Raw genomic sequence first — 70,712 nt, 5'->3', positions numbered from 1 at the left:
GTGAGGACAGGCGGAGAAAAACAAGGGAAAGCTTAGTCTGGAGAGACTCTACACCACAGGCATAAAGGCCTGGCTACACCATCATGATAATGTAGAGAGTCAACACGCTATACCACTGCTATAAAGGCCGAGCTACACTCTCACAATAATGTAGAAAATCATCAGAGTATATCACTGCTATAAAGGCCGAGCCACACCCTCACAATAATGTAGAGAATCAGCAGACTATACCACTGCTATGAATGCAGTGCTACACCCTCACAATAATGTAGAGAATCAGCAGACTATACCACTGCTATAAAGGCTGAGCTACACCCTCACAATAATGTAGAGAATCAGCAGACTATACCACTGCTATAAAGGCCGAGCTACACTCTCACAATAATGTAGAGAATCAGCAGAGTATATCACTGCTATGAATGCAGTGCTACACCCTCACAATAATATAGAGAATCAGCAGACTATACCACTGCTATAAAGGCTGAGCTACACCCTCACAATAATGTAGAGAATCAGCAGACTATACCACTGCTATGAATGCAGTGCTACACCCTCACAATAATGTAGAGAATCAGCAGACTATACCACTGCTATGAATGCAGTGCTACACCCTCACAATAATGTAGAGAATCAGCAGACTATACCACTGCTATAAAGGCCGAGTTACACCCTCACAATGATGTAGCGAATCAGCAGACTATACCACTGCTATAAAGGCCGAGTTACACCCTCACAATAATGTAGAGAATCAGCAGACTATACCACTGCTATGAATGCAGTGCTACACCCTCACAATAATGTAGAGAATCAGCAGACTATACCACTGCTATAAAGGCTGAGTTACACCATCACAATAATGTAGAGAATCAGCAGACTATACCACTGCTATAAAGGCCGAGTTACACCCTCACAATAATGTAGAGAATTAGCAGACTATACCACTGCTATAAAGGCTGAGCTACACCCTCACAATAATGTAGAGAATCAGCAGACTATACCACTGCTATAAAGGCTGAGTTACACTCTCACAATAATTTAGAGAAGCAGCAGACTATACCACTGCTATAAAGGCCGAGTTACACTCTCACAATAATTTAGAGAATCAGCAGACTATACCACTGACATAAGGACCCAGCTATACCCTCATGATAACATAGAGAGTCGGTGGATTATATCACTTAGACAAAGCAACATATTTCCTGAAGACGAGAATGGAGTTTTTGCCAGTGTCAATTTCAAAGAAAAAGGGGGACTCAAATAAAACTCTTAACAGCAACAGGTGTGGCTGAGTGACAGGTCACGGGATGCCAGTGCCGTGAAAGAGCCTGGGGAGATTCACCGGCCCCCGTTTCTGATAAATACCCACTCAGCCTGGTCCCATTAAATACCAAGGAGAATCTTTTACTCCTGTGGCAGTGGCCTGAGATTGGAGACGCTGATTGGGGCAGAGCGGCGGGCCGGAAACCCCAGCTATCGAGCCGAGATTAATGTGGGAGGCGTTGGCGCGTGAGCGGCATATTCTCACTGCCATCCGCCACCAGCGAACGGGCCACCGATACCAGCTGAGGAACATCCTTTAACGTTTCCCATCTTCCCAAGAGTTTGGGCTGATTTGGAGAGACACCCCTCACCCCTACCCCATTTATGGGGTATTATATCCAAACCAGCCCAAGTGGAAGATTTCAGAATCTAGACATGGAGGCATCGTTTATATTCACATGTTGGGGGGGGGGGTGGGGGGGGACAAATCTGCCTTGTTTTAATTAAGACGTTTAGGCGGGAGTGACACTTTTCCACTGTTGACTAATCTCTTTGCATTTTAAGCAGAGACAGGCCCGCGTGCCCTCCTGTGCTGGACGGATGCACAGGCAGGAAAGCTCACAGACAGCAGAAACAGATGCGCTGCTATGAAAGCACATCCCATAATCCAGCATGGTGCTGTTCCTCGCTCAATGCAGTTTCTGTTTCAGAAGTTTACATGTGACTCGGGCAGCGTGTTAAATATAAAACATGGAATGCAGACAAAAACAGAATTTCAGTATTTACATATCCATCCATCCATCCATTACAGGGTCACAGTGCATACGTACAGTGAATAACAATTATACGATTATGTTTATATTTGGATATAGCCAACGATTTTCATTCCTTTTCGACAAACTCCCAGATTAGGCAATTACTTGCACTAAGATAAACCTGGTCATGAGGATGGCAGAGGTCTGGCGCCTCAGGGTTGATGTCAGGGGTGGGGGTGGGCAGATTCTCCCTGGAAAAAAACAAACAGCTGGTTGATGGTTTGGACACAGGAGAAAATCTGACTGGGACCTCTCTCTGCCAATGGAAATGTCAGCATCAGGCTGCAGAGGAATTTCCTGACAGAGCAAATTGTCTCACAAGCCTGGGCCCATAAAAGATCTTAATGCACAAATCTATCATCCAATGCACGAATTTTCAACAATGCAATGAGCGATCTCACTGATCCAATACCATATGATTTGACCTATTTATAAATCAGGGTACAACAGCACTGCCCATCTGCTGTGCAGTTCACTCCTTCCATCCATCCATCCATCCATCCATCCAGTAGTAAACATATGTACAAACACATGCAGCAAATACAGATGGACACATGCTGTGTGTAAACACCACTCGTCTGTTCCGAGTGCTTTAATACTCCATCTGACAAGTAGGTGACAGGCTGTCAAATTATTGTAGAAATTATAATATTTACCTTCATGGCTGACTAACAGTAATGATATTAAGCAACATGCTTCTCGAAAAACCAATTTCACGCCAAGCGGGCGGGTGACAAGGCGGGCCCGGGACGTGGCCCGCCATGATGGCCTCGTCACCACAGAAAGGGGGTGGGGCCAGGCAGGCAGGCCGCGGATGCCGTGACAGTGTTGCATGGTACAGTTACAGACATCCCTGCAGCACTGAGAAAAGATGGTGTAGTTCCCGAGGAGGCCCACACCTTGCCAATCTCCTGACGAGCACCCCCTCCTCTCCACCGTTGTCATGACACCCCGCCTGTTATCCCAGCGGAACACTAACGAGGGACGTGGTGACATCCGTCCAGAAATAGTCCCACCACAATAATTTGGGCTGCGCTCCTTGGTTTAGTGCAATTAGGCAAAATATCAAATGAAACATAATTTAGGTGGCGTGAGTGTAAGGCAGACAAGTAAACAGACAAAAATAAAACAACACAAAAGGCTAAATGAATTTTCAACAATGCAAAGGGATGATAAATGGCAGAAAAGCTCTGAAATATGCTCAGTTTCACCTAAATGGAACCAAATGTCACATAAACATGTGCTAATTTTAGATTAGAAAAGATATTCTGCCAACAACCTACTGGCTGGGTAGTGTGTCATTAATCTGTCAAATTATCTATTAAAAAGCTATACTTACCGCTTGGCACTGAATGCTTGGCGGTTTGCATCACGGATGACTAAAATAAAGTTGTTTACTGTCTGTCTGCTTGTTCGCAGACTTGGTTCCCCGTAGTGCGTGCGTTTTTCAAACCAGAGCAATTTGTGTCTAGGACAACAGAGTAAATGCTTCCGTTAATAAGAAATGGGCATTTTGTTCTCATTCTGGGTGACCTCTCGTTCCCCCAAAGCCAGTGAAAATGACAGGAGAAGGACACTAAGACAGGATGGTAGAAGAATAGATGGAAAGGAAGATATGAAGGCAAGAGGACAGAAGGACTGGAAGTTAGGAAGATCGGAGCATAGAGTGAAAGGAAGGAGGACAGAGGGGCATGAAATCCGGAGGACAAAAGACAGTCAAGAAACTGAGACACATGCTGACACCCAGATTGAGGCATTTACTGATACAGTCAGAGAATAAGATATAGACTAACACACAGAGTAACACACAGACACACAGATTGACATACCCAGATTGAGACACAGACTGAGACACAGTCAGAGACTGAAATATAGAGTGACACACAGACTGATACAGGCACAAACTAAGATATAGACTGTTACACAGACTGATATAGTCAGAGACTGAGATATAGACTGACACACAGGCTGAAATACAGTCAGAGACTGAGATATAGACTGTTACACAGACTGAGAGACAGTGAGAGACTGAGATATAGACTGTTACAGACTGAGAGACAGTGAGAGACTGAGATATAGACTGTTACACAGACCGAAAGTCAGAGACTGAGATACAGACTGACACACAAGTTGAAACAGTCAGAGACTAAGATACAGACTGATACACACTTAAAGAGCAGACTAATTCTGACCAATGAACGATCCTCTGCTTCAGCTCAGGCCTCAGACCCATGTGTCTGGCTCTTCATGGCCGTCATTCAAGTCCTGAGCATTTCTCTGATTTATAGGACTTCCACCCACCGAGAAAACATGGTACATCATGGCTGACAGGTGTTCATAAATCACCCCTCACTGCAGCTGCTTCTCCACTCCGTCCACGTTCTCCCCCTGGGCCGAGGGGAGTGTCGGCACCCGCAGAGGTTTGTGGGAGTTTTCCTGGCCATCCGAGGACAATTAAAACCGCTTTCTTCCCATTCCCTCCTCCTTGTCCAGTGAGAGGCAGCAGAGGTTAATGGAATGCTCCCTCAGTGTCACAGAAACAAAACCCGCCAGTGAATTAGCTGGCTAATAGCATTTCCCTCTATCACTTACTGCCATGTTTAAGGCCTTTGGTTTGCTAGTCTGACCGCACTGACACGATAACCGTGACGTGATGTATAGCTACGATTCAGCTCCGCGAGTGACCACTTCAAGAGAGAGCCAGCCTCCCCTTAAAAGGAGTTATTTGACGGTCGGATAGGCCACGGCCGATGGGACATTTATTTAACTAACGAGGGTATTTTCTGGCCCTTAAGCTTAACGGCAGTCTGGCCACAGCCCTCGCCGTATGGATTTGAGCGGATATATTCACGTGTATCTTTGGTGCCATGACTGTGGGGTTCGGCTGTTTTTTATGTCATGGAAACAACATGCACTTCGCAGAAAGCTGGAGGACAACTGAGCCTCAGGCCAAGGTAGCACAAAAACAGAGAAGGAACTGATGATTTAATTTAGATTCAATTTGAATCTGTAAGAATATATTTCATAAAATAATTCATACGACATTAAAAAATGCATTCGGGTTAATGTAGTAATGCATTTAATAATTTGTCTATGGTGGTGAAATCATTTTTTTATTGTGTGGGAGTTGGGAAACATAATCTCGTAAGCACACAGATGTTCTCCTGTTGCTACTCCTCCTTAAGCACCTCCTCTTGGCCTCATGTAGGAGTTCCCTACAGGAGCTTGGTTTGATAGCATCGCTGAAGCTCCCCGGACAGGAACACCACCCAAAATCTGTTAGGAAATCCCCACTTCACACCTGGAGAGGGTGAGCAGAGTCTCTACCCTGAATCTCGGGACTCTCATGGCAATCGGCACTAGGTTACTCACCAGTACATCTCCTGGGATACCTCCTGCTTCTAACCGAAGGTTCCCCTGGAAATCAGCTGGACAGCCCCAATGGAATGTCCTGGAAAATGACGTGGCATGTGTGTCCCACCCGTCCGGCACAGCAGCCTGTCACGTAACACACTCGTTCAACTTTAATCATTTAACTAAATATTTTGCTTGAATTGTGCCATGCTGGATGTTTCTGGAAAAACAGGAAAATAAACTGAGTGGAAGATACGTCCATACGCACTGAGTTGAGACCATGTTCAGAAGAGGTGTCAGGAAATTATACAGCAGCACTGCACCCTCCACAGCAAACTCCATACCACTGCAAATGTCTGGAAAACTGCAAGCTGTGGACATGGTGCAATCCAGGGGAGTTATCTGTGTTGCTGTTTTAAGGTGAATTCTGGATGCCTTAGGATACTCTACTCGTACAAAAACACTACATAGGATAAGACTAGTGGTCGCCAACTTAGCAAGACAATTTCACGTTGTCTCAGACGGGGGGCGCCAGCGATAAAGCTTGCGTAGGGTGCCACATAGCTCACTTTTACCGCGTGATCATGTCGCATTAGTAAAGTCCCTGTAAAGCCAGATGTCATGAGGATTAATAACACACCGACCCTGGGCTCCTGTTCACAACACAGTGAAGAGGCCGATACAGGGACCTCGGCCCGATCGATGGGGGAAACGCCACCCTCCCCACTCCCATCCCCACCCTTATCCCCACCGCACCCACATGCCATGTCACGCTGCGGCGTCTTCCTACAGAGCAGCCATTTTCATGAGCCCAGGCCCTTGTGAATGTCACAGAGGCTACAAGCGACAGACACGTCATTTCACAGGCCGTTAGACAGACAAGTAAATCTGGAGAGCGTTCTGAAAGCGTTCTGAAAGCGTTCTGAGGCAAATGCCATTTCGACAGAGCAGAAGTGAAATGTCCTGTTACTCGTCTGCATGTGACAAGAGCGATTGCGTGTTTGGATAATAAGGGGCTGTAAAGTGGGGGGAGGGGGGTAAATTTTGCCTTGAAATCAGTGGACGGCTCCTTACGCCCACTCGCCCAGCACTCGCCCAGCACTCGCCCAGCACTCGCCCAGCACTCGCCCAGCACTCGCCCGCCACTCACCCAGCACTCGCTCGCCATCTCTCTCTCATCCACCCATCAGCTTCTCTCTCTCTCTCTCTCTCTCTCTCTCTCTCACTCGTCCGCCTGCCAAGCACGCTGCACGCCAGCTCCCCTCTGTCTTCCGCTCTCTCACTCTCTCTCGCTCCGTCTCTCGCCGTCGCTAATCACCTCAGGTTTTAATGCCCTCGCCCCAGCAATCCCTCGCGTGTGCGTCTCCGATAAGAGGCGCTCAAATCCGCTTTAGCTCACTCAGGCTACCTTCATTTAGCTCACCGTCTACTTTCCGCCGCGCCTCCAGGGTGCCACGCCCGCCGGTGTGACGGCCAATGCGTGAATCCGCCGGGCCCGACCCAGCACACCGTCCCGCGTCTCTGCCGGCTCTCAGCTTTAATTAGAAAGGCCCGTAATGAGCAAAACGAGGGTCTAATCTCATTTTTAATTTAGGACCTCTAAGAGAGTGCTTTCTATGAAACGTAGATGAATTGCACAGTGAAACGGTGGAGTTACCAGAGCGTAAAAGACTTTCGCATGGGGAGCACAGAACTCAATGTGCTTATTGAAGCTGGCGGAGCCTTCGGCTGCTTGCGGATCTGTATTCTCAGAGTCTGACTGCCTGCAGATCTTGCCTGTCCAACCTGCCAAAAGATAAGAATGTGATTGGTTCCCTGCGAGGGCAATAAGATGCACTATGTCAGCTGCATGCTGGTTGTGGCTGCTTGAGTGGCTCTTTGAGAGGACGTGCTCAAAGCTGGTCAAGACACTTCCACCTTGTATAACAAAGATTCTAATTGGATGCTTGTGTACCATGTGGGGTGGATTTGAGCCCTTGATTGGGTCACAGCAGTTAGACATCGGAAGGAGGGTTGTTCCCCGCTGGAGGTGCCCTGGACTGTTCTTTTAGATGTAACGCCTTTATCTTCTGGGGGAGCACAGCTTTCGATCCAAACCATCCTCATGTTTTAATTGGTCATCAGCGCTGAGTCACACCCCGACGCCTTAAAGCTGCCCAGCTACCCCAGGTTTGAAAGGAAGGGAGTCTTCACAGAACCTCACCTCAGATGACTGGAGAGCTATGGAGCGGGCGGAGATATTAGCATTAGCAGCAGAGGATGCTGGGAAGAACCAAGTGACAGATGATCTTAACTAGGATGGGGGTATCCGAGAGCCTCTAACCTGTCCCATGAAATTCAGTCATCCATTTTCCATACCTGCTTGTTATATGCAAGCTCATGGGGGTCAAAAACCAGAGAACCCCCCCACCCCCACCCCCGACAATATGGGCAGAGCATGCAAACTCCACACAACTAGCGCTGGGGCAAGGAAGTGAACTCAGGTCTCTGGAGACATGAAGCTATCATGCTAAACATGTCATTAAATCCAATCCGTATAAAAAACAAATAAGCAAACAAACATCAACTGATTTGAGACGGTTTCAGAAGAAGGTGAACAATGGACATCAAAGTCACCTTCCTGCAACTTACCAAGCAGCAGTGATACACCTATTTAAACTACTCAGACTGACAGGGTCCTGCACATATATTTGCAGGGACAGCAAGGTCATTCTCGCCCGTGACGTCAGTGCTCTGCACAGCCACCTTTTGCTTTCATCCCACTGAGAAGAAGCTTCCTGCAGTGTTTTATGAGATTCCGCCATGGTTCCTCTTCAGCCTTTTCACCATCCCTCCATGGAGAACCTCTCCAGCTGCTCCGGATTTCCGGTTGCCCTAATTTTCTGCTTTCTTCAGCGGAAACCACAAACATTAGATCTATCCAGAGTCTGGAGACGGCAACTTCCCATTGAAGAAAAACTCTATTAACCATTTTAGTGGAGCTCCGTGCCCGAGTTGAGTTGTTGTTCATGCTCTAATATCCATCTCTAACCTTATTATACTTGAGGATTTATGGACAAAAATATCCTGGTACAATTTCAAATTCCTTTGAGTTCCCTTGGTTCCAAGAAGGACACAAGAGCATGCAAAATAACTCCAGACTGGATGCACCTCCATGTTCTACACTGTGCGTGACGTGTTCCTCAAGCGCCAAGCATGAAGCTGGCCAGCCTGTCTGCTGAAATTAATCTTCATTTCATCTGATCATTAAAATCAGTTCTATTTACCTATGATGTGCAGTCTGACAAATCCCTGGGAACTGGTCCCTAACACGATATTCAAGCAGTCACTTTCTGAAGTGCCACACTCTCATGACGCCAGGCTGCCCTGGAAGACAAATGTTTACCTTTTCTAACCTCTTTTCCCATAAAAATTATTCCCTTGCATCCTGCTCTTGGAATCGACGGTGGTAACGATGGAGCCGACACAGGAAACTGGCAGCTTAAGGATTTTGTCGGGATATTTCTGCAGGCAGCACACGTTGTGTGCAAATCAAACGTTTGCCTGCATTTAGGATTTGGGTGGTGGTGTATGATTTCAGACGATCTCACCACCTGGCCTTCTTTTACATTTAACAACACCAAAGGGTAGGGGTGGTTCTGGGGGGGCGGGCAAGGGCCGTGCCCTTGTGATAACATGCATGCCCCCCCCATGGCCCCCTCTAATTTTGCATGCTGCTTGGGTGTGAGATAAATAAATAATAATAATAATTATTATTTTAATTTAAGTATGTGGGCTAATATTTTGTGCCTGGGAAGAGGCGAAAGACAATTTCTTGCCAGCCTCTTAACGGGGCTGCGCCGGGTGGTCGACTCAAATTAAAGCAAAGTTAAAGCAAAGTTAACTACAGAAAAACACAATCAAGCTTTTTGAAGCGAGACGGTCTAAACAAGAAATCAGAGTGAGGTACACATTTGTGAAAACTGTAAAATGTGACTGCAAAGAATTGCATAAAAAAAAAATGTATCAGTTTTGCAAATTTATCTTCTGCTTCTAAGTGCTGGTAATCTAGTGTAAGTAATACTTCGGGGTCTTTAAGATCAAATACTTATGTATCACGGCGAGCTGGAAAGGGACGAGCGAAAATGAAGCTTCTTGCTAGAAAAACCCCCGTAGGGGTCATTATTAAGGCAAACACGCAGGAACTGATGCACATACAATACAAGCAACAATGACCAGACTGATGAGTACAAGACTGGGAGGCACTTAAATACAAGTTAACGAAGGAGCTAAACAAGAGGCAGCTGTGAATGGTTAACAAGAGGGCAGGTAGGGGGGGAAGACAGAAGGATCAGGTGGACAGACAAGGCATGGCAATCTGGCCGTCCTAAAAGAACGACTAGCCCCAGTCTGACCCCCACAGATGAAATGGTATAGAACTGCCCCTGCTAGAGGGTAAATGACAAAGATATTATGAAGAACTGGACGCTGCATGGCCATCTACAGAAAACAGACGGCCGATGAAGGATCATTACTTGTTTTGTTTTCGATGATAGCTTCTTTCTCACAGAGCTGCAAACGATTTTGGCGGCAGTATTTTAGAAACATCACACCAGCGTTTGGAACATCTCCATTTTTGAAATATCCTTGTTGCAGTTCAGCTTATTTTTAATACATCTGAGCAAAAGTAAAATGATCTGTTCACTGTCACAGCTAACTGTGTCGTTCATTTTCAACGTAAACATAATACCTTCATTTGAAGGTATTAAAAAAATATTTTAGTGAAATATTTAAAAAATGTTATTAACAGCACATATCACCCTGATCTTATTCTGAATCATTCAACAAAGTTTAATAAAAAAATACTATTTCTTTTTTCTTAAGTCGAATTTCTTGCTTGCCAGATTAAGGTCATCCGTTAAATTATCATCTGCAAGTAACTACAGTTTTAAATTAAAATTCACCCCAACATGTAGTGCTGAAGTGAGATAAGAGACTGGGGACTGACTCTGGCCTTTATTAACCCTTTATTGACGCCTAAGGTAGAGGCACCTGGCAGACACTGTGACTCGACTGATTACGGGGATGGGAGCCGATGTCCATGCCATGCAAAGCATTACCACACAGTGCATACACATACACACACACACACACACACACACACACACCTATCCAAATGGGGACCCTCCATTACTCTCTATGGACATAACCATAATCCAATCACGACACCCTTAACCCCCACCCAGCCCTAACCTTAACCATAAGTAACCAAACAAAACACAAGACTTTTTCGATTGCATTCACAGATTTTTATAAAATTTTTATAAAATCTAAAGTAAGGAAGTTTCAGATTTTACCACACAATGGGGTCATTTTGGTTCCCAAATGTGATCTATGCACCCCCCCCCCACACACACACACTGTTTTGTGTAGCAATAGAGTGTTATTCACTTAAAGACACAGATCTATAAGGGCACCTTAACGTACGAATGACTTCATTAACGCCCTTGCTTATTTAGGTTGTACTCTGCCGGGAGACATACAGTACGTTCTTCTCCAGCTGGGATTTTTCCAGCAACTAAGAAGCAATTAAAGAAGGACATGGCTTTAAAAACACCAGGGATGTGCAGCTAAATGAAGGAAGGAATCTGAATAACTTGAAGAAGCTCAGATACAGATGATCATAACTGAGGGGCAGGTGACCTTCTGCAAGCATCATGATACGTATCACATACACAAATGAGCACAAGCGCTGTGCGTGTGTTTCCATCACGTGACCGTTAGCGGTGGAGGTGCTAAAATATGGCCCCCGACTGCATTAACGAGCAACTGCAATTAGAACCATTTCATCTCGTTATCAAGAAGCAGCCACTGGAAAACCGCACAGTCATGGTGAAAGCACTTTAATTGGTTTAAACGGGGCCCACATTAGATGGGTAATTTAGCCAAAATTGCTTCACTAGGTCTGTGAACCTTTCTGCCCCTCTGTGGTCTAATGGTATTTGTGCACCACAAACAGGATTGATGGGGATCATCCCTAATGGCTCCAGGCGCTTGTAGACAACACCGTGGCTATGGAGGACCAGGCTAGGCTCGATATCCACTGTGAAGTCATCCTCATCATCTGCCACGGGGGATTGGAAGCCAGGCCTCGATAAAATACGGCAGCATGAAAGATGGCGGGATGGGAGGGTGCCCCGAATACATCCGCTGTCTCCCGTTTATTTATAAGAGTCGGAAAATGAATCTTTCCTCCGTGCTCAAACAGAGAACGGTCACTGGGCACGCTCACCTGCCCTCTTATCTCGTGTTGTTACGGAGCAGATTAGCCTGGCATTGATTTCTCCTAATGCATACATCACCCCGAAAATCATAAGGATATTTATTAAAATCTCTAAGAAACAGAGCAGAAGGAATTTTACGATCAGAACCGATCAGTAAATAAGAACAATGGGTGTTCTGTGCAGTGTGGTAGCCGCCCCTGTTGGGTATACGGTTCAGTGTGGTAACCACCCCAGACAGGTGTTCTGTACAGTGTGGTTCCTGCCCTGTGCAGTGTGTTCTGTACACTGTGATACCAACCCCAATCGGATGTTCTGTGTAGTGTAATACCTGCCCCGGGTGGGTGTTCTGTACAGTGTGATACCTGCCCCAATCGGATGTTCTGTGCAATCTTGTACCCGGCCTGGTCAGGTGCTCTGTGCAGTGTAATTCCTGCCCCGGTCGGGTGTTCTGTGCAGTGTGGTAGCCGCCCCTGTTGGGTATACGGTTCAGTGTGGTAACCACCCCAGACAGGTGTTCTGTGCAGTGTGGTTCCTGCCCTGTGCATTGTGTTCTGTACACTGTGATACCAACCCCAATCGGATGTTCTGTGTAGTGTAATACCTGCCACGGATGGGTGTTCTGTACAGTGTGATACCTACCCCAATCGGATGTTCTGTGCAATCTGGTACCCGGCCTGGTCAGGTGCTCTGTGCAGTGTAATACCTGCCCCGGTCGGGTGTTCTGTGCAGTGTGGTAGCCGCCCCTGTTGGGTATACGGTTCAGTGTGGTAACCACCCCAGACAGGTGTTGTGTGCAGTGTGGTTCCTGCCCTGTGCAGTGTGTTCTGTACACTGTGATACCAACCCCAGTCAGATGTTCTGTGTAGTGTAATACCAGCCCCGGATGGGTGTTCTGTACAGTGTGATACCAACCCCAGTCGAATGTTCTGTGCAGTGTAATACCTGCCCCGGATGGGTGTTCTGTACAGTGTGATACCTACCCCGGTCTGGTGTTCTGTGCAGTGTGATACCAACCCCAGTCGAATGTTCTGTGCAGTGTAATACCTGCCCCGGATGGGTGTTCTGTACAGTGTGGTTCCTGCCCTGTGCAGTGTGTTCTGTAGAGTGTGATACCTACCCCGGTCGGATGTTCTGTGCAGTGTAATACCTGCCCTGGATGGGTGTTCTGTACACTGTGATACCTACCCCGGTCGGATGTTCTGTGCAGTGTAATACCTGCCCTGGATGGGTGTTCTGTACAGTGTGATACCTACCCCGGTCGGATGTTCTGTGCAGTGTAATATCTGCCCCGGATGGGTGTTCTGTACAGTGTGATACCAACCCCAGTCGAATGTTCTGTGCAGTGTAATACCTGCCCCGGATGGGTGTTCTGTACAGTGTGATACCTACCCCGGTCAGATGTTCTGTGCAATGTAATATGTGCCCTGGATGGGTGTTCTGTACAGTGTGATACCTACCCCGGTCTGGTGTTCTGTGCAGTGTGATACCTACCCCGGTCGGATGTTCTGTGTAGTGTAATACTTGCCCTGGGTAGATGTTCTGTACAGTGTGATACCTGCCCTGGATGGGTGTTCTGTAGAGTGTGATACCTACCCCAGTCGGATGTTCTGTGTAGTGTAATACCTGCCCTGGATGGGTGTTCTGTAGAGTGTGATACCTACCCCGGTCTGGTGTTCTGTGCAGTGTGATACCTACCCCAGTCGGATGTTCTGTGTAGTGTAATACCTGCCCCGGTTGGATGTTCTGTGTAGTGTAATACCTGCCCTGGATGGGTGTTCTGTAGAGTGTGATACCTACCCCGGTCGGATATTCTGTGTAGTGTAATACCTGCCCCGGATAGGTGTTCTGTACAGTGTGATACCTACCTCGGTCGGATGTTCTGTGTAGTGTAATACCTGCCCCGGATGGGTGTTCTGTACAGTGTGATACCAACCCCAGTCGAATGTTCTGTGCAATGTAATACCTGCCCCGGATGGGTGTTCTGTACAGTGTGATACCTACCCCGGTCAGATGTTCTGTGCAATGTAATACCTGCCCTAGATGGGTGTTCTGTACAGTGTGATACCTACCCCGGTCGGATGTTCTGTGCAGTGTAATACCTGCCCTGGATGGGTGTTCTGTACAGTGTGATACCTACCCCGGTCGGATGTTCTGTGTAGTGTAATACCTGCCCCGGATGGGTGTTCTGTACAGTGTGATACCAACCCCAGTCGGATGTTTTATGCAATCTGGTACCCGCCCCGGTCAGGTGCACTGTGCAGTGTAATACCTGCCCCGGTCAGGTGGTCTGTGCAGTGTAGTACTTGCCCCGGTCAGGTGCTCTGTGCAGTGTAGTACTTGCCCCGGTCAGGTGCTCTGTGCAGTGTAATACCTGCCCCGGTCGGTTGCTCTGTGCAGTGTAGTACTTGCCCCGGTCAGGTGCTCTGTGCAGTGTTATTCTGGGCAACCCGCCCTGGTTGTGTGTTCTGTTCAGTGTTCACAAAGTGCTACCTCCCTGACTGAATATCTGATACAGTGATCCTTTAAAGTTAGAAAACTAAATTTAGGTGTCTTGTGGCGTTTGAACTCTTGCCCTCTTCAATCCCCCAGAATCCCTCTGTCATTAGTGCCCCCCCCCCCACAGCCATCTCATCACTCCATTTCACCCCCTGCCCCCCACATCAGCCTATGCTCCGACTACCAGACAATCAATGTGCGGCTGATTATGAATCCAAAACGAAATCGTACCACCAGTGAGATAAATACCTCCTCCCTTCCGCTTAATTAAAGCGATAAGTGCAATCAGCTCGATGGCTCTTGTGGACTCCCGCGTAAATAATACATTACAGAAACCTTATCATTACACCCCCAATCTGTTTTTTTTTGCCACTGACATTCTGGTTTTTCAACAAGACGTTTATTAAATATAAAATTAAAACCACATTACACTGCTTCATAAAACTAACTCACACATTAGAGATTAAAATATCATACAGATCATACAGACCATCATAAGATCAGAACCTTCCCTCTCTCATGTCTTAACTATGGGAGATACACGTTTTAAGGCAATATTTTAAATTGTTTTATAACATGCTTATTACGTTTCATTAATACTGACACAATTATATAATTACAGAGAATAGTGCTGGGTCATAAGATTAATCACTACACTGTGGCATGTAAGCCGACATACGTTATCAGATACTGGTGTGCACATTCGTCGGGTTCTTTGCCATCAAGTGGGCCTGCTTCTTCGGAATTCAGGTTTCAATTGCCTTGAAGCTTAAACAGACTAAGGGATTACTTTTTAACTGTCAAACACCACTGCTTATTTGCGCGATCTCTTTTCATAGCATTTACGAAGGTTTTATTTGAAGGGTAAAGTTCATGCAGTTGAAAACCATGTGGAAGCTTCCGGCAAGCTTGCCGGGGGGGGACCCTCAGAAGATGCTGCCCTAGGCTTCCGCCTATGTCCTCCAGTGACCAGCATTGTATAGAGCTCAATATGAGCATCACAGGTTATGTTGCTTAAAGGTAACATTCAGCAGGGCTCCCTGCTAGCCTTGACTCAGCCACCTTCCGGACCTTCACAGATCCCTGCATCATTGTTTACCTTCCGGTTCCTCTGCACATTCAGCGTTGTCCTGGCAGCTGTCGGCCCTCTTCTCCCCAGAGGCTTAGCAGGACCCTTCACGTCCCCTCATCACAAATAACTATAATCTGCCTCATCTACAGCTGCTGTCCAGCTCCACGCTCAATCTTATCAGGCCACGAGGCCCTTTTCTGAAAAGCCTCGAGGGACGAAGGCTCCATCTGGGTCGACCGCGTGAAATGAACCGCGGAGATGCCGCTTATCAGCTCCCCTCTACCGCCCTGAACTTCAGCAGAGGCACAAGCGCCTGCCTTTTAGGCAGACGGCGATTGTCGGTGACTTAATTCAAATTCAAAGTGCCGCTTTGCTTTGAAGGTAGTGGAGGACCGGTCTGAGGTAATCGGGTTCATCCGTGAGCTTAAATCTGGCTGCTGATAGCCTCGAGTGTTTTCTCTGTTGTGTTTTTCGCTCTGCGGTACAAAAAGGAAACAAAGAAGGGAAACCATTTCCCTAAATCCCCATCCTCCCAAAAACCACCCGCAAAATGCTGTGAAACCCATAGACCTACATGGAATGTGGATGAGCTTTCACCTACAGAACCCCTAGACCATCTAACATTTGTTTGAGAAGACCTACAGAAGATCTACAGAAACAGAGGACTTGCTCCTCGACCGAGCAGAAAGTCACAGCAGAATACATACTCCACATAAACAGCCCCAGGCACAGGGGGTGAGAGCGCTGGCCTCGAGCGACCCTTTGAAGGATCTGAGGCAGATCGTTCTCACGGCTCCGCTCGGCCCTCTTCCAGGGTAGTTAGCTGGACTCAAGCACTTGGCTTTAACTCTTTTTCCACACAGCAAAACGAGGTTCTTCCATTAAGGAACAGCAGATGGGTTGATAAATGCTACTCAGAGTAGAGTAGAGTAGAGTAAGACAGACAGACAGACACAGACAGACAGACACAGACAAACAGACAGACAGACACAAACAGACAGACAGACAGACACAGACAGACAGAGATAGACAGACACAGACAGACAGACAGACAGACAGACAGACAGGCAGACAGACAGACACAGACAGACAGACAGACAGACAGACAGACAGAGACAGACACAGACAGACAGGCAGACAGACACAGACAGACAGGCAGACAGACAGACAGACATGTGCCTTTTGGAACACATAGCTTATGCTACTCTGTGCTGCCTGTTTGGCTTGGCTAGATGAGCTACTGTTGCTAACCAAACATGTATTCATTACCTGAGCATAACCAGGATCTTACCCATGATCCTTATAGCCTAGATTGGGACAAGGGGTCAAGGAATCAGTTGCACATGAACATGAACAGCAATAAAAATGGTTTTGTGAGAGAAAAAAAAAACAGAAGTCAAGCTTATTTCACCTTAATTTCAGGGGTTATTATTTTCAGGGATAAAGAACTAAGGAATTCATTATTTGTATAAATGAAAGACTCCACCGTTGTTAATAGTCGATGCTTAATTTATTTCAGACGTGAAATAGATGCCTGCTAATTTTATGGCAGCGTTCAGCCACTTGTTCACCCCTGATATCCTACTACGTTTTATCAGAGCAATCACAGAGCTTGCTGGCCACCAAACACCCCCCCACCCCCTTTTTAGGAATCACATTCCAGGTCACCCAGAATGAATAATGACACGGCGCAAATGATCATGACCATCTCGTTATCTTCTCCTAGGACCTGTCTGCAATACATTACGGTGCACAAGGATAATTAGATACATGTGTTCTCCGACTGCTAGGAGGAACAGGAGGACGTGGCAACCAGCAAGGGGAAGGGGCTTTGTACTCATGTGAGCTGAGCTTGATAATATAGTCTGTGAGGTGTTGTCGAGCTCTTAAAGAACAGCATCCCCGGAAATCTCCTCAAAGGAACCATCATAAGCTGTGATCGGCAGTCCTCAACTGAACTGAACAGGATGAAAGCTGCAGAATGTTTCCCATGCCAAAAACCTCGCCCCTTTAACCATAAATTGCAGAAGCCGCTGATGTAACAATGTTAAACGGCACATCAAATTCAAAGACGCCGCAAAGTAGGAGAGCAATGAAGCTGTTCTTCATCACAGGACACGTGTTTGTGTCACATTAATGGCGACATTCAGTCTCTAGACCTGCAAATCCGATGTGTTTTGAATGGAAAGAAATACAAACGGATTTCTGTCTGGGATGAGTCACCCGTTTTCGTTTAGGTCATGCAGTCAAAAACTGTCTTCCCAGCTGTCTTGAAAGGAGCACAAATGCCAGGAAAAACGAAAAAAAGTGTTGCACGTCTCGGGAGTCTTTGTCCACAGAATAACAGGATAGGTTTTCGCTTTCTCAGTGTTCCATTCGGCTGCCCCGGCGAACCTGCCGACGTTTTGAAAATATTGTGGTCATGATAGCGTCCCTGACCCGTTAAATACCTGGAGCAGTCGGCCGGCCAGGCCCAGAAACACAGAGGGCTTCCTCACTTTCCCCCTGGTGTCTTTTCCAAAGCAAACGGACGTGGCAGCTACACACTGGCCAGCTACACTGAGGCCTTTGTGATCCATCAGTCTCTGGAAAGTGGTAACAATAAAAGACTCGATGTAGGTGTGGCCTGAGAAAACTCGGCAGCGCTGCTAAATCCCGCTCAGCTGTAATTAAGGTCCGCCGTGGTTCCTAATTTCAAGCCTGCCAACTTCTATGAGTTCTTGTGTTTTGGCTTGACTCGTAATGAGGGATTTGGGTTAGTCCATCAAAGCTCAGTGCTACAGTTTCTCTATGGTGCTGCAGTGGACAAACCTTGTCCCTGTCATGGTCTGGAAACCTTATTGCCGTGCTGGTTCTATTTCACCAGACTGGACGCACGGTTACCTACACAGAGACGGAAAAGGAGCGGCAAGATTCCAAAACAGAAAGGCGGCTGACTGATTTAGTCTGCATAGGCTCTCCTCGGGATTTTCATCCCTCTGGCTTTACGCAGGCAGGCCACCACAACCACATGATTTCACTGGTCCAGTGGAAGGCTGGTTGCCCATGCCAGACCATGCTATGGGTGTGGAGAAACAGAAGGTCTGCTGCCCATGTCCCAGAATGCCCTCTGCTGCTTGCAAACTGATTAGGCAAACCAATATATTCTAGCTGTCCTGGGAGAACGATCCTTGCTAGCTGTTCTGAGGCAGTTGTCCTACCCTAGCTACTAGAACCTTGGAGGTTGTTCCACATCGACTGATTTGGGCTGGCTGATCCATGCTAGCTGATCTATGCAGTTACTTCACCTTAGCTGATCTGGGCCAGCTGCTCCATGCCGGCTGATGTATAAAGTTTATTTCACACTGGCTGATCTGGGCTGGCTGCTCCATCTTGACTGATCTATGAGGCTTATTCCACACTGGCTGATCTGGACCGGCTACTCCATGCTGGCTGATCTATGAGGTTTATTCTGTCCTGGCTGATCTGGGTCAGCTGCTTCATGCTGACTGATCTATAAGGTTTGTCCCACACTGGCTGATCTGGGCCGGCCTCTCCATGCTGGGTGGTTTATGAAGGTACATCCTACTGGCTGATCCAAGGTTTCTGCTTTGTTATGGAGGGTCATTTCACTTTACTATAAATATGCTCAGTACCAGACTGTGTAACAAACCCACTAATTGGTCTACAGCAAGTAGCACAATCAATGACTGTCTATTACTGTTAATGACCAGTTCATATATATTCAGATGAAAACAGGCCACCATTCCAACATTAGGCCTAAACAAAGTAATTAACACTAATTAACAGAGGAGTGCACTCCTCTGTAAACAGACCACTATGGGTCAGACAGGTCATAAAGGTATTGATGTTTTCCAGCACCAAGCTCAGTCATGATCTAATTACCATTTAAAGTACACGGAACATTTATAATAATAAAACACAGCTAGTAAACTGAACCACTGAGGGGTGACCCACAACTTCAGTCAAAAGTGAATAACAGAATCAGGCAGAAATACGGAAACACTGGTAGCTGGTTTGGGACTCTGAGGATGAGAATTTTCATGTAAGGTCAGGAAGTGCAAATACATAGAGGCAAATAGATAAACAAGAGGGATGAAGGACACGGAGCAGATTGTGCGGTCCTGCCCGTGTGGTGGCACCATCTCTTCAGCTGGCTTGTGTTGGGGTTTCCGCCCCCAACATGTCATCATCACAGAGCTGCTGGCAGTGGGCTGATCTATGTCTGTGTGGGGTGGAAGCCACTGGGATGGAAAATCTGCTTGCCTCTTCTAAACCTATGACACACATTGACATGCAGAGATCCACCTGAACGGCAGGCAGTGTGCAGGTATGAGAACAGGGATACATTAGTGTGACAGTATTGTTAACTAATGAAATATGAAATACACACCAACGCTGTGCAGTTTAAATACCGTTAAAGGTCTACCATCTGCAAGAGATGTATAACCATATGCAGAGTGTATCAGGGTTACTAAGTTTGGTCAGCTGGCTGGTTTGATTTCCGAGAGAAGTTTGCACACTCATTTACATGCATGTAACAGTTTTTATGACCTTGTAAATAGTCTGTAGGATTTGCAAACTACCCCAACGCTTTTGCTGTAGCTAATATTAGGTTTATAATGGAGCACTGTAGATTTGCCGGGAGATTCCTTGCGTGAGCGTGAGAGTCTGAAAGCGCGGGTGTCATGCCAGATGCGTGAGACCTGGCTGCCCTGAGGTATAATAGGTTTTCTGTGATTTATCAGAGCTTTAGCAGTTAATGACGCAATCAACACTTTTTCTGATCTCCAAGTGCGGTTCATGTCAGAATCAAGGCTCTGGCCCAAGTGGATCCAGAACCATTTTGGGCCATTGGCTGACAGGTACACATCTCCATGGGAGATGATGAAAGGATCCAATACAGTATGACTGACATCTGAAAATGATCAATGTTTGTAGGTGTAAAGGCACTGGGCTATTCTGCATGTTACCAGGCAGCTTGATGATGCATCAGAACTCATGAAGGACGATTAACTCATTTATGTGTTTGACACGGGGTGGTTGGGGAGGATGGTGGAAATTCTGGTGTCACTGCAGTGGTGACAGAACCAGTGTACTACATGTTTTACCAGTCTTGTGAGCATACATCCTTTGTTTTGGTGGCTTGCGGACCCTCTACGCATTGCCACCTCTCTCTCCAGATTGAAAGTTTCCTGTGTGGAGGGCGATGATGTTGTATACACTCTCTTAGCTTATGCTGGCTATATGGTTTTCCCCCACAACTCTGTCACAGTCCATTCAGCTCAAATTATGAGAAACACAAGCCCATTCTGTAATCAAATGGGGAACAGGACATACATGAAGAAAATATGATCAACTTAAAAATGTGCCTGCTTGACAGGTTAAAGGAGAGCGAGAGCCTCCTGTCATGAAGCAGAGAGCCAAGGACAGGACCCCCCCCCCCCCCAGCCCAGTGATCTCCTATCATCCTGCAGAATAGGTGTTAAGGATTAAACTCACAAAAGGTCCCACGTGACTTCTCGTGATGAGAAAGGAGTGTTTGTTTCTTGAGTTGGAAATAACGTGTGTATGTTGGGGGGGAGGGGGGGTGTGATGCAAAGAGCTCATTGAAAGGGAAAGCTGTCCATCTGCTGGTCAGGGCCTGGAAATGCAACCAGGGTGTCAAGCCTGTCAACAAAGTCAGGTGATCGCCAAAATTCCTTCCATCCATCCATCCATCCATCGAGATGACGGTATCAGTGACAGTTGTGTCTGACCAGGCAGCACAGCCAGAAACAATTTACTCAAAGCATGCTCCATTTTGTAACTTCTTAGCCAAAGTAGCCAATGTAGCCAGCATCACAAGGGGGCGCTATACTCGGCAGCACAGGGAACGAGACAGGGAGAGATACAACAACAGAATGCCTGCGGATTATGAGAGGACACTGGAGTACCCAGTGAAAAGAATATGACATAGCTATGGATGTTTTTTTTTTTTTTTTAACGGAATCACAGGACGACAGCAGGTGACGTGGAGATTAAGGACATCCTGAAGGTCGCTGGCCTGGGTTCCAGGAGGGGGCTGGAAGATGCCAGAAAACGCCAAGCTCATCTCCGTCCACTAGTTTGTCTTCATTATGGACTGATAATTTTCCGAGAAAGTTGAATTACTTCGAAAAGCCCTTTTCAGGTCGGTATGTTCAGACTGAATGGATCTATATTCCTGCCAATTATGGCTATGACTCATATGTCAATGCCCACAAGAGCTTCGATTTTTCTGAGGCGTCGTAGCACCAGTCCATGCCTTCCGTATCAAATCTGCACACACGAGCCCCACAAAAGCCATCGTCGCCGCTGTCAGAGAAAAGTGCCATTTTGTTCAGCGGGGAGACGAATCTGCCTACTTGCATTATTTATTAATTGCAGTTACATCAATTTCATAAAGTTTCCAGTCCAAAACAGTCTCTTCTACTGCTACAAAAGAACACCGAAAGGAGACGTTACGAAGGAGAATGCTATTGTATTTCATGCCGGGCAAATGATTACCCAACTATCAGAATAAGTTGACATTGTAGGACTTTTTTTTTAAACAATACTTGCATGGATTTATGTAATTCCGCATCCTCAGTGATGTCAACTGGATGAGTAGAGAGTGGATGTGCTAAACAATTGACTGATTTTAGCTAACTTCTAAACTCAGGCAGTTAATCGATTAATCGGAAAAAATAAAAGTTCTCTATTTGTCACTTGACCTTCTTACCAGAAAACCGGTCAGAAAGGTGTGGTTTAACGTGTGGAATTTACATCGGATGCCCTGTCAAAAGTCACTCTATGTTGTCAAAAAAATGATATAGGTATAAAATATGAAGTAAATAAAAAAAAAAAAACAAAAGGCACCTGTCGTGCCCACCTACAGAGAACTAGGAAATTCTATCTTTTGTGAGCAGAATTTCAGAGTGAAGCAGATATTGAACTGGAGCTGGCCAGTAACTGTCTGATCAGACTGTGGGGGAACAAAACAACACACTGCAGCCTTTATTATTTGATGACTGCAGCCACTCTGTCTCACAGAGCAGCTACTGCGCCCTCTGCTGGAGAAAGCATAAAACAAATCTCCGGGCTTGATGCCACACGTTGCTGAAGGCTCAAGCTCTCCATATGATTTGTGTGGATTTCCTCAGTTTCTTCCCATAGCGTCAAGATGAACAGACCAGGCAAACGTGTAACTCTATCTGTTATTAATGCAAGTCCCATGTGACAGGCAGGTGCAAGAGTCCAGGGAGAAATGGAAACTTTTGAAGCGCACTGCGTACCGCAGATAGTATAACGCCAGATGACCTCAGTTGAGATGCTTTTCTCTGCAGCTTCAAAACAGCAGGCTGGTGTTTATCATATAGGGTAGTGAGTCGTTCAGTGGGTTAGTGATATGTGCCGCTTTGGAAGGTCATAGCTTCAGGTGCCATGGCTGGCCCTTTAACCCTGACAGCTGACCTCTACCCTCTGACCCTAAGCTTTACACAAAAAGTGCATGCTAAACAAGTATATGTAATGTCTTCCCTAGGAGTCCTGTGCAGTCCCAGGCCCCCTGCCTGTTCACTGATGGTTGACTTAAACAGTACATACTGTATGTATGTGATATTTGGGATTTAAGGCAAATAAATTTACCAGCTGTAGATCTAGTTATTTTGGGATCTATCTCAAATATTCATATAAAATCCCTTCCCCAGGCATACACCCACATAGACATTTAGTTTTATAAGTGCTAATACTTATACCTTAAGTTTCTGTTTAAAGTCGACCAGGGGGGATGGGGTTAAATCCTTCCCCAACGGCAGCGTGGCCCTTCTCCCTCGGCGAGCCCCGGGGTTCGGAGCGACAGCAGCTAACTGGGAGCTAATCTGCTCGGCGCAGGTGTTCATCTCCGCGGAGGGGTCTGGAGTGGCGGCGGCGCCTGTGGCGCGGTCATTCAGTGGATGCGGCGAGAGTGTGTGCAGGCGGGGGCACCACCCGGGCCGGGCTCGCAGCCAGCTTGTACCTCGCTGCCGATTTAGCGCGGCCTGCCGGGGATCAGAGAGAGTACAAGGACAGAGTGGCCCGCGGAAGGAGGCCGGAACAGTACGGAGCGAGACAGGACGGGACGGAACGGAACAGGAGAGGACAGGAGGATTAAAGAAAAAAAAACAAAACAGGCCTGCAGAGGATCAAAAAGACAAAGCAGAACTAAAAAAAAAAAACAGGATTAAATAAGTCATGAGTATTAAAATACATCTGTACCTGACACACCAAAAAAAAAAACATGCCAAAGCTGAATAACCATCGAACGAAGCTTCCTGTTTGTGATGGATTTGCAACCGAATGCTTAAAATGGCGAGAGCACAGACCTCGGGAAGGCCTTAGTGGCCATGCAGAATGGATGCTCCCAACAGACACTGAGGGTCTGTCTGAAGACCATTCACTAGCACAGCTTGACAGTGAATGTACAGCCGGAAGCTCAGGGCGTCTGAATTCCTGCGCAGATGCACTATGAACTTCACCTCGTCAAACACTAAATGTGCTGATAAAAGCCTCCCTTGTACAGGGCCTTGGGCAGTAAATGACAGCTAAGAAGCCAGTCTCAGGAAGATTGCTAAAGCCAGCTACTTAACCTTAACCACCTGGGCAAAACCTCAGGCTCTAACTTAAGGCTCTGGGGTCTTTTGTTCAGGAGCTCCATAGACCGAGGAAATAGAAACAGGCTCTGCTGCTGGAGGTCTGGGCACGACAGAACTTCCCATTCTGCTTACGTGTAAGACTGGGCCCATCTCAGGTCCTTATTTCATAATGTAGTGAGATTCAACAGAAAACACATTCCCATTGCTAGAATGTGAATCCTACACATAATTCATACAATGATATTTTTCCTTAAAATGCCACAGGAGTCATTTACAAACACCAGAAGCAGTAAGCTGCTTCTCAAAGGGCTTTGCTGATCTATCTGCAAAATTGACAAACACGTACATGTTCCGTTGGCACATTAGGAGACAAATTCAGATACTATTTTTCTTACACTAGAGATGATGAAGACTGAGCTGAAGGCAGCGAGGAGAAAACCTTCCCCCTAGAAGTGTCACTGGAGTAAAAGAAGCTCAGCGTTTCAGACTGATTTCCCTCGACTTTGACACACGAGACATGCATTTCACTAAATAAGTCAGTACAGCTCTGCTCTGCATTACATAATTTAAACGAGGACAGAATAACGTGTACCTCTGCAAACAAGTAGGATAAACAGTTACGATTGAAGGATGGATGGTGTTACGTCACTCGTCAAATCTGATCTCAAATCAGAATTCAGTCCTGTGTATGCTTTCCGTGAATGGGACCGTCACCGGTAGATACATTTTTCCAGTCTGCCTCTTGCACTTTCAGTGAGCATATCTGCCACCTGGTGGATACAATGTAAACTGCACAGGACTACTCCCCCCCCCCCCACCTCCAGCTTCTCTGTGGCCTGACGACAGTCTCACCACTGCCTGGAGGCAAAATCCTGCTGAATAAGGATTCAGTTAGATCTTGTGCCGAAGACACATCAACACCTTCTCTTGCGGCCTCCTGGGGTCCAATTCCTTCCTGTCTTGTGGCTTTTCGAGCCCCACTGAATAGTCAGTGGGTCCTCACCCACACCCCTGGTGACATGAGAAACACCAACCTTCTTGTGGAGGAGTTATTGTGGGGTGGGGGGGGGGGGATATGGGACAAACACACGCTGTGTGGGATTTACTGTCAGGCTACCTTGATCCAGCAGGAGGCAATGAAGCGAGGCGGGGGCGGTTAAAGCTGTCAGCAGCAGACACAGGACCACTCCCCAGGGCTCTGTGGGATCCCTCCTCCAACCACCATACACACTGTAGCCCCTTTATGGGGGAGCTCTGCTCAGTGTCGCCCCACTCAGGCCGAGAGAGGGAATGTCACCCTTAGTCTTCATAAAGATGACATCACCAGTCCCTGCTTGGAGCATGTTAACGTCACAACATACTTCCTGTTTCTGTGTCCCTCTGAGAAGCCCCCTGCCCAACAAGAAGGTCTCTGTTATATGTGCATGCAGATGCTCCCAGGGTTATGATGGGTTTACGTTCCAATGAATATCGAAAATATCGTAAGGCAAAAATGCATTTTAACGTAGTACGGAGTAGTGTACCTTACACATGCTTATAACACCTGCTTATAACACTACACAGTTGGGCAAAATTAACACACAGTCTATTTTATAATAAAGTGCTGAATATCTAATACGTTGAATAATCATACCCTTCGTAAAGTTGAAATATTGTGACATGGACCATTGTATATCAGTTTTTCCATTAACCCTAACCCAGCCAGCAGCGGGAAGAGAATCACACAGAGGATCACACACTTATACACCCAGACACGGAGATTCTACCCTTTCATTTTTAATTGCTCTCTTTTGACGAGTCTCAGCAGAAAAACCACATCCATTCAGCTGTGCCCTTAAAGGTACACTTCATCAGTCTGGGGAGTTGCTATGAGCCCAGTGTAGCGCCTTTCCTTGGATATAACGGAAAGCGAACGGGGAACCGCCCAAGTACGAGATATGGCTTTCAGCGGGTGGTCCGGAGACGCGGAGTGCTGGCCGGTGGGAGCTCAGTCCGTTGGGGAGTGGAGAGCGCAGAGGACCGTGGTCACCACGTCGGCTATAACGCTGGTCACTGGGTGGCAGGCCGCTGGCCGCTTAGGGCTGCCAGGTGAGGCCTGTAGGGTCTAGACCAGGGGTCTCAAACTCAAGCAACCCGGTGACCGCTAGCTAGGACGTCTTTAGCTTCAGCCAGCCACTTAAGGGTCAGCAGGTTACGGTAAAATTTACCAAGCTTATTGTCGATTTCACAGCCGCTGATTAGGAGAACGAAGTCACGATGTTTTTTATCCTCTGTAGAAAACGAAACATCGACTTGCGGGATAGATTTAGCGATATTATAAAAACATATCACATGCTGGAGAGAACCGCCTCGCGGGCTGGATCTTTGAGACCCCTGCCCTAGACGGACGCAGCTCAATGGACTGCTAGGCTCTATACTCCTTAAAGGAACTTCCCCTGGTTGGATGACCCCCCCCCCCCCCCCAAGAATTGTAATCTTGCGTGCAGTAGGAGGGGGGAGAAGCAGAACGACGGGACCGGCCCAGAGAGGGCTCTAACACGCTAGGCTAACGGATGGCGCTGCGGACTTAGAGAGGGGAACCGGCGCTGTTATAGGCGGGGCTCGGACGCTCTGATGATGGCGTCCGGGTTGGTTCCGACGTGATTCTACGGCCAGCCATGCACACACAGAGAAGGCAGCAATATGGGGATCCAGGTGGGCCCGGAGCGGGTCCAGAGCAGGCCCGGAACGAGTCCGGAGCAGGCCTGGAGCGGGTCCGGAGCGGGCCCGGAGCAGAGTCTCTTGGAAGCTCTATAAAACTAGAGCTCCTCATACAATTTCACTATAAAATCCATCTTTCTGGATCTTCTTTTAAAAACCAGGCAAAATGAAAAATAAAGACTCTTTCAAAAGAGAAAAAGCTGAGATTCCTGCTGCATATTCATGAGGGAGAAATGAGGGGTTTCACTGAGGGAAATGATGCAAAATAGGGACAAACTCCTTAATGACAAAATAGCTTATTTTTATATATATATATATATATATATATGTATATATATATATATACACATATATTAGTAGTTATCTGTGCACTGTGTTTTTGGTTGTTTTTTTGTTTTCCTTTAGCTTGGCTGGGTAATAGAAGGACTCCGTCTCCACAGCAGCCATCATGAAGCTGAACGCCACTGTGGACATGAACTCTGGCTATTCTTGGCCGAACCCTTCAGTCTCTTCTATGGCAAACAGCAGCTTCTCCTTCAGCTGCTCAAAGCTTTTATATGGCGGCAGATCCAGCCTGTTGAAGCTGAAAGACAGGAAAGAGGAAGTGATTCCTCAGACCCCACACACACACACACACACACACACACACACACACACACACACACACACACACACACACGTCCCTCACCAGGTGTGACTCCGGGGCAGCCAGGTCTCCTTGCCCACCTTCTCGATGCAGAACTTCTGGGGCCCATTGCTCCCTACGACACAAACCGGTACATCACTGAACCCCGTTCGTCAGGTGCCACCTGCTGGTCAGGAGGTTACACGATTTCTGGACTCACCCATGAGCTCGGCGAAGCCCCCTAGTGGCAGGCGGCAGGTTCCCGTGACGAACTGCATTAGCCGCAGGCGCACCTCATTGTCCACCTCCTTCACGAGCTGCAGGGGGGGGGGGGCGGCAGAGTGCTCTTGCTTACTGTGGTACGGTAAACATACACCCTGGGGGGTCAGGCAGGGGAGGCCCATACCTGCCAGAACCAGATGATCTGCTTGCTGTTGCGGGTGTAGTGCCGGTACACAGTGTTTCTCTGCCAGTCCTGCAGGTCCACCTCAAGCATGCCACACAGCATCACCTGTAACACGGTCACATGGGGGTGGAGGTCATGGGGGGGGCCACAAAGCCACGGTCCATCCCCCACAGACCCACAGCGACAGCACATTGCCAGCCCCCCCCCCCCCCCCCCCATCCCTCACCTCTAGCTCCTTCTCGTCAAAGTACTGCAGCCACTGAAGGGGCACCACCTCATTGAAGCCATCCAGGAAAGCTTTGGTTTGCTCTTCCACGCCTCGGGAGAAGCGCCACTCTGCCATCAGCCTGCCACACGAGGGCGACAAGGACGGGGACAGAGAGAGCATCAGGCACAGAGACATGAGTCGCAGTCAGGGGCAGATACAGGGACAAAGAAAGGGACGAGGAAGAAGATGGGGACAGAGACAGATGGGGACAAAGACCGGGACGAGGAAGAAGATGGGGACAGAGACAGATGGGGCCAAAGACCGGGACGAGGAAGAAGATGGGGACAGAGACAGATGGGGACAAAGACAGGGATGAGGAAGAAGATGGGGACAGAGACAGATGTGGACAAAGACAGGGATGAGGAAGAAGATGGGGACAGAGACAGATGGGGGCAGACAGGGATGAGGAAGAAGATGGGGACAGAGACAGATGGGGGCAGAGACAGGGATGAGGAAGAAGATGGGGACAGAGACAGATGGGGGCAGACAGGGATGAGGAAGAAGATGGGGACAGAGACAGATGGGGGCAGACAGGGATGAGGAAGAAGATGGGGACAGAGACAGATGGGGACAAAGACAGGGATGAGGAAGAAGATGGGGACAGAGACAGATGTGGACAAAGACAGGGATGAGGAAGAAGATGGGGACAGAGACAGATGGGGGCAGACAGGGATGAGGAAGAAGATGGGGACAGAGACAGATGGGGGCAGAGACAGGGATGAGGTAGAAGATGGGGACAGAGACAGATGGGGGCAGAGACAGGGATGAGGTAGAAGATGGGGACAGAGACAGATGAGGACAAAGACAGGGACGGGGACATAGTGAATGTAAAGAGTGTCATCCTGCTTCCTTCTCACCCGATGTACTCCTCTTTGTTCTCCTCCGTCACCAGCAGATCAGCTCCATCCGGCTTCAGGTCATGTGAGGTAATCTTGCCCAGAATTTCCATGTCTACAGAGAAGTACATCTCCAGGCCACACTCCTCGATGTTGTTATCTCTGAGTGAGCAGGATCATACAGGGTGTATTAGACCACAGGTCCGGCCGCACGCGTGTGACAGAACCCACCCGGCAAGGTACCTAATCCAGATGAGCGAGTTGTAGAACTCCGGGTCAATGGACTCCAGGTCCTTGATGGTCAGCTTCTTGTTAAGCATGCGCTTGTAGAAGGGCAGGGAGAAGCCTGTGTCAATGAACTTGCCATGAAAGAGAGCCTGTGGAAGAGACAGGTCTTCAGTGATGGGTCCCAGGGGGTCACCCTCAGGCCCCGGGGTCCGTACTGCCAACCTGGGCCTGGGCAGACCGCATGCTCGTGTGAAGGTGCGCGAGTCACTCGCCATGGCGATGAAGCGGCCGATGAAGTTGAAGTAGGACAGGTGGTCGGGGTTGATGGCCGACGCGGGGTTGATCTGCAGGCAGTAATTGCTCTTTCCGGCGTACTCGAACAAGCAGTACATGGGGTTCAGGACCTCGTGGGACAGAAGGAAGAACCATTCCCTGGGGAAGGAACCTTGTGGTCAGCTGTGGGGTGGGCTGCAAAGAAGCAGGACTCACGACTCTCATTCCGGGCTCTCTGACTGACCTCGCCAGGCCACCGTAGTCGAGTCCCTCCTCCCCCCTGAATATGACGTACAGCCTCCTCCGCAGGTCGTACGGTTTGAGGGCCATGATCTGGAAGGACAAAGGGGTGTAAACGAGAAAGAATTTTCCAGGGTGCGTGTGCGTGTGCGAGAGATAGAGAGAGAGAAGGACAGAGGGACCGTCTAGAATTGGAAAAACCCACCTGCTGGAAGGAATCTTCAAACAGAGTCTGCCGGGACACAGTGATCTTGACGTGGCTGGGAAGGGCGTTCGACTGAAACAGGTGGAAAAAAAAGATGAAACAGTGAGAACGCAAGGAGGAAACGAAAAGGGGGGTGGGGGGGGTGGGCTACACACCTGACACAGGTAGCGGAAATGGGCCAACTTCCACCTGAAGCTGCGCTCATAGGCGATCTGCGGACCTTTGGTTCTGAAACAGGAGCACAGCATGATGTGACCGAGCAAAACCGGAGCAGACAGGTCAGGAACACGGTATGAATAGGAGCCCCCCCACCCCCTGGTGCCGGTTGGGCCCACAGTGGCCCAGACTTACACGGACGACTTGCCCGTGCGTGGGTCGTTGAAGGTGGTGGTGCGAGTGTTGTGATCCACGAAGTAGCGGACGCCCTCACGTGTGTAGCGAATCTCCCAGCCCTCAGGCAGCGGGTCCTCGTTCTGCAGCCTGCAGTGAGCGGGCAGGCGGCATGTGAGGGGGCGTGGCCACTACCGCCAAGAGGCTGAGTCACGGCGATGTCACACTCACCCCTGTGTCCGTGGGTCCTCCCACTGCGTCGTCTTAGTGTTGTGGTTCACAAAGTACACTCTGTCGTTGGAGTCCACACGCCTCTCTGGGGGGGGGGGGGGGCATTGACAATGTGTGCGTGTGGGGGAGGGTGGGCTCACAAAAAAAACAAAAAAACAAAACAAAATAATGAAGCCATTACAAGAAAGGGATGAAAACTCACCCCAGCCAGGAGGGAGAGGGCCCAGAGGATCGTTTTCTGCTGACATCATGGAGGCCTGCCCAGGACGACAAAGACATCATTAAAGCCACTTAGCTGGCAGTTTTACGCGCCGGGAATGATGGGAGCAGGCAGGAGGTGCCACGCCGTTACCGAGTAGAGGTATCTCTGGTTGAACTGGTGCATAGCTCCCTGTAACTGGCTGCGCTGCGACTGCCACTGCTCGAAGTTGCGGACCGACTCCATGGTGGGCCTCTGCCAAGTGGTGGTGCGAGTGTTGTGGTCCACGTAGTACATGCGGCCCCGGTCGTCCACCCGCCGCTCCCAGCTGGGCCACCCGGATGGAGGAACACATGAATGGACATGCTCAGCACCGGGACGGGCCCCTACGGAGGCGCCAGGCGACATGGGGACTTACCCAGGAGGCAGGGGCTGGGGTCGCTCCCACGTGGTGGTTCTGGTGTTGTGGTCCACGTAATAGGTCCTACCATGAATGTCTTTCCTCTGCTCCCATCTAGAGTGTCGAGCGACAGCGTTTAACATGGTGTAGGAATGTGGCGAGTTTGAAATGGAACAGGTGAGGATGCTTGCTACTCACTGAGCGCCTTCCGTCACGGTTAGTACTGGGGGGGCCAGGTAGGGGGCATTACCCAAGGGGCGGGGCCTGTGCCAAAAACAACCAGGTGGGAGGAGCCAACTTACCCAGGAGGAAGGGGCCCAGCAGAACTGGAGTTACTGGACTGCTGCTTGGGCTTGCCTCCGTCATGCGTACTGGGACTGGCGCTGCGTGCCTCCGCAGCAGGTGTGGAGGAGGAGGAGGAGGGGGAAGAGGTGGTAAGGGGGGCAGCACTGATGGCAGGTGTCTGGGAGGACTCCTCTGGAGCAGACTCAGGAGCAGGGGAGGGGTCTGGGTCGGGGTCGGGGTCAGGGGCAGGGGCAGGGGTGATGCTGGGAGAGGAATCGGAGGGGGGGGCATCCCCGCTCTGCTCCAAGTCACCGGCAGGGTCAAGAGATTCTGTGATGGCGGGAGCCACGTCAGAAGTGGGGGCTGAAGCCTCTCCATTCACTGGGGGGAAAACACAGGATTCAGACAGGATTCAACAATTGTGGTTAGCGTTGAGGTTAGCTTTTCTTGCTTCTGTGAGGAGCACTGGCATTAGCATTGTGGTTAGCGCTGAGGTTAGCTTTCTAGCTTCTGTGAGGAGCACTGGCATTAGCATTGTGGTTAGCGTTGAGGTTAGCTTTTCTTGCTTCTGTGAGGAGCACTGGCATTAGCATTGTGGTTAGCGCTGAGGTTAGCTATCTTGCTTCTGTGAGGCACACTGACATTAGCATTGTGGTTAGCGCTGAGGTTAGCTTTCTAGCTTCTGTGAGGAGCACTGGCATTAGCATTGCGGTTAGCGCTGAGGTTAGCTTTCTAGCTTCTGTGAGGAGCACTGGCATTAGCATTGTGGTTAGCGCTAAGGTTAGCTTTCTAGCTTCTGTGAGGAGAACTGGCATTAGCATAGTGGTTAGCACTGAGGTTAGCTATCTTGCTTCTGTGAGGCACACTGACATTAGCATTGTGGTTAGCGCTGAGGTTAGCTTTCTAGCTTCTGTGAGGAGCACCGGCATTAGCATTGTGGTTAGCGTTGAGGTTAGCTTTCTAGCTTCTGTGAGGAGCACTGGCATTAGCATTGTGATTAGCACCAAGGTTAGCTTTCTAGCTTCTGTGAGGCACACCGACATTAGCATTGTGATTAGCACCAAGGTTAGCTTTCTAGCTTCTGTGAGGCACACCGACATTAGCATTGTGGTTAGCACTGAGGTTAGCTTTCTAGCTTCTGTGAGGCACACCGACATTAGCATTGTGGTTAGCACCGAAGTTAACTTTCTAGCTTCTGTTAAAAGCACTAAGGTTAGCACAGTGTTTAGTGCTGCGGTTTATCCTCCAGCCTCTAAGCAGTTGGCAGCACGTTGAAATTCTTCATGTCTGTACTGCTTACTGATAATGGCTTTAGTCTGCTGGTTGTGCTCATTGGATCCGAGAAGCAGTTGCCCTTCTCTGACTTAAATGAAAGGGGGCTCGACATCATAGTCTGGTTCACTCAGCAATTCGTGAAGCTCCTGACCACACCGATAGCTGGGATTCATGGGGACCCCCTGTGGGACTGCGTCAAATGGCCTGCCGCTGTCAGTGTCCATGCAGCTCGAAAAGGGTGCTATCGGCTTACACTCACGTGGCAGATTCTAAACTCCCACCGCTGCTGGGAGTTGGGACAGCTCTCTCTAAACAAGGCTCAGGGTGTCAACAACACTGACGCATTACCCAGCTTCTGACCCACAATTCAGCAGTGTCTTTACGACATCATGTCAAAGGCGACACCCACTGCATTGCAGTCAAATACCAGATTATGCTGTCATGTTATACCGACACTACATACTGTCTCCATATAGTCTTCTACCCATTTCCCAATTTCCCATGATGCCATGTGGCTGCAAAGAGATAAAGAGCTCTCTGAATGGCAGCCAGCCTCCAGCTCTGAACCACACACCAGGAGATGAAACAATCACATTTTGCTACTGGCAGAAGGTAAGTCATGCTTGGCATTGAATCTTGTCACAACGCAAGCAGGCGCTCTCACCAGTGCCATTGGAGACCTGTCCTTCGTCGGGTGTCAGCACACCCTGGGGGCTGGGGGGGCGGTGCTCTGGGGAGGAGACACTGCCCCCATTCAAAGTGGGGGCGGAGCACCCGTCGCTGTAGCCGGACGAGGTGGATGGGACCTGGCTGTCTCCACTGTTGGAGCCGCTGTTGGACCTTCGGGAGACAAAGATTCACTCAGCCTTATTCCAGGCTGCGGTGACAGGCCTGGCCTGCAGGTGTCCTCCTACCATGTCAGGATTACATGATTCCCTAGTATTTTACGGGTCCCACAACCCACAGACCACACGCAAACATGTCAACAGCTGGGGACAGAGAAAGCACAGGGACAACCAGAGAGCAAAAGAACACACACACACACACACACACACACACACACACACACACACACACACACACACACACACACACATAAAGCAGAGAGCACAGGGACACACAGACGGAAAGCAGAGAGCACAGGGATACAGACATAAAGCAGAGAGCACAGGAATACAGACATAAAGCAGAGAGCACAGGGATACAGACATAAAACAGAGTGCACAGGGACAGACAGACGGAAAGCAGAGTGCACAGGGACAGACAGACGGAAAGCAGAGTGCACAGGGACAGACAGACGGAAAGCAGAGAGCACAGGGACAGACAGACGGAAAGCAGAGAGCACAGGGACAGACAGACGGAAAGCAGAGAGCACAGGGACAGACAGACGGAAAGCAGAGAGCACAGGGACAGACAGACGGAAAGCAGAGTGCACAGGGACAGACAGACGGAAAGCAGAGAGCACAGGGACAGACAGACGGAAAGCAGAGAGCACAGGGACAGACAGACGGAAAGCAGAGTGCACAGGGACAGACAGATGGAAAGCAGAGAGCACAGGGACAGACAGACGGAAAGCAGAGTGCACAGGGACAGACAGACGGAAAGCAGAGTGCACAGGGACAGACAGACGGAAAGCAGAGAGCACAGGGACAGACAGACGGAAAGCAGAGAGCACAGGGACAGACAGACGGAAAGCAGAGTACACGAAAATGCAGTCTCTGTTTTCATTAAACCTCAGAGTCAGCCAGAATGGTGACCCTTATCTTTGTGAGGAACAGAAATAGGAGGACAGAACTAGTATGCAGAACCACAAGTTAACCGCAGTAAGAGGAACCAGGCACCAGGGGGCCAGCCCCTGACCGCGCACGTGTGACATTGCTGACAGGACGCTTTTACTAGTGTTTGTGCGTTTCCCAGGGTGCCCTGAAGCAGGCACAGTGCTTACTGAGCTTGAGCCGGTGAGGACCCCCTTCCATTTTCATGGACAGTGTCTCCGTTCTGCGAGTCCTGCTGCACTTCTGCCAGGACAGAGAGCGAGAGAGCGAGAGCGAAAGAGAGAGAGAGAGATGCAGTCACGGGATGCAGTGCACTGCAGTAAAAAGGCAAAACACCATAACTGCATTTTTTATCAAAATTGAGTCATAGCCGAAATCGGGTCTCTAAGGTGCTGTTTTATCTCGCGACAACATATCTTACTTACTTCATAAATGCACATTTATTTGTTGCACTACCATTTATCTACCTACACAGGTGGATAGTCAAAAAACTGTACAACCCATTTTCTAAGTCTCAGTGCGAGCGCAGTTACTGCATTTTGCCTCTGTAGGGCAGTACCTGTACGCAGTGTGGGATACCATCGTTGCAAAGCACCTTGAAGCATTCTGGGAAAAGCCCGCCTGGAAAAATTTCCTGACTGCCTGATTCACTTTGATGTTTACGCACTCGGCACCCACAATCTGGACACCGAGAACGATGTGGAAAGCTGACAGACGCGCGGTCACATTGATGACGGCTCATCTCTGTTCCTATTGGCGCGGTGAGTTTGGTCCGCTTCCCGGCTATGTTTGTACGGGCGAGCATTTGATGAGATAACCACTAACAATCCATAGATATGCCTCAGCCAACGGATTAAAAAGATGAGGAACAGTATGAGTTGGTGGTGTGGTTTAATGTCAGCCTCAAGTGGAGTCAAGATTGGGGGGTGTACTTACTGGTGGCAGAGGCAGAAGGTGACGTCCCCGTTCCATTAGACAGGGATCCCGGCTCCAGGAAGAGGCCGTCCAGGAAGACAGTGAGCTCCCCGGTGGGCACCAGCACACCACACTTATTCTCCAGGTACAGCTTCATGACCTCCTTCACATTCTCCACTGCAGGAGGACAGTGAGGAAGAAGTGTGTCATCGAGGATGTGCGCCGACCCCAACGCTACTGTTCCTGAACCATACACCCAAATCGTAGCCTAAAGGCCTGTCGGCACTGAAGGTCAGCTTTGAAGAGCGAACAGCGAGCCAAATGTGAGAAGCATTCTCTGCTCAGCTACTCGGCGGCCATGACATCCCCTGTTGCTCCTGTACAGCGTTCTCCACCTACTCTTGCTCAAGCCTTGAGATCACCTGACTCCCACCTCAAGATGGCTAGCAGATCCTCCAATCAGCTATCCAGTGACCAACTGGATTCCACCAAATCAGAGAAATGTAAGGTGCTGGATTCCACCAATCAGGGCAACTTAAGGTGCTGGCTTCCACCAATCAGGGTTGGATTCAATCGGAGGGTGGGGCTGACGGTGCTCGACGTACACTTCCTGTGGTGCTGCTCCAGGACCAGGTGGATGTTCAGCGTGGCCTTCCCCAGCAGGGCGTCGGCTTTCAGCGTGTGGTGGCTCCACACTTTGAAGTCCAGCTGGGAGTGAGGAGATACATTCCTGCAAACGGGGGGAGAGGCACACCGAACTTTGCTTTTTAACATCAAAAGAGTAGATGTGAAATGAATCTGCATGGGGATATAAACCGATAACCCTTCGATTCCAGGAAGCCTGGAAAGCGAGTTCAAAGCCCCCCGGTGTGCCGATTCAGAAAACAGGCTCAATATGCAGGAACCCCGAAGTTTTACTGAAGGACCAAAACTGCTCTGAATGGAATCATGTACCGGTTAAACTTGCGGTCATGCTTACAAACTAACAGGAAGGCATCTCGCCATGCCAGCTGGGCCCGGGGGCTGTGTGCTGGAAGGTTCCGCTACGTCCCGGCTCACACCCCACTCCCCGCACAGGAGGCCCAGACTCGTGCATAGATACCACAAGACAAGACTCCACCAACCACCCCCCCACGCATTCTGCAGGCACACAGCTAGGATGGGGTGCAAGAAGGGGGGGGGGACGATTCCCACTTCTGGAATGTGACCGCTCACCCCCCTTATTCTATGGACAAGACGACTAAAGCACGAATGCACATACAGCCATCTCAGCAGCGCATTTAAGTGGGGGGGAGATGGGTGATCTGTCACTTGGTCCTGCTGGTGACCCTGCGAGCAGCATGGCCAGCTGCCACACTGTCCCTACAACTCCCAGTGGCTCTCTCTGCGCGGAGGGTAAACAAGGGCGTGTGCGAGGGGGCGGGGGGCGGCCACAACTCCCGTGTTTCTCACAGCCAGGCTGGGACCGTGGGGTTGAGATGGCCTGAGGCTGAACATCACATGGGCCTGACTTCGCAGACAAGAGGCCCGGCCTCTAGCTGATGGGGGGGGGGGGATTTCAGACAGACGGAGTCGGATTACGCGGCCGTACGGAAAGACGAGAGCGTCTCCTGCACAGATGCACGCCGCCCCGTCTTGAGAGAGTCCCGTCGGCCTCGGGCTCCTCCTCATCGATCCGCAGCTCTCGCCTGCTGTCCCACCGGCGCGCTGCAGTGTCGCCGCGTTAATATTCCACACACAGGGACTCTGGGTCCGGCGTGTGATGCTGCTCACCCCCCGCGCCACCTCGCCCCAGCTAGAGTGCGCGCTCACGCTGAGAATGCCAGCTGCCATCTCAAGGACACTCTGCTTTTCATTTGGTAAGGTGAGTTTTTTTTGGTGCGGATGGTGTCAGACTAGGTGCTAAGTATACATTTACACTTAAATACTACAGAGTGATTAGTGTACCCCCCCAGGACCTGCTGGGAGGGGACACAACCGCCTGGCAATTTCCCCACTATGTCCTCCGAGACGCCAAGGGGATTTGGAGAGCAGTGGTAAGGCGAGCTCGGTGACACTAAAGGGCCATGGCAGGATCACTTAGAGGGCCTGCCCGGTCACGATATCCATTATTAATCATTCTGCGTGAATCTGCTTGCCATCCATTTTGCACAAGCTTGGCCAACCAGACACCTTTTCCTGGGTTTAATTTACTCTGCCCCCCTCATTATTTGATCGATACCCGTTAAGCTGCAGACAAGCGATCAAAGCCAACATACAGTGAAGCAGCGAGGAGTCGAAACTAAAATCGTCGGGTCCGGGAAGACCTCCGCACTGTACTGAGGCTAAAAGTTCCATTTCAAATGGTGCATGGTTGGCCGAGGCACTGCTGAAAAAGGTGGTATCCTCTTACAGCGTCAACCGCTCGTCCCACTTGGGGTTGGAAGAACTGTGTGACTTGGGCGTCCGTCGCACCTCCCCGTCGGCCACCAGCTCCACATACACGGCCGTCCCGAACCAGTTTTTCTTCCTCTTCAGCTTGGCACAGGACACTGACGGGGGGGGGGGGGGGGGGGGGGGGGCACAGGGACACACAGGTCAGGATGGCACCCATCTGGGCCTTAAAACCCGGTATCGTCACAACCTTACCCGACATCCCAAAAGTGGGAGTAGTGCTGACCATACGCATTAACCAACTTATGGAAGCCACCAGACCTAGGATGCGTCCCAAATCGCATACTTACAAAGTGTGCACTAAATTTCATTAAAAGCCTACTACTCGACTGTTAATGCAGTACGTACTATATGCATGCACGACAACAGTATGTTTGCACTCAGACACACTGCAGTTGCCATCTTGCATATTACCTGACCAATGACGTAGCTTGACCCCCGCGAAATAGATATATCCGAGTCAACTTATGTAACTAGGCATTGTTTTCTACTTAAATTTGTACAGAGACAGCATTTCCTCCTCCGCCTCGACAAAAATTTCTGAGCGAGCGACGCTCTTCGTCTCTGGTTGCAGCTCCAGCAGCCTTGTGGGATAGTGTAGCGTCCATCAATTTCACACTTCGGAATTTCCCGGAATGTAGTATGTTGTCTGGGTATCGTTCTTTTATTGTCTCATCCATACTGAGGATTCGGACATACTGCTCACTTCACATACTATATTTCACCTACTACATAGCAAATAAGTATGCGATTTCAAAGGGCTCTCCAGTGAGGTGAGGTGCTCACGGCAACCCGCAAGCGTCTAAACTCACCAACAGCCTGAAGCTGGGACCTGCCTCCATGCCTGTCATCGCTGTCGTCACGCACAGAGGCTGTGGCCATGTCATAGGCTGCTGTTACGGCCTGTAACAGACACACAAGCAGATGCGGGGAGCTGTGGAATGAGGCTCCCCAGCAGCGACCAGGAATTAAGGTCAGCTGAGGACAATCTGGTGTTTCATCACGCTATCGACATTCGACGGGGCGGCTCTGGAATTTATTTCGCGCGGCGTTTGTAACTAAGCTGTCAAAGCAGATTCTGAAATGAACAGGGCCCCGCAATGCCGACAAGTAAAGATTCAGGGTCTCAGGCTGGGATGTATATGGTAAACAAGCGACTGCATGTTTAGAGCATGCTGTACTTACAGTTGTGCGTTCACAAAGCCCTGGAGACTCTCAGCCCACAGTGTGGCCCATATCTCTCCTGAAACACAAAACAGGAAGTTGAAAAGTTTTTTTTTTTTTTTTTTTAAAAAAAAGACCGCAAACAGGAAAGGGGCACCATACATGTCCTTGCACACTAGATCACGTTCCTCAACTGAGTTGTGTCAAGAAGGCTCCGAAATCTGACCGGTGTTTTGGGGGCTTTTGGCGAGACACCTTGATGTGAGGACAGCATGGGGGTTAGCTGGGAGATCAACAGATAGGCAACTTTGTCTCCATGATATACAAGAGATCAGACGGAGGCTGAGATCTGCAGAACGCAGGCTCATCAGTTACGGTGCTGCAATATGGTCACATCCACAAGCCGTACGGAGAAGAAAACAGCCCCAAAAGCCGTCGTTGCTATAGAATGTTAATCCTGCCGCTAACACTCATGTTCAAAAGGCAACATAAGGTCAAAGAAGACACAACCCATTCCTGTGACAGCACAGGACGTGAAATGACAGGAATCGCTGGCACAAAATTCGGTGGTATAATTAACTGGAACCACCCAGCGCTGGCACAAACATGTCCAGGAGGATGCGTGCCGAAATGCAGCGGGCGGTTCCAGCTGCTGAGAGAGACCCGAAAGCTAGGAGAAGATCACTGTGTCTGCAGCGATATCTCGGTTCAATGCACAGATGCTCTGCGTGTGGACGTGCCTAGGTGATGCGAAGCCCCATTGAAACAGCTCGCACCCGGTTTCATTTCCCTGCGTCTCCCGCCCAAGGTTTTGGGCCAAGGACTCGGCGACAGCTCGTGTGGGTATCTGCAGTGCGCCACATGACACTGGCCTGGCAGGCAGGTGCGAGATTCCCATCGGACCGTTCAGCTAATGAACAGAAGCTGGAACCTGGAGGGCGTGGGTGGCGGGTGGCTCTTCTGTATAAACCTGCAGCCCCACCGTCAATTCACGCACCGTGTAACGATATGGTACACAGGCGTGTACCATCGCTGGTCATGGAAACACTAACCTGGCCCACGCGGCCCTCCATCACCCCCCCGGGCCTCCAGGCTCCATACAGCAGCAGTTCTTCCTATCAGACGTGAATAATTAAAGAACGCCAAAGGGCACCTTCAGCGGGGGTCCCGCCCACCTGGTCACCTCAGGCTTAGGGCGAGCATCTGAGCACGCTGCAGGGGGGTGGAGTCAGGCGTGGGGCACGCCAGCCGCATGCAGATGTGTCGTGGGGTTACAGCTCAAATGAGCGTCAGAAAAGCTGCGGGGAGGCCACCTCTCCTGGATGAATGGATATTAAAGACGGTTGGATGGAGGGCGGGTGGACTGGAGAACAAGCACTGCGTAAAACGAGTACGAGGACTGCCATCGAATACAGTACATCTCTGAAATCAAGAGTGCCAAGACCAGTACCAATGACATCACATCCTCATACTCACGACACACCAATTACAGAGATCCAATGCAATCCGACAACATGTCACAAACGTTGGCTGCAAATACAGGTAAATACAGGGGCCAGAGCTGCAAACAAACATAGCTACAAACATGGATAAAAACAAACAGCTCAGGATTCACCTTCTATGTCAAAGACCATCCATGCAGAACAGTCAATAGCACCTGGCACAACTTCATACGACCAGCTTTAAAAAGAAAGCACGCTGAATATTACATTTCACATTTCAGGTTAATGCTCTAACAAAGGCAACATTATTACTCTTGTAACTGCAGACATTCCCGGCCAAACCCGGCAGCACTCAGTCACTAACGAAGAGTTATCTGGCGAACAGGATTCATTTTACAGGTAAGGGAATATCTCTGACTACATACTACATCGCCGTTTTCCGAACGCCCCAGTGCTACCCTGCACGACACCAGCCGAACCCAACCCTCTTCGGCACGCCCAGGGCATCTGTCCTCTTCCAGGACCAAAGTGAGTAGACGGCACGTCGTCACGTGTCCCACGGTCACCTGTACCGCCCTGTCGATAACGGCGACCAATCAATTAACCACCGAGTCTATCACCTGACCTGACATCATGCCAGGGAGCGTCTCAATCCATTCTGCCTCTGTCTAATGGCAACTGACAGGCCTAAGGGAGGGGAACAGGACATCTGCTATTGCACTCAAACCTCGACAGGAAGCAGAGAACGGCACCTCCACCATGGAGCACTATCAGGCCCCACAGCATGGGACAGGTCCTGTCACACATTGTCTGTCTTCTAGGACTCTTCAGCGATGCCCTAGGAGAATATGCCCCAGAATAATCCTCAACACCACAGGTTGGGACACTTAAACGGTGTTGCTGGGGGGGGCTGCCCTGGAGCATGAGCAGTGGCACAGGAAGCGCGCTGCAAAATGCAGACCATCACCTGACCCGACACGTTACACGCCATCATACACGCACCCCGAGACTCCGAAAGCCGCCAGACCGCCACAACATATCCCATTACCGCGTTACGTGAGCCGCTAATCGTCCGTTCCTCCAAAATTCTGTCGACACAAACTCCTGCTGTCACTACATTATGGAAGGAAAAAAAGTAGTACAGATTGAAAAAATGTGCTAATTAAACGGCCCCCACCATTGCTGCAGTAATGCCATCCCTCCTCCGTGATTTGCAGCATCCCTCGCTCTTTTAGTCGGATTCCCGACCACGGGGTTACGGAGAGAAGGCCCCACGCGGTGCGCCACCTCGGATCAGTGCCGACGTTTATGGTGACCTTGGACCGCACTCATTCAGAACTCCCACCGGGCTTCACGACTCCAGATTACAAAGTACGCCACGGGAGAGCCAAACACCTCAGCTTCAGTGCCAAGGCGCTCAGGTGCATCTTCCCAGCATTCATACCTTATCAGCCACGCACCGTTGTCATGGAAACAGATTCCCACCAGTTAGGACCACCGCCCCCCCCCCCAAAACAAGTCTATCACCTACCTCATAAGACATGATCAGTACATTTAATGATAGATAATCTCAAATTTGAGAGCTTTTACACTAACTGAGACGTTCACACAACCAACACAAAATAGAAGTAGAAGTCCATAATAATAAATAACGCTATTCTCTTAAACATTTTCAAAGACAACAAAAGTAACACAGAAAAGCATTACACAAGTTATACGTATGCCTGCTTCAGTCTTTCCGTCTATCACTTGCATTGTATCGAATATCCATAAGAGACCTCGGATAACTGCAGTGACATTGCAGTGCGTTAAAAATAACATTACAATAATCTTTAGTCTGTATGTAGAAAAGGATCAAAGTGTATGGAATACGTTACAATGGTGTTTTTTCAAGAATACATAAAGAACTATCCGGCAGCTTCCGAATGGCACCGAGCTGGGGTACCCAGGGCAACTGCAGGTCAGAGTCTTCATGCCACGCTGGTGACATGGAGGAAAGCCGTGCTGAGCAATGCCACCTGGCACGATGTCACCCCCTGACTGCTATGGCCCCACCCTCCTCACTGGTATGACGCCGCAAGGTAGAAACAGACAGTAGGAGGACAAGCAGCATGATGAGGCCACTAACATACCGATACGGGTTTTACAGGAATTCAGAGTATCCCTGCTATATTCGGTTGGCATATAGTAAATCGGCATACTCATTTAGCCACTGCATCAAATACCGACACGCAAACACACTCACGCACACTTTGCCTGCACCTGCATTAGAGTAACTGCAACGCATGCTGCGTCCATCCATTCAACCATTCATGTTACAAAAACGTTTATCTGATGCAAGGCTGTTGTGAGTCAATATGGAGAAAACAAAATACTGGGGTCAGGGTTCGAACCCTCATTCTGGGAAGTCTAAGGCTACAGTGGTAACCAGCTGACACCCCAGTACATCACCCCATGAAACCAAAGTTTTATGGCGCGAAGATGAAGACGAAGGATGAAGAAACTGATAAGAACTTCAGGCTGCAGTGCTGCCCTGCCCCCCCCCCCCCCGTACATGTGGGCAACCTGACCAGCTGCAACATGAGATCCACCAGCCCACCATGCCAAGGGTTTTACCGTTTAAGCAACAGGGGAAAGCTGAGAATGAGGCTCACCTTTAAAACACCGACTGAAACTACCTAAGCGGAGCCTCTGGGGCCTGTAATTACGACCATATTACTGCCCACGTCCTTTGGCAAACGCACCTGAACAACAAGGCTGTTTAGTCCAAAATAAAAATGCACACGGGCGACCTAAAGCTCCCCCCTCTCGGAAGGTAAACCCTGCATGGGGGAGGTAGCACGTCCTGCTGCCTAAAACGTGGGGGGAAAAACAAAATGCCGATATGGCACCTGGTCCAGGGGAGCCAGCGGAGGCAAAAACTCAAGGCCCAAGGTACAGCCAAATGATTTATTCAAATTCGTCACAAAATCATGCAGCACATACTACAAGCAGTGCAATGTCTAGTCAAGTGGTCTGCATCAACTTACCACCTACATACAGGTGCATATAGAAAAACACAGTGCTACCTACAAGGGGCAGTAACGTATAAACAGCAAGTGACAAGAGGAGGGTTTGCAAAAACCCAAGACACTGTGAAACCAGGGGGGAAAGATATAGGGATTCATTTAAAAAGAGCAATTAGTATGGCAACATAATGCAGCATAAAAAGGTGGAATATAGCGGAACTATATTTATTCAAAGCAGCCTCTTCGAAAGCGCCCAGGGGAACTGACAACTGCCCATAATCGAAGTCACCTTCACAGCACTGTACTCTGACGCCTGTACATCATTGCCCTGGCATTTAGTCTCTTACCTCTGACGGCAGAACCCAAAACAAGTCGAGCCAAGAAAACCGTCGACAAAGTCAAAAATGATGCGGCCCGAGGACAGAGTCTAAGGCAGTGGCCGAAGATCTGCGCATATAAAAGCCGTACAGCCTAAAATATGTAGCACGTGCTGCTGAGTCAGGGAGAAAGAAAAATGGTGTGCAGTGCAGCTCCGGATCCTGGGGCTCGACGGGGGAATATCGGGGAAGTTCTGATCTGCAAAACTCCCACCCCTCCTGGCACCTAATGAGCAACCAGGCGTGTCTGCTTCCTTAGAAAGGAAATCAAAACCCCGAAAACTGAACGGCCTCCCGCACCACGCAGGGCAAGCTTTCGGGTGCATGCGACGTCAGTGACATCGAGAGGAGCTTCTGAAGGCTCCGCTTTGAGATAAAGGAAGGAACTAGCAACTGAAAACAGTGGAAAGAACCTTCACTTTATGTTCAAAACAAGCCAACCGAACAACACAAAGGCTCTTGTTTTGGGGCAAGCAAGATGCAATCAGACTGCAGAGAAATGAAAGGGTCCAGAAGGACACTGTGGCATTTAATTTGTGTGTGTTTAGATGAAACGGGGCTTAGATATAAAACAGCAATCAGCAAAAGCCCACTGAGATTGATACCCTTGTTTTAAAAAAAGATAGTGACTGGTTGCATTAAGTTAACAAGCTCCGATCTACCGAGATGTTTCCCACAACAACAGGAACAAGGAGATGGGGCACAGGGCTATGTCTTCATTTTAAGCGTCCGTGTTTTGGGCTCCTAAAACTGCCCCAGCATGTCTTTAGCATGGATAGGAAAAGCGATGCCGTGGGCGACTTAGCAAAGGGGATATAGAGAACATTTAACCTGCTGTCTGTAAAATCAGCACACACATCCAGACACGACATCACTCTCTTATCAGTCCCCCCTTCAGTCCCAACAAAAAATGCAAGAGCAGTAATAATAAAATGGACGATTTCATATTTTAAAGCATTAGCATTGCTGGAGAGCAATCATCATAAAGCAGAGACAAAACAACCTTATCTCTCACTAGCACCTGCTAAGGTAACGCATTCAGCAGAGATAAGACCTCCATTCCCCAAACCACAGAAACTAGCAAAACTAATATGTAATTTTATTATATAAGCTTACACACATTTACACTCAAAGTGGAGCTTTAATTCTGCCCCTTCATTCATACTCCATCCCTGTATGTCCCTGTAAACCTGCTGTGTCCCACTGAGTACAGCCCCCTTATATCTGCTATGCCTGCATTGCTGTGTGTATATATATTTATACATATACAGTATACATGCTATTCCCTGTCTCCTGTCCGTTTCATTTTTTTTCCATCCATGCATGTCTGTATATATATAAACATGTCCCCGCTCTCGTGTCCTTCTTTAATTTCTGTCCCCGCATGTCCTCCCCCCCCCCCCCCCCCCCCCGATGTCTGCTCTCTCTCCATGGTTGTAAGCATATATATATACATACATACACACACACTGTATGCACACACACACTCTCCCAGCTTAAATGTTGTCCGATGTCCTCCTCCCTGTGCGGATATGAATATTCTGTCCCCGTTCTCCTGTCCCTGTTTCATTTCTATCCCTCCATGTCCCCTTAATCACCCCCTTCCGCCGTCTGCCTTCCCTCCGCACCCCGGAGCTTCCTTTCACTACTAAGGTTTTAGTCAGTCGCCTCCCCGCAGCCACCGCGTTTACCGCAGCTGTCATCCCGCTAAGCCGGACCATCTCTGCCCCCCCCCCTCGGAAAACGTCCCGTTTACCGCACCCGCACGAGACCCGGCCCCCGCACCCTGGCGTCGCTAGACGAGGCCGCCGTCCGCTAGCCGGCGTCCGCCATCTTTCCGAGGACACAGGAGCGACGCCGCTGGGCGCAGACCACCGACACGCAGGCGCCGTATAGTCGCTCACCTCGGCCGCAGCTCCCCGCCCGGCTCTGTGCGACGCTCGTCTCCACAGCAGCGGCTGTCTCTCCGTCGGCCGCCCGGAGCCGCGACTCTCTAACTGCGCGTCCGACCACGATCGCGCTCCTCATGCCACGGGCGGGCTGCGGAACAGACGCGCCCGCGCCCCCGTCCGCGTGCCCGTGCCCGACCGGCAGGCTCCCCGCGCGCCTCCCTGCACGAGCTCGGATCGCATTGCCTGCGCGACTAAAAATAATAGCGGGATGGGGGGTGAAATAGTCCGGATTGCGGGTTGTTTTGAGCGCCTTTTACCTACAGAACATTTATAAAGCACATGAGCTGAAGTTCAAGTTTAATCATTTAATGTTTCCCGATGTTCTTTCTGAGTTTTTGGGTAATGTCTTCGGCAAAATAGCATTTTTATTATTCTTTGAAGCCGTTAGGTCGACCAAGCACAGCATTCCTACAGAAAATCCTGTTTTCAGGCTGCTTCTTCACTTGCAAAACTGTATAAATGTTTTTATACATCACAATAAATGTATATTTTTATTTATTGCTACAAATTATTGCCAAATGCCGGACGGTTCAGTAAATAACTGAACTTTTAGTTTTGTGTTGGTATATGTGTTTTTGAGGTAGAACTGAGTTTGCCAGCAATATTTAGAACAGGGTTTTTCCAGCAATGTTTACAGCTATTTCCAAAAATCAGACCTCAGTCTAACAGAACGTGGTTGACACCACTTTCTATTAGATTACTTAATTGTATGAACTTTCTGTGAATTATAGACATATTACGATTTTAATGGAATCATACATATAATCACGGGGGGGAATTTTGTTTATATATATATATATATATAATATAAAATTCAGCAACTGCTGTGGTGTCAGAGTAGAACTTAAAGGACTAATCTAATTTCTTTTTCACAAATACTGATAAATGTTTTGGTCATGAAAGTGTCCCTTGAATGCTCTCATTAACATTCCCAGAATAACTGAACTGATTCCATTCAGATTACCATCAGGAGAATCAGCTTCGAACAAAAACACCCTTGACTGTCCTCATGCCACTCTCTGATTGAACAAAGAACTCATCTGATGTTGTTTTTGTTTTGCACTGTAGCCCCCCCCCCCTTAGAAAATGGGGATGTAATTCTCTATCTTGGATCGGTGCCGCTGTGCGATGCACTCCGCGATCCACATGATGTTCCTGCTCTCCTGCTCTTTCAGTTTCACGTAGGCGTAGAAGACCCCGAAGTGGAACTGGTCCAGGAAAGCCAGAGTGTTAAGTTTCACCTGGAAGATCAAGAAAGCAACTTGTGTCTTTCAGATTATACTAACTGCAGCTCGCCATCAAGAGTCTGACCTCTACAGTCACGCTCCATCAAAACATGCCACATAAATCCATAAATGCAACAAACTGACCTCGTGTTCAAAGAATCTGTCCTCCAGTGTTTTGTCGCCGGATCCCTGCATTGACCCTTCAAAGATCAGCTTGTATTCCTAATAGAAAAAGAGAACATTGAAAGACAGTATATTCACTGTGTGAATTTGATCCTCTTTGTTCCCAGCCAGTGTTACGTATGTCCTCTGGGGCGACTCAAAAGAAGAGGCTGTTTCCCCAAAAAATGTACTTTTAGAAAAGTTAGTTTTTGTGTCCTACTGTAACGGGGTCCCCCGTTATTCCTTTCTCTGCAGAGCTGCCAAACTAACAGCGTAAATAAATAAAAGGGACGCTCCACGTGACTGAAGCGAGTACAAGCTGAACACCTACACAGCTTTAGTGCTGGAGTATCCGAAAGCTATATGCTCACTTTGATAATTAACCTTCTCTTTAAGGCTTTGGCATACAAGGGTGTTCACCACCCCCAGAGGAGTGTTTATCAGGTCGATATACTCATGACAACTGCGGTTTGCTAAGCCGTCGTCCCTCAGGCTGTTGCATACGGGTTCCCTCCCCCCGCAGTGGCCTCTGCGGTGGCTGAAGAGACTCACGGAGTAACAATCCGCCACCGCTTTGACCTGCTCGCTGTCCTCAGCTTCAGACAGCAGGTGGAGCCCCTCTGGGTGCAGCCTGCCACAGCTGGGAAACAGCTGGCTCCTCTGGTCCCGAGTCAGGTCCGTGCCGAAGGAATTCACGGTGATGATGAAGGCACGGCGGTCGGCCTCGAACTGACACACACACACGGGTCTTTGTATCACTGCCTTTGTGAGGATACGTTTTGAGGACAGAAACTTCTGAAAAAATTGACTTGGTGGGGATGAGCTTACTGATTCATGTTTTTTGGGGGCTGAGAATCAAAATGAAGGCAGAAGGGATCCAGATAAATGGTGACAAATCAAAGCAAAAACACACAGAGGACATCTGACAAGGAAGACGCCTGCAATCTCACCTCCAGGATAGGGCACATGATCTCCTCTGTAGATCCACCTTCTTCTTTGCAAAACTTGTGAAAGGATTCTATATAAGCCTAAAAGCATTTTATTTAGGAATAAAAACCTTGTTATGCAAGACCCCCATCTGAGTATATAAATTTTGTAAGAAATAAGTATAGCCAGGATTGTGCTGCTTGGTGGTAGCATCCTAAAAGCAGCATTAAATGGCATAAATTCACTAATGAAAATTCACTGAAATGTGAAACACAGCTCATGCTCCCCTGCATGACCAGTACTGCGGTTCGTAACCCAGGACGCCAACTCCACCTTCGACTTTATGGCGAAAACATGTGCGTGTAAACTTTAAGCTGGGGGGGGGGGGGTGGGGGGCGAAGGTCAGAGGTCACATTTCCAAACACCTGCATATACGGCATAATCTAATTCTACAAATCCTTTTTGAATCCCTGAACATTTCAGGATATAAGAGAATACAGTATGCATCTCAGGTGTCATGGTGACGGTTTAAACTGCAGAACCCCAAATCAAACCCTGATGAAATGATTCCATCCTGCTCTACCCAGCTCCGGTTTGTTCCGGTTCCATACCTTGTACAATTTGTTCCTCAAGATCTCAGCATTCATTTCATCCAGGTCCATTTCGGACAGTGAGTCCTGGAAAAACTCAGCTGGTATTGGGGGAAAAACATAGAATACAGATCTTACTCAAGATCTCACACAACAACCTCCTGAAACTGCACATACCAGCTACTTAGACTGCATTAATCAGCAGGCTTTTTGGAGTTCAGTTTCCCCAGCGGTGTTAGGACACCCCGTGGAACCAAAGGCTGTACAACATGTCAGTGGTAATGTCTACTATTTCATACAAGCATGAAAGACTGCGGCTCGAGTTCCAAGCAACCTCTTCATTAATCAGATTTGTTTTGAGCCGAGGATGTATTTTTGTGAACAGAATATAAATTCTGTTACATTAACCTCAGGTGATAGCGCAGATTAATACCAATCAACATAACAATCAGGATTAAATTAAGACACTCATTCGTTTACCTACTTTTATAAGACTATGCACTTTCTAAACCCTACTTTTTAATCCCCAAATCATCCGTCTAATTTATCACGCAATTTATTTAAGGAACAAACTGTTATCATACAATAAAACAAAAATAGGAATCGAGGGACATTAAGGCAGTTATAATTAGAGCTGGGATTCAATCGACACCCCAGTTATGATGAAATGCTATAATGTTGCTGCTTGACTGACAGAGTTTTTGGCTATTTATACAAACATATGTGTCATGAGAGTAGCCCAGGGCACTGCTGCACTATTGACTGTCCTATTCCTTGATACTCAACTATACAACTGTAGGGTATAATAGAGGGGATCTTGAACCGCTAACCTTCTGGTTCGAGGTCTGTAACCTTAAGCAGCATGCTATCTACTCTGCTAACGAGACCAGCTTGGGCCAAACATCCCAGAGGGAGCAGAAAGCAGAAGCTGAGTGTTACCCAGGGGTGTGTCCACCAGGATGGCATTGTACAGCTCCGCAGGGCTCTGGGCAATGCCGACCGCCCCCATCTGGTCAAACCTGCCCAAGGGGTGGCACCGTGGCAACAGCTCGGACACAGGCCGCTGCCGCAGGGTCCCGGTGAGAAGCAGGATCACATTGTCGATCATGTAGCTGTAGCTGAAAGAGTGGTGGTAGGGGAGGGGGACTGTGTCATTTATGGTAGGAGAGCTTTTTCTTTGGGGGGGGGGGGGGGGGGGGGACAATGGGAGGGGTGTTGCCATAACTCCCATCGGCAGGATTTCATGTGAAATTCACATCACGCCGTAATGCTTGCAGGTGAAGCGCTTTCATAAATAACTCAAGGACACGCTTGGTCGTGCACTCGTAAATATGTCTGACGGGTGGCACTGAGTTACAGCAGCACAGGCGTGTGGGGGTCTCGGGGTGATGCCGGAAGGAAAACAGGGCCGTGTGCCGGTTGGATGGGGAGACGCAATAGGAACAGAGATAGGGCGATAATGAGAGGAGAGGAAACAAAAGGGAACAGGGGAGGCACAGGAAGGCAAAGGAGCGTGTTTATTGGAACAGAGCATAGTCTGCTAAGGGCATCCGTAACTCCAGGTGGTGGTCACGTGATTGCCCTGTCCCGGCACGGCCCCCCCCCCTTAGGGACTCGCACCTACTCTATATTCATATGATGTGGTGCCAGTGTTAGTGACATTCCCAACCCCCCCCCCCCCCCTCACGTGATGTAGTCCAGGAAGGTGGAGAGTGGGCGCACAGCGTGGCAGCGCAGGTAGCTGAACTCCGCCTGCAGCTTCTCCTTCATCCGGGTGTCGATCACCGACACCGTCAGATCCTCGCTCTCGTCAGCCAGAAACTTCCCGTAGTCTGTGGTCTGGAGGTGCACCTTCAGATCTGGATACACGTCATTACGTGAAATATGAGGGGAAAATAAACTCATCACTAAAAACTTTTTTTTTTTTTTAAAGCAAAAACAAATTATTTTCAAATGTAAACAAATTGGGGAGTAACATATATCAATAAACACTTCTTCAGTTGTAAGGTGAGCTTCATGCACGATGATCTTTAATGGAAAACGATCCCTTATAACAACAAATTATCAGCAGTTCCTTGCTGGCCATGTTAGAGGATCTGACTGACTGACTCATCTGTCACAGGTTCCGCTTCCCTCTTCTTTTTTGAGAAAAGCGCCTGGATAGAATCTCCCAAATTACCATTTTTTTTCTGGGCAAAGTACACGGCATCTAGGAAGTTCAGGTCCAGAAAGTACAAATTTTGAAACAGGATTTTGTTTCAACCAACCAGCTAAGCACTTACTCTGTGACTGTGACCCTTTATACTCACCTGGTTGGTTGAAAGGAAATCCTGGTGATTTGTACTTTCTAAACCGAAACGTTCCACCTCTGCTTCTAGGACGGCTTGCTTTTGACTCCCCCCCATGGGGCACAAGCAGACCCCAGGGATCGGAGCAGGGCGGCCGACAGAGCGGATAAATAACCTGTCAGGAAGCAGGACCCCGACAGGACTGAATGGGCAGTGGGATGCTGCCCTGGGGGGTGCAATGTCGAGGCTTTTCTCTTACCCTCCAGAGTCTCGCACTGTGCCAGGCTGGCGTAGTCTTCCCGCCTCAAGATGCCCGTTCGGAAGCCGCGAACCAGCCCCTCCAGGTAGCCGTGCTGGGCGTTGAAGCTGAGCTCCGGACACACAGACATCCTGCCCGCGGTCCCCAGCTGCCTTCTGCCCCATGCCCGACCCCCCCGCCTTTAAATGAAGGGATGCCCCCCCTCTCTGGCGTCAGCTGACACCCGCCTGCACTCTTCCTCTTTGGTCCTCAGAATAATTTCCATTGTCACTAATGACTCGCGACGTATATGACACATTCTTCCCAGTGATCTCCCCTGTCCTATGAGCAGTGCCACATTTAGGATCGCTTCTGCAGCTATTTGCGTTGTCCCATTTCATTACTTCGCTTTATCTGTTTCTCTAGTAGAAATGGCACAGTAGGTCAGCTGTCCTGAATTAGAGGCTTGATAGGGGCTGATGTCCCATCAAAGGTATTTGCCCTGTTCCTCCCAAGGGCGTTTGCTGAACATGGGAGACTGAAATATGCTGTGAATCTATAAGACATTGTGCTTCCTGGGGGTAAGCCTCCGGGCTCATTGTCAAAGTGGATATGGAAGATGAATGAATGGATGTATTAGAATTCACTGCCAATAGAGGGAGACATCACACTAGTATCTGTCAACCTTCACTTCCTAACTGGATGATATTATACTGGAATGAGCCATTTTCCGTTTTTGCTACAAATCAGAATCGCAGAACCCACTTTTTCCCAGTCTGACTGATGAGAGAAATCACCTACTGTGTAATGTTTATTTTCTATGTGGAAACAGTCTGCAAAACACGTACTGAGATCTGACAAAGACGACCCAAACATTCTGACATAATCCGGCCAAACAAGCAGCACATTTCTTAACTTGTTAGCGACATAGCGGAGATGCGCTTCTTCCGAATGTCCCTTTGGAGAAATTCCTCTGCCAGATAAAGGTAAATGAAATGCAAGTTAAGAGACCTGATGCTTCATTAAAGCATTTCAAAGTACTGGGTTGATCGCTTACCAGCCCTTGTGCGGGACTAAATCTGGCTTTGAAGAAATCCTGAAAGAGCTTCATGAAATGATCAGCAGGATCTCCGAGACCTGGCCAAACTTGGGAGCATGAGATCACCCATCAACTGGTCCAGGGGCTGCGTGTTTAATTGGATCCTGCCTCCGGATGTTGTCTGTCTAAGCTGTGTGAGGAGCAGAGTCAAGCTTCCTTAAATAGTGTCTTGTTTTGGTTTTAAATATTATTTGCACTCTCTGTGTTGAAGATTAAGTTTCTGCTGAGCAGGTGGACAGATCGTTACGCGTAGTACCACCTAGGGGGAGACACGCTAGAACACGCGCTTGCTCCTCTTCTAGTTGCGGCCAGTGAGGCTGTTTTGTTTCACTAACTCATCTGGACGAATATCACATTTTGTCCATGTTAGATTGGGAAAAAAAATACCCAAACACTTTCCTTCTGCGTTTATTTAATTTATTACACCGAGAGACATGCCCATTGATCGTTTATCCTGAGGAAGTTAAAATAAAAACAGCACTACAGTACACCGTGTTCCCCAAACAACATTACACCCACACACAGCCTCACCGTATCATTCCTCAGCTAACCTTCAGGCGTGTCCAAGAGCCAGCATAACGCACGGGGTCCGTCAGGCTGTCGCAGCACCCCCAACTGTCAGACAAGGCACACTGACTACTGGGAGCCCCTTTTCATGCATGGCGGAAAACATAAGGATGACGAAGTTCAACCAGAAGGGGGCGTTTGGGGAAAACGGGTTCGAAGGCACTATGATGCATAACGAGTTGTTTAAAAATAAATCAGCAGCTCCACATCGGAGTCGCGGTATTAAAACACACATCTCACATATTTTCCTCCTTCCAATGAATTCGACACAACAGACCTCAGCGATGCATTTTGTGGCATGGAAATGTCTCCAGGTTTGGCTCATACAGTCACTCATACAGTCAGATTTTAAGCACCCCCCCCCCACCCTTCATATCTGGAGGACAAACTGCGGCTTAGTTACTATCAGAAAGCCTCAAGGAAATGAAGCAGGGCAAGAAGGAGGGAGGGGGACAAAGGGTCACTGGGAAAAGGTTATGGCCAAACCAGTCAAAGTGGTGGCAGATTCGCCAAACAGGCTATGAGGCGGCGATTTACAAACAGACGAGACAGTTAAGGCACTTTGTTAAAGAGCCACCTCATTTTGCAGGGCGAGATTTTCAGAAGTGGGACACAGACCGAACGCATGTCACGAAGGCTACCGGAGCGCCTGCATCCAGCCGTATGACCTGAGCGGAAGTAGCAGTAGACAGCAGCGAGCTCACAGGCAGCAGCTGATGGGCATGCGCCGTGGGGGAAGTCTTACATCCAAGAAGGCATTCCACCCAAGAATGAGCCCACAGCTCGGAGTGTTTTAAAATGGGAGGGGGGGGGGGGGACTTTCAGTTGTAAGTAATGATTGTAGATTGTAAAACCCAAAGCAGATTATAAAACCTCCAGAATATGGAACTCAAGAGCACTATAAGCAAAGTCACATGATGCAAAGGAGGGTCACTGGAGGTCGTACGCTAAGAAGGGGAGTCAGAGAGGCCCGTAGTGCGTTTAAAGGGTCACCTTCACTGATGTTTTCCTACTTATCGGGGTGACACATTCAATGTCCCAAAAAAGTAAACATCCCCCAAAATAAATCCATAAAATATGATTGAGATATTCCAGGGTAAACCTGCTATTCAGCTGATGACAAAGTGTTGCGCACTGGCTTGGCCGTGATTTAAACTCAAGACGGAAAGATGATTGGTAGCAGTTCTCTCCAAGTTGGTCAGAGGCAGTGTGCCACTGTGCCAAGACACCACCTTGTGGAACCACCGGGAAATGCATGCACCGGGCGCATTGCACGAGGCCTCCCATCAGCCTTTTTTAGCGCGCTGTTTATAAAGTGGGAGCAGCCATAATAAACGTAAAACGTCCACGGAGAGTAACGCGCACCGAGGTTCTGTGCAGTGCCGGCGAGAAAATGGAGCCCTGTGTCCCTGTAACAGCAGCATGAGAGCAGCTCCAAGGAAGCCAGTCCGAAAAGTGACACAGCAAAAACACCAGGCCCAGATCCTGCTGCCCTGCACGGGGGGAACGGCCCAGTTTAATGGAGATAAAGTCTCTCCCACTGTGCATTTTCAAACAAGCAGAGCGGTTTCTTCTGCCTTCCAGTTCGGGTCACAGAGAAGGTCTGAATCTTTAAACATCTCCGCTGGAGAACACAACCATGAGGGAACATCCGGCTTCTTCCAGGAGTGCGAGTGATGAAATCCGAACAGACGGGGGAACCGTTCCCTGGGACTGTCGAGCAGAGAGAGCAGCTTGCTGAGGAGAACAGCGGGTGTGGGGGACGCCATGCCAGGGCCGAGCAGTCGACCTCTTCATCCATGCAAACGGGAGGTTCCACCGGAACTAGAACTTCGAAGGAAATCAGAGGATCGTTTCCACAGAATGGGAGAGATAGCAGGAGAGACCATGGCGCAAGGGTGGGGGAGGAGGGCAGGCCACAGGCTGGCGGGATCGTCAGTGTTCCAGCCGCACCTCCAGCATCGACTCCACCTGCAGAACTGGGGGGGAACTTCCCGGGGGGGGTCCGCACCAGCAGGCCGAATGCTCCTTCCCAGGAAACTGGACCTCACAGCTGCGACAGGGCGAAACACACAAGCGGATTCGACTTAACGCAAAGCGGCTTACGAGAGTTCAGTGGTCCCATTTCAGAGTGGGACACGTCCAACCCTAAGCTCCCTGATCTTCCGTACCTGCCATTTACACTTGCTATGGAGATGATGGAATATCATCTGCGGCATGACTCACGATTAAGAGCTCAGAAACTCCACAAGGTATTAAAAATCGATTTTTCTGATTAGTTTTCCAAGGACGGCGTGGCACCGGAGACCCGCACTGGCTCGAACTGGGGGAAGCGGAAGTGAACAGGGTACCTGTTCTCCTGCTCCTCCAAGTCCTGGTCGGCTTCGACTGCTGAACACTCCACATCCACCTCAGCACTGCTCTCGCTGCCCACGCCTGAGAGTCGGCAGGGGCTGTCCAGGCTGCCGGGGCTCAGGGAAGCGGTGCTGCATATATACATGTACATCAGGAAGGTGAACAGCACAACATATTCTGCGACCACAGCCCTCGAATGCTCCTCAACGCGCACCTACTACTCTGCTAATATGTAACAGCTACTCCACTAATGCTATAGTGTGCCCACTACTCGGCTAAGGCACATCCATCATAGTGCTAATGTGTGCCCAATACAGAGCTAAAAAGCACCCGATATGCCACTAACGAGCGTCTGCATCATGCTGCTGTGCATGCCTGCTACTCCACTAACGCAAAATCCAAGCCACATGTCGTTAATGTGTGTGCACCCACTACACCGCTAACGTGCACCCATCACGGCGCTAATACGTATCCACCGCGTCGCCAACGTGCACCCATCACGGCGCTAATACGTATCCACCGCGTCGCCAACGTGCACCCATCACGGCGCTAATACGTATCCACCGCGTCGCCAACGTGCACCCATCACGGCGCTAATACGTATCCACCGCGTCGCCAACGTGCACCCATCACGGCGCTAATACGTATCCACCGCGTCGCCAACGTGCACCCATCACGGCGCTAATACGTATCCACCGCGTCGCCAACGTGCACCCATCACGGCGCTAATACGTATCCACCGCGTCGCCAACGTGCACCCATCACGGCGCTAATACGTATCCACCGCGTCGCCAACGTGCACCCATCACGGCGCTAATACGTATCCACCGCGTCGCCAACGTGCACCCATCACGGCGCTAATACGTATCCACCGCGTCGCCAACGTGCACCCATCACGGCGCTAATACGTATCCACCGCGTCGCCAACGTGCACCCATCACGGCGCTAATACGTATCCACCGCGTCGCTAACGTGCACCCATCACGGCGCTAACGTGTATCCACCATGCCGCTAACGTGCACCCACCATGCCGCTAACGTGCACCCACCATGCCGCTAACGTGTATCCACCATGCCGCTAACGTGTATCCACCATGCCGCTAACGTGCACCCACCATGCCGCTAACGTGCACCCACCATGCCGCTAACGTGCATCCAGCATGCCGCTAACGTGCATCCACCATGCCGCTAACGTGCATCCACCATGCCGCTAACGTGCATCCACCATGCCGCTAACGTGCACCCACCATGCCGCTAACGTGCACCCATCACGGCGCTAATATGTATCCACCATGCCGCTACCGTGCACCCATCACGGTGCTAACGTGTAACCATCATGCCGCTAATGTGTACCCATCACACCACTAATGTGTACTCACTACGGCGCTAACGTGCAACCGCCATGCCGCTAATGTGTACCCACTACGGTGCTAACGTGCACCACATACCGTTCACGCTGTGAACATACACTCATTGTGCTGCTAACACACACCCATCACCCTCCTCCCATGTTTGACCTCACCTCATCCGCTTCTCCAAAGCATCTACGTGTACCTGCTTTTCAAGCAGGACCTTCTTGAGGGCCTCAATCTCCTTCTGTTTCTCCATCAGCTCCTTCTGCAGGCGATAGTTGGTCTCCTCCAAGGTTTCACAGAATGCCTGAAGGTGAGAAGAGACAGGAGGAATGGCTCTCTTTAATTTACCCTATTGGGACCTGGAAGCAGACCAACATCACTGCCAGAATACAAGCAGATGGAATTCCGACCTCCACAAGTGAGTAAAATTCCACAAGTGAGCCATCGTGCCCCAGATTTTTCTGAGGATTAGGGGCTAGGAGGCCCAGGCTAAAGGACTCAAAGGCAGAAGACAAATCTATATCTCCTTAACAACATTCACTGGGCTTAACATAGCTCCGCACCACAGCTTCACGCATATTTTGTAACCAAAAAGGCTGCAAGGATGAATACAGGAGCTTTGCCGAGATTTCCATCATGTATTACATGGGAATATAAGAACACTGAACACAGAGCAGAGGGTGGCAGTCTTACCCGACTCTCTTCTAAGCTGTCAAAGGGACCTGGTGGGTCATCCAGGCACAGGAACTCCCGCACAGCCACGCTGGATGGGGAACAGGGGGAGCTAGCACGGAGGCACGGAGGCTAGCAGCTAGCACGGAGGCTAGCAGCTAGCACGGAGGCTAGCAGCTAGCACAGGGGTCACTGCTGAAAGCCCAGGGGTCACTGCTGAAAGCCCAGGGGTAGGAAAGTACCCAGCCTTCACTCGCCAATGTTCACGTTTCAAGCTTGATTTGCCACATACATAATAATATATGAAATGCTTTTTCCACCTGCTCCCAGGATTTCGCTTGAAAGGCAATACGCAATACAAATAAAATACGCAATAAACAAAATTGTATAAAAAGATAAATAAAAAAAAATTTAAAGCTGCAAAAAGAGAGAGCAAGGATTTCAGTAGTTGTAAAAAATAAAATTAACATAAATTTAGATGGTTTCTAGTGTTACCAGTAAAGTGAGACAGATTAAGGCTCATAACGTTTCGATGTTCAGGTGCTCACTTGGATGAGCCACCCCTCCTAGTAACTGAAATTTCCTCCCTCTCAGCTTAGCTGTCCCAGTATCACTTACACTTGACTTCAGACTCCCTGAACCGGGAGACGACGCCCTTGGGGCCTGAACCCGTCAGCCCCTATAGAGAACACGAGCCGGGATTCTGTGCACTTAGATCATGGCAGTCGGCTTTGCGCCCAAAGAGGTTTAGTATTGCTAAGTCCCCCTGTGTGGATTACAGGCCATTCCTACCGCTCTGTACCAAATGCCCTTTATTCTGCAGCACGCAAATACAGGCCTAAGGTCAGTTATTTTTGTGGGGCCACCCAGAGGCCTGGGGAAGCAGGGAGGAAAAGCATTTGGTAGTGCCCTTATTTGAGGTATTTCTCCCTCTGTCACACACACACACACACACACCTTTGTATTCATATTCTTATGGGCAGCATCCCTTCATTTCTATTGGTATAACCTTAATCCCAAAAATGACGACCTTAAGCCCTACCCAGCCCTAACCATAAGTAACCAAACAAAATATAAGAGTTTTGGCATTTACTCCCCTACACACACACACGTACCTGTTGGCGATGTCTTTGTGAGCCACCAGGTTCTGCAGAAATGCCTGCAGCCCCAGCTGCCGGTCCTCCAGGAAGCTCGTGTTGTAGTTATCCTTAAACCAGCGCTTGGGCGGCAGGGCCAGGCGAAATCCGGGGAACATCTCCTTCAGCTGAAGGCCAGCACACACACCCAGAAAGACACAACACACCAGGTACGGCAGTCAGGAAACATCTGGAAGAATCAGTAGAAACACTGACTGCCATGATCGTGGATGAGGTCTGCGCACTCTTTCCATCAGCGCGTTCACTGCCTGCGATCTAACAATCCGACAGAAATTTAAATCCTTCCCGTAGAGTGGCAGTGTCAGCCGTGTGTCACCTTTTGAACTTTTGACTTTGAGGTTTTGGACAAAAGCGCCTCTTTGTTCTGTAATGGTCTCTTCCACAATTTAGCGGCGAGCAAAGGTAAGCAAGGTAGGGGAGGGAGAGGGTTTTGGGAGCAAGATAAACAAACGGAGGACTTTCAAACACACTCAAAATCATGTGCTCTCGTTTATGATCGTGCATGATGTCAGGTTTCACATTCTACCTTTAAATGACTCAGAGAATGCGTCCAAGAAAATAAGGATACAGTACAAAATGCTAAATGTGACCATGATACATGGACATAGGACCACCTTTTTTATGCCCCATACCAATTTCAAGATGCTTAACTTTCTGTTAATTTGGTAACTTTCTGTATGATCACATGCCAGCTTTCAAAACAGTGTCTGTAAGAAAGGTTACCTCACCCCCCCAGCCACACCTCAGGGTGTAAATATTCTCATTTCCCAAATCCAGAAATACCGGTTCAACTGTAATACCTACATGCTATTTAGTGGGAAATTGTTTTATCCTTTATTACCTGTTTCTATGTTGAGGTCAGTAACCAAACTTTCTGGATAACAGAAAGCATCCTTTAAGTATCACTTAAGCAAATTCTGTTGAATAAAACAACCTGTCTTGTCTGGTCCACAGTTGCCCTATTAGATGTCGATATCACAAAAAAAAAAAAAAAATGAAAGTAAAACAATAGTAATTGTTGAAGAACCCCTGGAACATTAGTTCCACATTTGAATAACACAGTATTGAAATGTGATTTTAATTGTCATTCGGAGTTTAAGGGCTCAGTGAACAATTGGTCTGGGCAGGGCCATTTTGGCCTGGGAACCCCTTGCAGTAGGTACCCACCAAATGGACCAGTGGGCAGTTTGGTGAGATGCCATTACAGGCACGTGGCCTCAGAGGGCGAGCTCACCTTCCCGTTAAGCCTCGCAAAGTCAGTGTACCTCCGGAAGACCACCCAGCTCTCTTCCAGAGTCTTCCGTACTAGGATCTTGTAGACCTGCAGGACACAGAGGGAATGGTGGTGAACGACCAGGTTCGAAAGCAGGGGATTATCTTCAAAAGCAGCAAGTGGAGCTGCACTTTACACTGAAATACTGCAATTCACCTGGTACAGGTGCAGTTCCGGATAAAGCAGGCGACAGAACGCCCACGCATGCCAGCACCAACCAGACCAGACCACAGCAACCCACCAGGTACAACATCCCACCCATACATGATAAAATACGATCCATCGTTCTTAACCTGTGAAACACGCTATATGAATACAAATACCGGCTTGAGCACAGGCCCTTAACCCCCAGCTCCCTGGGCACCACTACGGGTAGCTACCCTTCACAGACAGCTTACTCTACAAAGAGCAAGTTGAGGGAGGCGAAAAGACTATAAAGTATCCATTATTATTATTGTCCAGGTTTGACCACATGCGCAGTTAAGTTCTGACGGGCATTATGAAAGGCACTAAAAAGAAAACAGACTCAGATTTGTCCACCTGCTCTCTGGATGGTGTGACACTACCGAACAACAGGAAGAGGAAGAGGTTCTAAAACAGACAGCCCAAGGGAGAGTCTCGTAGATGAAGCGAACAGCCAATGAGAATAAAGCTGAACGACACAGGAAACGGGAACAAACGTGGCCCGTCTGTGTCCCAAAATCCCCCAGGGAAACTGCAAAACACCATCATCCATGACAATACAATACAGGTACTCTGGCCATCACTTTATTCTAATTGGGTACTTTTCACATGCCCTATTGTTCGTTGACATTTCTGTTCTGTAAAATGACACACAATGACAACATCCTCCTTGCTGGGGCTTCGTATCTGCGGCATCTAGTCGACAGCGTACCTTTGGCTCCATCTGATAAGTAGCACTAGACACAGTGCGCCAAAACTATGCAATACACCTGTCTAAAACACAGTCCTGTTAACTCACTCCCGGGCATAAACTTCCCACCACGGACCACCAGGCACACTTGTGCAAACACGTGCCAACCATACCAGTTCACACAGCGCCCCCCAAAAGGGATGCAAGAGCAGCAGAGTGCAGGGCAAAACCTGAGCCTATGGGTAATGTCTTACCGTGAATTTTGCACGCTCCTCCATGACCTCGTAGCCTAGCAGGGTTGGGGTCAGGGGCCGCTCCTCCCAGTTAGGCCCCTGAGAGCCCTCTTCCACCCGGAGAGGCGCAGAACCCTGTATGGATGAGCCTATCCCGTTCGGCTGAGCCTGTGCAGAGGGTCCTGCCTCATTCCCCTGTGCTCTGGATGGCGAATTGGAGCTGGTGGATGTACTTCCAGATGAGGATGTCCTCCAGACTCGCGAGGGGCTCCTGCCTCGCTGGACTCGCTCCACGGGGACCGGAACTGGAACGAAAGGCGTGGCCATCGTGCCCAAGCAGTACTGCGGAGCGGGTCACCCTGCGCGCCGTGCTGACTGCAGAAACAAGTGGGGAACAGTGAGCCTGGTAGCCTGCCAACCTGACACTCACAAAGAGCAGCCCAAATGAACCAGGTAAGAGGCCTCAGCCGGGATTCGCTGCTGTATTTACACACATGGAAGAACAGGGCACGTTTAAAAGCAGCCGACTCTACCAGGCCCAGCATGGTCAATTGGAAGCTGGACTCGGAACCAGCTCTGATTCCCCGATGATGAGTGCCCAACCAACCCCGGGTGTGTGCCCTCCCTCTATAAGCCACTCACACCGTTAAATGCCTGCCGGATCACGGCGCACTGCTACACACGGCTGGGCTGACCCCTCCGACCAGGGCTGCTGACCTCTACCCGCTCCACGTTTCACCGTTCGCCAAAGTAAACCACCCCGGTCTCGGCCACGCGACAAGAGCAGCGGGCTCGCGTCCCCACAGGTCGGTCACTCCCGGCTACCGCCAAGAGCATAAACAGAAAAACGGGCATGTCACCCGGCCGCTTCCCCTAAGGCGCAGCCGTCGAGGGAAGCCGCCAAACCCGCGGCATCGAGGCCCGCGGCCGCTGTTTCTCTCACGTTTTCCTGCATTATTTACTCGCCTTTGTGCGATTTCACGAACACCGACTTCGCCTCCGCAACCGCCGCTTTTCTTCACTTCGTCAACTTCTGCGGAGGTTGGAGCTTCGGGCACGCAAACGAGCGCGTTGTGACGTCAGCACGCTGGGGCGGGGCGGAGGGCGTGGCCACGCAGAGTGAAAGGAGCGAGCGTCCATGCATATTTGTTCGATTTATAACACTATTTTATTCAACCAAAACTTCACAAAACGTTGACACGACCCTATTTATATTATCTGTCTATACTATTAGATGCACATATTGTCTATTGTTTAGTAACAGTTCGCAGTTCGGATCCCGTTTCAGAATGTAAACTTCAGATCCTGACATATTGTAATGAATCACGTTTTCCAGTAGATGGCATCCCTGTGTCAGTACTAAACAGTGGCGTCAGATTCACCTCTACTAATAATGACGCTATTATTAATAATAATAATATTATTATTAAGGGTCCAAAGCACGTAGTATTGGGACTATTATTTTTATTTATTTACTTATTTTTTTCTTCCCTAAAACCTAATGTGCAGCCTAAACTGTAAGACTTAGTTATTACTATTATTATTATTATTATTATTATTATTATTTTACCTGTAAAAAATCTTTTTTGGTGAATAACGTGGCCAGTTCGATTGGCCCTGTTCTACTTATGAAACTAAATGGTCTAAAGGGCTTGGAGAAGAATACAAAGATTGTTATCCAGGTACATGAAAAGTACTGACACCTTCAAGCCTGCTGTGTCCTACGTGGAAAACCATTTCTGTGTAGAAGCCTGTCCTCGTGGGAGATGCGTTTGTTCTCCGTAATATCAGCGGACGCTGACATGCTACCGCAGGACACGTCTGTGGCAAGCTGTGTGGGCACAGGCTAATAGGCGAATAGGGCCAGACCTTTGGTCCCTGCTCATCATGTTGTAACTGGTGCTGACTGCTGGGGTGCCAGCCATGGATGAAGAAGGAGGCATTTGTTGTGATGGTGTCTTGCAAGGAGAGAGGATGCAGCCCAGCTGATGCTCACAGTAATGACAGTGAACAAAGAGAAATATCTTTTCGCTGAGTGGATCTGGATGTGCAGCCTGCAGTGGGCTCTGTATTTGGATTTCACCTCTCACACTGATACTGATTTAAGAAGGTCCACCCACTCCGCTCCAGGAAGCTTTTTGATTGGCCCTCGCCCTCTACAAAGGCTGCCGGCATGGAGGAGGTGCAGTAAAGCATCAAGAGACTAAGGCAGAGATGGGAGGAGGCTTCTCACAGGCAGAGACTTTTTCGGGAGGTGGAGCAGAGGAACATGGTGCTTTTCTGAAGGGGGCACAGTGAAGTGGGGGCATTGGGCTGAGCCCCCGCCCCCCCCTTCAGCCCACAGTGGTTCAGCCATTTTCCTTTTTGACAACGACATGCTTTTTGAGTTCTAAAGAGAACACTTCATTCCCAAATTACCATAATTAGTTTAATTGCTGGATCAAGAATTGTAGGTATCGCAGTGTTATCGCAGTGTTATTGCAGTGTTATCGCGGTGTTATTGCGGTGGTATCACAGTGTACAGAGTATGAGAGCCACTGTCCAAGTGTTGCTGTCATTTAAACCCCAAATGAGGCTGAATTTGCATGAAAAGCTATAAAACTGTATATAGGCCTTGAGCATCAATAGGCATATTTATATTTAATACCCTGACTATTCTTTCTGTCACGAAACACAAATTATCCTATTCTCTACTTGCCATATTCTGACTGGCTGCATCTAGGAAGTAGAATTTTTTTAGCAATTGGGGCATTTGCGATTTACTTCTGTAGAGACATTTATTATATGCAGACTCTCCTGACCAGTCTTTCTCCAGTGAACACGACAAACTCATAAATGTGGCCAGAAGTGTTTGGGCTGATGAAGGAGGGAGCTAGGAGTCCCTTAATTGCTCAACTGTTCGTGTGTATGTGTGTGACACTCGTGCGACACCGGGGAGGTGTCCTCAAAAAGTACTGGCCCACATCAGTAAGAGAATCCCCCTCACGCAGCCATTCTCGTCATTCAGAGCCCCAGTGGTCCCACCCAGGCAGCTCCTGGCCCACTTTCAAGGCGGAGGAGAGGTGGAGGAGAGGGGAGACTTTTATTGCAAAAGTTGCTAGCATCGGATAGAGTGTGGAGGCGGAGCCAAAGTCTCAAATTCAACATATCAACATCGTCATGTGTTTTCACCGGTCACTTAGTGCTGCATTTAACACGCTGCAAATATCTCTTTCTGAAATCATTCTTCATACCTATCTTCCATAGCCGCTTCACCAGCACAGAGTCAGGGTGAGTGAGAATGAATTCCATTCCATGCAGCAGGTGGCGATGTAGGGGACACACATATACACATTCACATAGATTATGACCAAGTTAGAGTCTCTGATTCACCTAACTGCATGCTTTTAGATTGTAGGAGGAAACTGGAATACTGTGAATACTGAAGAGTGGGGATATTCACTTTTCCAATCAGCCAGCTGTAACAGTAAGAAAGATCAACAGCAGGCTTAGGGCTGGTTAAAAGTGAAGCCAGTTAAAAATACTATCAGTGGACAGAGAACCAGAACTGCTGACCCATAAACAGGATGAGGTTCATATCTTCCCTAATTGCTACAGCTTGTTCAGTATGCAATGTTTTGCTCAAACCCATTCATTACATATTTACACAGTCCATTTAAGAACCACGTACCTTAGAGAGTCTTTGTAAATTCGTACAGATATAAATAATACATATGATTGACTGGGTCACATTCAGCGTAAATACGCACACACAGATGCATGCACACACACCCCAGACGCCGGCTGGACCCCTGTCAGGTAATTCTGAATATATCATGCGGTACCTGGAGCTCAGGTGTCAACCAGGCGCTAATTGAACCCTACAGGACGCTGGCATCCAGGAACACGGAATCCGGAACCTTCCGCCTATAAAAATAAAAAAATGCCTCACACCGCACTGCCTGTTTGTTCTTTAATGCTCTGTGGTTAAATGAAAACAGTAGATCAGTGGCATATAGGGTAATTTATCAGAGCTGCCCGGCACACATCCGCCACGGTAAATCCGGCTTTCACAAGGAGCTCTAAGACCCGCCAAGTCATCGCTTTTCGCTAACGTCTCTCCCCTAATGAGAATGGCCTTCGAATTTCCCTCGCCTACAGCGATACCTCGGCCAAGGTACCGCACAGCGCTGCCAGCATTCAATTAAAAAGAGAGAGAGAGAGAGAGAGAGAGAGAAAGAGAGAGAGAACAATCTTGTCCCCCTCCCTTAGCCGCCAAGCTTAAGTAGCTGAGGATTTCACATTAATCAAAGGATTTCAGGTGGCTTTTCGTGGATCGATTGGATATGCGGCGTAAAACCGACTCGTAATCAGCGGTAACTGATAGTAACCGGTGCATGTACGTTCAACCGTTACCAGCGCCGCCTAAAAACTGGCCTTTTGTGGCCAAATTTTATGCTCTTATGAAATGTGAAGGACATGTTGTGATGAGGCTGCTATCAGACATCTGACTTCCCCGGTGAAACAGGACAGAAATCCTGATCAGAGACACAATGAGGCACAGGCTAACAGAGACTCAAAAACCAAAGACGGCTGATTCTGAAAGGGGAATGTACACTGGTGCCCCTGCCAGCCGTGTGACCGCAGACCAGCAGATGGATCCCACTTTCCACCAGGGAAATATTAGTTTTACTGTAGTACAAGACAACGTCATGGCGGCTGCAGAACAGTCCCGTCCACAAGCTGGAGGTGCAGCAGGCGGAACGAGCCACAGTCTTGTGGAAAAGCCAGGTACTATTTTTTGTCCCAGTTTCAAACATAACGCTTTGAACGCAGATCCCGTTCCTGCACCGCTGCCGTCTTTGTTAGCCCACAATGCCAGCTGGTTGGCAGGTGCTCCGGGACGCTTCCACTCGAGGACAAGTTCCTCCTTTGTGAGTCAAGCACACAGAGCCCTGGGGAAGGCCCACCTGCATCCCATGATCCTCTCTGCTGCCGTGAGCTGTCCTCTCTGGAGTCAGCATCAGAATCTGAGTGGTTCACCAAGGCGCGATGCTGGGGCTATAGACAGGGCATTGGGGTTTTTAGAATGAAATCATGTTACATGAGGATGTAACAGAAAATTTGAGTTCTTTCTTCTTTCTCTCCCTCTCTCTGTCTCTCTCTCGCTCTCTCTCCCTCCCTCCTCTACTTCCCTTCCGGAATGACAGAATGCCCAGTGATCAGGCCCACAGGCAGGGGGTGGGGGCCAGTGGGTGTGAGATAGCCTTCCCACCTCAGTGACTGGGCACTTCTGTCTGTCCCGCTGCAGAACAGGATTCACATCCAGGTAGCCACCATTGGTCTGGCACCGTCACCAATCGATGGAGGTTCAGTCCCAGAACACGGCTGATTCAGAGAGATATGGACTCCCAAGCCATTCCCAGTCTTCCCGCATAGATACGGCACCACACTGCTTCTTACTATCAAGCGTCATTAAGCCTTTCTCTTTTCCTTCCAGGAGTAAAAAAAAAACTGACATTCTCTAGGTCAGTGGTCACCGTCTCTGCTCCTGGAGAGCTGCCACCCTGCAGAGCTTAGCTACAGCCCTAATGTAACACATCAGATACAGATAATCAGGTACTTCAGTAGCATCTCATATTAGAACTAACTTAGTTTCAATATGGCTGGCTGCAGTACTTATCTGTATCAGATGTGTTACAGAGCTTGTGACCACTGCTGTAAGTAAACAGTACACTACAAGGGCTTCTTTGTATAACATCTGAATATGTACCCTAAACTGTTTACTGGGGGGGCTGGTCAGAAAGTCTGTGGTCAGCAGAAGTGGGTAGTTCAGGTCCAGAGAGTAAAAGTCCAGACCAAGATTTTGTTTCAACCAACCAGTTGAGTACTCTGTGACTGTGGCTCTTCATGCTCAGCTGGTTAACTGGTTGGTTGATTTTTACTTTCTGGACCTGAATTACCCAACTCTGGTGGTCACACCTTTAATCTGTATCCATATCAGTCACGTTTTCTCATAGGAATTTGAATCTCCCACCAATACAGCCCCTCCCCAGGTTACGATGGGGTTAAGTTCCCAAAAACCGTAAGGCAAAGAAATCGTAATGCAAAAATGCATTTTTAACACAGCACACCTAACCTACCAAACATCATAGCCTAGCCTACTTTAAACATGCTTATAACACTTACATTAGCCTACAGTCGGGCAAAATCATTAACACAAAGCCTATTTTTTAATATGTTGAATATCTCATGTAGTTTATCGAAAAATGTGCTCAAAGCGAAAAACAGTTGCCCATCATAAAGTCAAAATATCGTAACTTGGACCCTCGTAACCTGGGGAGCATCTGGACATTGTTGCCAAGACGATGTTCTTATGGAAAACAGCTTCCAATTTCCCCACAGTCAGATGCTTCGCCCAAGCGGACAGGGTGAGCAGCTGATATCGGTGAGGGCCTCCTTAGACCTGAACCTTCGTGGCTTTGACCAAACCGCACCTTTCTGCTCGCATTCTGAGCTGCCACAGTGCTGTCCATCCGCAGAAAGATCCGGAAGAAGAACAGCAGCTTAATGGAGGAGATACTGTAATGGTATGGATTTCTCTATGACTTAGAGCCCGATAAGAGGAGAGTAACTGTCACCAAATCCTCCTGAGTAAATTTCAGCTCTTGGAGATACGGGCAGCCCCGTGTAGCTACTCTATAAATAAGCAGATGGCAAAATATATAAATAAATGTGGCTGACAGGCTCAGCCCAACGGTGGCAGGACTGCAGACTGGGAACTACTGAAGCTGACTCCAGCTTCTGAAGCTACGGTTGCCCAGGGAATCGAGACGCCGCCAAATTCCTATTAAGGGGCTTTTTTTGACGCCCTGGAAACTTCCTTCCATAAAATGAGCAATTTCAGCCGCTCAGACACAGACAGGGGAGCCTATACTGTATGTGCAAAGACTCGGCCAGTATAAACTCCCTTTAAGAAGAATGAACATTAAAAGGATCTCATTTTGAAAGCACCAGACACACCACACTTCTAACGAAAGGCACATGGTCTCCTTTGATGATTTACAAGCCAATAGTGAATAGAAATGAAGCTAATGGGTTTTTTTCAGTATTATTAGCAGTAATCATGTCTGATTAATTAGCAAAATGTAAGATAGGCCTTTTCTTGGTTTCTCTATCAGCTTCAGGGCATATTGTCAGTTTTTATAAAAATGGCCTGAGTCACGTCTCTACTCGATGGGATCAGGTCTGGTCCAGGCGGCAGCACCTTGATTCCCAGCCTCCCAACCATGAAGGTGGATGTTGTGGATCTGTGTGCAACACCAGCAAGAAAGCTCTGATGGAAAGGCAGGCTGTTCTTCAATTGAGCTGAGAAAACGTCTGAAAATGAATCATCCAACATATAGCACCTCTCCACCCCCAGGGGCTAGGAATCGTACCCCTGCTAGACGGAGGGGTTGCAGAGACAGCATGTGAAGAAGCAGATGTGCACTTCCTGAGGAAATCCACAATTCTCTCCTTCCAAGGTGTCATCCTGTATCCTTCCTTCTCTGACGTTTTCCCTGCAAAATAAGAGATTTCAGAACCAGTGGCGAATGGTTACTAGAATTATATAAAATCTGCCGTGATGTTCCGGGAGGGGGTTGGGTCAGGACAGCCATCTCCACCATGAACCACCTGACAGAAGAGCATCTCCTCCTGCGTCCCGAAGCAGCTCCTGCCAGAGCCCCCGTCCTGCATGCAGATTTGCGAACGCATGGACTTTGCGGCCCTGTCACATGGAGAACCCAGCAGTCGTCTCCTCAAAGCCGACCTCATCCTTGCTTCTTCATCTGCTGGAGATGCGTGGAGGGGGCTCATGGTTTTTATTCCGGGAGTGACGTCAATGCAGAGAATCCAGAGGCTACAAAAGTCTAGGTGTGAAAGTCTGTAGGCCGGAGGAGCAGGGAGGTGCAGGGAGGTGCAGGGAGGTACAGGGAGGAGCATGGGGTCGAAAGTCAGACAACACGTTGCCCTCTCAAACCAGTGTCCAGGGCTGGATATACCATGGGTTTGTAGCCTTGAATTAAACAATATATCATAATGAAACTGTACTTGAGGGGGGTTTTTCATCTCAGAAGGGTTAAGCTGGTAAGAATCTGAAAGAGCCTTTTTATGTTGTTTGTGGTTAGCCACCTTAAAATGCACCGTTGAAATGCATAAGGGGGGAAATGTAAATAGGAGTGAAGCATGAATGATTAATAATATTTTTTGTCTCAAAGTCATCCAGCCCTGTCCGCTATTGGACACTCCGTTTGGGGTGACTAAACTGCGTGAGGTGGCTCGTCACTCATTAATTAGAGGGTTCACGTGTTGCCGAAGTGCAGGCGGAACGTGTCGGTGCAGGAAAGATGAAAAAAGCACCAAAGTGAGAGGTGCAAACCAGCACGTCACAGGCGCTAGTCTCCCCGTGCTTAAAAACGTACACTCCAAATCGATATGAGGCGTGAACAGCGAGTCAAAAATGGCCGGCGGCAAGGCTGCGCCTGAATATTTCATGCCTTATTGAATAACAGCTCCTTAAGACAGCGAAGCCATGAAATCTTGATGCATGGAAAATGAAGGAATCAAATGAAACAAAGATCATCTGGGAAGGCATTGGTGAGGCAGACATGGATGGATGTGGGCGTGGGGTCGGACAGGAACTGACAGGATATTTCAGCCAATCATGATCCAGTACGGGCGGTAGCTGGCCAGTCACAGACCACCAAAGATCCGCGCTGCCCTAGGCCTGGTACAACTGTGTTCTGGGGGAGGACCTAAGGGAAGAGAGGACAATATTTGAACCCAAGTACACAACAGGGATTGGTCAGAATATAAAGTTACATGAAGATGATCCAATCAGGAAGGATTCTGGTGATGGATTCACTTCCAGGTGACCCGCTGGAAGTATGATCAGTCTCTCGGTACTTAATCATTATTAATCAGCAACAACTATGCTGATTATTATTAATGCTGAAGGGGACAGAGAGTGTGTATAGACTGGGGTCATGTTACCAGAATGGTTCTACAAAGTCAGATGGCGACAATATTCACAAGCAGTTATGTTAATGTTTCATGCAGGCTGCCTTGAGGGATGATGGGAATCAAATGGATTCTCAAACTCAAACATCTTTGGGATCTTACGGATCGTTTTTTAGGACGCGATACCCGCGTACTCTCTCGGGCAGTCTGGCGATAGACGCGTACATGCAGAAGGTGTCTGTCGGGACTGCTCGAAGCACTCAGGTGATTTTCAGACGCTGCGGAGGGGCAGCTCAACGTTAAAGCCTGAGATCTGGAGGCTTGATCCTTCAATGCCTCGCTTTGCATTCCTCAAAGATCAAACCTTAGCACATACACACATTAAATGAAAGGACTCCGAGTTGTGTCACATTAAAAGTCGTCCGAATTTCATCACTGCTGTCAGTATGGGGCAGTTTTAAACCCCACACCCCACACGCTAGCCCTCTCAGATGTCACAGCTGGACACTGCCAGAGCAGCTGTCATGCTAACAGGACCTGTATTGCCCCACAGTGGGGCCGGCAGGGGGTGTGATATCATTAAGCAGGAGGAGACATACACCTCCATAGCCGATTCCATGTAATATTTTAACAAATCCATCTCTCTGTGTGCATATATAAATAATACATTGAATCTAAAAGAAATGCACGACGTTAGGCCCCCAAAGCGCAGAAGGTGTAAGTCTAGATGCTTGGTTTGAAGGTAAAAAAAGGAATGCTGTTAAATGCGAACGATACCACAAATCACATAAAGCCTTCCAAGAAAGAGCATTTCTCCCAGAATGCCTTGCTCCAGCCATAAGCCCGACCGGCTCGTGTTTGGCCTGTACTTTTCAGCTGGTCGAGCACAGCTGGGTATTGTTAACACCACGTGAAAAAACACATTTAGGGTGGGTGTGTGTGTGTGTGTGTGTGTGTGTGTGTGTGTGTGCGGGGGGTTAGCATATTAGTGAAGCAAAAATAACAGTGAAATGTAATGTTACAAATCCATCATCCCCAGATAATTAATGTAGGCCATTTCATTCAGGTCAAACTCATATAGGCCTCCAGTATCATGTATACTTTTATGTAAAGATATCAAAACTTCGGTTTAAAGTCATGACTAAAATGGTGTGCTCCTATGAGTTTTAATCTTACTGAGTGATTTTGTAACATCTACACTGAGAAGAACAATGTGTAAAATCATTATGACATCTAGTAGAATAAAGCCAGAGAT

At 48.8% G+C, this 70,712-nt stretch overlaps 3 protein-coding genes and 1 long non-coding RNA gene across 8 annotated transcripts; 1 reads left to right on the top strand and 3 right to left on the bottom strand.

Moving 5' to 3' along the window:
• Positions 1–25,653: 25,653 nt before the first annotated feature.
• LOC125739868 (NEDD4-like E3 ubiquitin-protein ligase WWP1) lies at positions 25,654–45,718 on the bottom strand. Of its 3 annotated transcripts, none has more exons than XM_049010390.1 (25): positions 45,413–45,718; positions 38,703–38,760; positions 38,330–38,451; positions 37,477–37,615; positions 35,690–35,814; positions 35,106–35,261; positions 34,340–34,412; positions 33,059–33,234; positions 31,137–31,500; positions 30,853–30,948; positions 30,588–30,762; positions 30,438–30,492; positions 30,236–30,320; positions 30,026–30,154; positions 29,830–29,902; positions 29,675–29,746; positions 29,474–29,562; positions 29,229–29,388; positions 28,972–29,105; positions 28,750–28,890; positions 27,851–27,971; positions 27,625–27,729; positions 27,439–27,535; positions 27,282–27,354; positions 25,654–27,176 (listed from the first exon to the last, which is right to left on the bottom strand). In XM_049010390.1, exons 1-25 carry the CDS (start codon positions 45,534–45,536, stop codon positions 27,077–27,079), a joined length of 3,042 nt encoding a protein of 1,013 aa, XP_048866347.1. In that variant the 5' UTR covers positions 45,537–45,718; the 3' UTR covers positions 25,654–27,076. The 3 variants fall into 3 exon arrangements, with proteins under 3 accessions (XP_048866347.1, XP_048866348.1, XP_048866349.1); XM_049010391.1 differs by having other exon boundaries at positions 38,330–38,420; positions 45,413–45,494; XM_049010392.1 differs by lacking the exon at positions 45,413–45,718 and adding an exon at positions 43,479–44,838 and having other exon boundaries at positions 38,330–38,420.
• Positions 31,550–32,309, top strand: LOC125739872 (uncharacterized). Of its 2 annotated transcripts, XR_007397360.1 has the most exons (4): positions 31,569–31,670; positions 31,786–31,842; positions 31,900–32,013; positions 32,185–32,309. It is a non-coding gene; the product is annotated as an uncharacterized LOC125739872 (long non-coding RNA). The 2 variants fall into 2 exon arrangements; XR_007397359.1 differs by lacking the exons at positions 31,900–32,013; positions 32,185–32,309 and adding an exon at positions 32,071–32,115 and having other exon boundaries at positions 31,550–31,670; positions 31,786–31,899.
• Positions 45,719–45,750: 32 nt separating the features above from the next.
• On the bottom strand, positions 45,751–52,275 carry LOC125739870 (V-type proton ATPase subunit d 2-like). 2 transcript variants are annotated; one of them, XM_049010393.1, is made up of 9 exons: positions 51,949–52,275; positions 50,913–51,864; positions 50,053–50,224; positions 49,305–49,483; positions 48,387–48,466; positions 47,799–47,876; positions 47,401–47,577; positions 46,831–46,908; positions 45,751–46,701 (listed from the first exon to the last, which is right to left on the bottom strand). In XM_049010393.1, the coding sequence occupies exons 2-9, from the start codon at positions 51,040–51,042 to the stop codon at positions 46,540–46,542; spliced, it is 1,056 nt and encodes a 351-aa protein (XP_048866350.1). In that variant the 5' UTR covers positions 51,043–51,864; positions 51,949–52,275; the 3' UTR covers positions 45,751–46,539. The 2 variants fall into 2 exon arrangements, with proteins under 2 accessions (XP_048866350.1, XP_048866351.1); XM_049010394.1 differs by lacking the exon at positions 47,799–47,876 and having other exon boundaries at positions 50,913–52,275.
• A 107-nt stretch (positions 52,276–52,382) lies between these two features.
• LOC125739871 (sorting nexin-16-like) lies at positions 52,383–61,050 on the bottom strand. Its single transcript, XM_049010395.1, has 7 exons — positions 60,497–61,050; positions 59,330–59,416; positions 58,054–58,202; positions 56,960–57,029; positions 56,434–56,570; positions 54,909–55,043; positions 52,383–54,610 (listed from the first exon to the last, which is right to left on the bottom strand). The coding sequence occupies exons 1-7, from the start codon at positions 60,800–60,802 to the stop codon at positions 54,493–54,495; spliced, it is 1,002 nt and encodes a 333-aa protein (XP_048866352.1). The 5' UTR covers positions 60,803–61,050; the 3' UTR covers positions 52,383–54,492.
• Between the last annotated feature and the right edge of the window lie 9,662 nt (positions 61,051–70,712).

Source organism: Brienomyrus brachyistius, chromosome 4 (genome assembly GCF_023856365.1).
Source record: "Brienomyrus brachyistius isolate T26 chromosome 4, BBRACH_0.4, whole genome shotgun sequence".
Classification (NCBI taxonomy): Eukaryota; Metazoa; Chordata; class Actinopteri; order Osteoglossiformes; family Mormyridae; genus Brienomyrus; species Brienomyrus brachyistius.
The sequence above is the reverse complement of the archived record's forward strand: the minus strand, read 5'-3'. Positions and strand labels throughout refer to the sequence as shown.

Bases quoted from the DNA above. Each gene is read 5' to 3' on its own strand.
- LOC125739870 (XM_049010393.1), bottom strand. From the start codon at position 51,042: ATGTCTGTGTGTCCGGAGCTCAGCTTCAACGCCCAGCACGGCTACCTG. The intron at 49,484-50,052 runs GTGAGGGGGGGG...CCACTCTTTCAG, and splicing joins ACCTTCCTGGACTACATCAC to CTACAGCTACATGATCGACA. The intron at 46,909-47,400 runs GTGAGTCTCTTC...TTTTTCTATTAG, and splicing joins CGGTGGCGGATTGTTACTCC to GAATACAAGCTGATCTTTGA.
- LOC125739868 (XM_049010390.1), bottom strand. From the start codon at position 45,536: ATGAGGAGCGCGATCGTGGTCGGACGCGCAGTTAGAGAGTCGCGGCTC. The intron at 30,949-31,136 runs GTAAGTTGGCTC...TCGACACTCTAG, and splicing joins GCTGGGCCCCTTCCTCCTGG to ATGGGAGCAGAGGAAAGACA. The intron at 29,747-29,829 runs GTGTGTAGCCCA...CACCTGTTTCAG, and splicing joins ATTTCCGCTACCTGTGTCAG to TCGAACGCCCTTCCCAGCCA.
- LOC125739871 (XM_049010395.1), bottom strand. From the start codon at position 60,802: ATGGCCACGCCTTTCGTTCCAGTTCCGGTCCCCGTGGAGCGAGTCCAG. The intron at 58,203-59,329 runs GTGAGCTCGCCC...GCTGGCCTTCAG, and splicing joins TTGCGAGGCTTAACGGGAAG to CTGAAGGAGATGTTCCCCGG. The intron at 57,030-58,053 runs GTACGTGTGTGT...TTCCCCATCCAG, and splicing joins CACAAAGACATCGCCAACAG to CGTGGCTGTGCGGGAGTTCC.